The following is a 70,498-nucleotide window of genomic DNA, read 5'->3' on the forward strand; positions in this document are numbered from 1 at the left end:
CTAAAGAAGCCTTTCGGATAAGAGGTGAAACGTCTTCAAGAATCTTCAAGCAAGTCCAGTTGCTCTCTTTTACCACGCACAATTCTTTTTCCCATATTTCCATGGCAACCAATTCAACTTAGGAAAATTTGGAGGGGATGGGGTGGTATGTCATCTCCTGAAGATTCTTCTCATCAGGGGTACAGATCCAATGTCAGGATTGGGGGGGACACAAAAGTGATTTTTTTTTTTGCCCATATGCAACTCATACCATGCAACCATAAATCACAACTTCGTAGAGGCTCGCCACATCATTCAAAAGGTACTGCACAGGGAATCATTTGTCTGAAAATACATTTGTTTGTACAATTTTTAATAATTTAGGGGATTTTTATTGGGGGGGGACAATTCATGTTTTTCAGAAATTGGGGGGGGGGGGGGGGTCATGTCCCCCCCGGGATCTGCACCCATGCTTCTCATCTCATTATCTCTAGCCGCTTTATCCTGTTCTACAGGGTCGCAGGCAAGCTGGAGCCTATCCCAGCTGACTACAGGCGAAAGGCGGGGTACACCCTGGACAAGTCGCCAGGTCATCACAGGGCTGACACTTACACTACGTTCAGACTGCAACCTGAAACGACCCATATCCGATTTGTTGTGAAATCCGATTTTTTTGTTAGGCCGTTCACATTTACCAATTATATGAGACTTGTATGTGATCTCCAATATGAACGGAAAATGACCCAAAAGTGTCCTGCATGCGCAAATTGACATGTAATAAGCACATCTACGTAATACGTAAACAAAAAATATGCGCACTCTTCAAGTTTGCAAGTAAAGCATGGAGATGAGGCGAGACCTGGCGATGTGGTTTTTGTGGCGGCGGCGGAACTCACACAATAATCTGATTAATGTGGGCAGCAGACTAATGAGACCGAAGGTGTCAAATTACTGGAAATTTCCAGAACAATCTTATAATCTTGTAATACAGGATGATTTAACATCCAGGTCCCTACCAAATCCACCATTAGCTTGATCAATTCTATAAAAGTCTATTTAAATTCTGAAAACTGTACAAATGTTGTTGTTTTCCACCAAAGAGGCGGGATTAGCCAACGCAGAATAGTGACGTTTGTCTCTTGTTGATGACGTGTAGGTCGCATGAATGCGACCTGTCCGGTCAGACTGCAGTCGCATGTGAAAATAACGGATATGCATTGGAATTAGGACCACATATCCAAGCGGCCTGGGTCGCATGTGAAAAAATCGGATCTGTGTCGTTCATATTGTCAATAACAAATCGGATACAGGTCACATATGGGCAAAAAAATCGGATATGGGTCGTTTCAGGGTGCAGTCTGAACGTAGTCATAGACACAGACAACCATTATCACACTCACTTTAGAGTCACCAGTTAACCTAACCTGCATGTCTTTGGACTGTGGGGGAAACCGGAACACCCGGAGGAAACCCACGCGGACACGGGGAGAACATGCAAACTCCGCACAGAAAGGCCCTCGCTGGCCACGGGGCTCGAACCCGGACCTTCTTGCTGTGAGGCGACAGCACTAACCACTACACCACTGTGCTGCCCCAAAGACTCTTGTTTTCTATTCTGATTCCTATTCTAAAACTCTCATCTCATCTCATTATCTCTAGCTGCTTTATCCTTCTACAGCAGGGGTCACCAAACTTTTTTCTCTGGGGGCCACATTGTCGTTCCTGACTGTGATGGGGGCCAGGGTCGGGTCAGCTATATCACATAGAATTGTATGACCCAGACAAATATGACCACCAGCAGGCCTCATTGTGTAGTAGAGATTACTAGCCTGGCACGGCCATCCCCACTACTATATCCATACTACTATATCAACACTTGATTCCTGGCACATATTTGTTTATCTTTACTAGTGGTTTGCAAAAGTAGTACTCAAGTCTTCACACTTTGTTTTAATTTGAAATACCACTGATATTCCATTTATTTATTTTCTAATAAAAATAATATCAAAGCTGTCAAGGTAAGAAACATCTGCCTATCTGAGGTGATTGACACTGACAAAGGTGAGTGGAAAATTATAAATTGTAGGTAGGCCTGTTGATATTATTAATAATATAAATAATAATTGTATGCAGCAAAGGTCAAATAAATAGGCCTATAAAATAAATACATTTTAAAAAACAGTGAAATTATAATAATATGAGCAATAGATCAATAGATCACAGCAGTTGTGCTGTGTCCTGCACGTCATTGCTCTCATCCATGGCCAAAGCAAAAAACTCAAATTCTGACGCTTTCTCATTCAGCTGGTCATACACGTTGTCCCCCAAATCTTCGGTTCGCCTGGTCATAGTAGGTGTGGAGAGACTCACCGTATTGAGCGCATCCTTCTTGTCAGGACACACCTCCTCGGCCACAGCAAGCATGCATACTTTAACAAAGTCCCCATTAGTAAACGGCTTTCCATGGGTAGCTAGTAGGTGAGCTACCTTATAGCTAGCTCAGACAGCAGCCTGGTTGATCTGGGTTTGGTGAAGGAATACATTCTGTTGTGCAGCCAGTCCGCATTTCATCCTCCGAATCCTGTCTTCTCTTGTTTGCCCTCGCAAACTAGCATACTCTTTGTGGCGGGTTTCATAGTGACGACGCAGATTATATTCTTTGAAAACCGGCACACTTTCTTTACATACAAGATAAACTGCACGGTCCTTACACTGAACGAAAAAATAATCGGTGGTCCACTGTTCTTTAAAAACTCTGCACTCTCCGTCAGCGTTTCGCTTACCGCTAGCCATTTTGCTGTCCTGAACGCTGACAGTTCTCTGCGCGTGCGCTGCCTGTCACTGCTTGATCGCGAGCATATGACGAAAATTCGGAAAATATGAATAGTTCATTTTATAACTAAATATCAATTTTAATTGATAAAATCAACAAAATACAAGATGCAGACATGTTATTATTTGCCAAAAAGCAATTTAAAAAAAATAGGCCATGACCACTTTTGGGGATTGCCTCATAGGGCCGGTTCAAGTGATGGGGGGCAGAGGGGCTGGGGGGCCAGTCAAAGGGGGGTGGCGGGCCGGATCTGGCCCGCGGGCCGTGTTTGGTGATCCCTGTTCTACAGGGTCGCAGGCAAGCTGGAGCCTATCCCAGCTGACTACGGGCGAAAGGCGGGGTACACCCTGGATAAGTCGCCAGGTCATCACAGGGCTGACACATAGACACAGACAACCATTCACACTCACATTCACACCTACGGTCAATTTAGAGTCACCAGTTAACCTAACCTGCATGTCTTTGGACTGTGGGGGAAACCGGAGCACCCGGAGGAAACCCACGTGGACAACATGCAAACTCCGCACAGAAAGGCCCTCGCTGCCCACGGGGCTCGAACCCGGACCTTCTTGCTGTGAGGCGACAGCGCTAACCACTACACCACCGTGCTGCCCCGAAGGCTCTTGTTTTCTATTCTGATTCCTATTCTAAAACTCTATTCGTTTATATTCTAAGCGATTCACAGTTTGATGTGCCATTGAGTAACTAGTATGCAAATTAGGCTGTGACGCCACCTCGGAACGTTTTGAGTTCGCTCGCGCGACTTCCCCCTGAAAAGAATCGGCAGCGCGAGACAGACCGTGCTCATTGTCTGAGGGCGGATGGAATTGTAGAAAGCACTTCCGGTTACTCGGATGGCGTAAACACGGGAGCAGGAACGTTAGCTGTGGAGTTCCAGGGTGTCGCTGATTTAAAGGATGGAGCTGAGGCTCTCGGATAGTTCCCCTAATTGTGGCTTGTGGCTTTGGAGCTTTGCGTTATGTGCCGTTATTATAGGTAAGTGAAATATTTTATCGCAAAAACAGAAATGTGTATCTGTAATTCACCGTGATTCAGCGCTAATCAGTTAAAACGCTAAGCTAACTAGCGCCTTTTCACTGCAGCGCATTGTTGTCCACCTCGTTTATAATATGTCAGTAGGGCGATTCTGTCTTGTATAGTTGGGTCACTATTTTAGTAATTAATACTAAATTAAATGTAAATGAACCCTGGACATGTCTGTACAAAAATCCGAATAATGTCGCGGCTAAAGAACAACACGTACACAGTGAGGGAGTGAGTGGCGGCTCCTCGCTTCAGTTTCTGCCTCATCAGGTCGCTGTTTAATCGAGCTGATTTACACGAAAGAGAGTTTTAATGAATACACGTTCAAATATTTAGCCTCTGCTAAAACAGCGAGCTAAACCTAACACTAGCGTCTCCCTTCAGTTAGTGTAGTAACACTCACTGTTATTACATTAACGAGGAACCGGTGTTTACTGTAACATTTTACAGCTGGTTAGAATCTCCTTGATACTTGACAAAAGCTTTAGGGTTGTTTTACAATCAGGGTACAAAGTTTGTGTCACAAGAGTCCAAAAATTCAAATTGATTCAAGCTGGTTCTTGTAGCAGTTTTTAAGTGAAGGACAAGTTAAAGAACAGATTTCAGGTAATTTTTTGATGGTAGTTTTTTGTGTAATCTGCTATAAGATCGGAGAAACAAATGAAGTGATTCTCGGAGAGGACGGTTTTTTTTTTTTTTGACAATTCAGAATCCACTACTTCCATAGTGCTTTTAAGTATAAAGCTGTAAGCTTTGTGTTAGTTGTCTCTAATATTTATGTCCCAATATCTTGACCACAGGGTGGCACGGTGGTGTAGTGGTTAGCGCTGTCGCCTCACAGCAAGAAGGTCCTGGGTTCGAGCCCCGGGGCCGGCGAGGGCCTTTCTGTGTGGAGTTTGCATGTTCTCCCCGTGTCCGTGTGGGTTTCCTCCGGGTGCTCCGGTTTCCCCCCACAGTCCAAAGACATGCAGGTTAGGTTAACTGGTGACTCTAAATTGACCGTAGATGTGAATGTGAGTGTGAATGGTTGTCTGTGTCTATGTGTCAGCCCTGTGATGACCTGGCGACTTGTCCAGGGTGTACCCCGCCTTTCGCCCGTCGTCAGCTGGGATAGGCTCCAGCTTGCCTGCGACCCTGTAGAAGGATAAAGCGGCTAGAGATGATGAGATGAGATGAGATCTTGACCACATTTTAGGATGAAAATAATCATTTTAGATATCTCATTATCTCTAGCCGCTTTATCCTGTTCTACAGGGTCGCAGGCAAGCTGGAGCCTATCCCAGTTGACTACGGGTGAAAGGCGGGGTACACCCTGGACAAGTCGCCAGGTCATCACAGGGCTGACACATATGGCCCTTTTCCACTACCCTTTTTCAGCTCACTTCAGCCCGACACGGCTCGCGTTTCGACTACCCCAGAGCAGCACGACTCAGCTCGCTTCAGCCCTGCTTAGCACCCAAAACTTGCACGGTTTTGGAGTAGGGCTGAAGTGAGCCAAACCGAGCCGAGTGGGGCTAGGGGCGTGAGGAGACACTCCCCTGTGCACTGATTGGTGAGGAGGAGTGTCCACACACGCCCCGCGAGCACGCTGGGATCTGTAAACACCGTAAACCCGGAAGAAGAAGAATTACGAACTAGACAATTCCCCTGCAGGAAATTGCGGAAGTGATGCAGTGCGTGTAGCCACGCCTCTATGTGAAAGCAGCATGCAAAAGGCAGCAAGTTTTCCAAAAACTCCATAGAAATGAAGGGGAAATTTACCTAGAAATGAATGGGAAATTTACCTGAGACTTTGAGCTGTTGGTGGCGCTAGGGAGTTTGTGGTAGGACACAGTCTGTCTACATTCAGCATGCAAAAGGCAGCAAGTTCTCCAAAGACTCCATAGAAATGAATGGGAAATGTACCTGAGACTTTGAGCCGTTGGTGGCGCTAGAGAGTGTAAGGCAGAGACTTGAAAGTTGCTGAGACGAACCTTGAGTGTGTGAAGAAACAGTGTGCAAAAGTTCATGACGTTAAGGGAATGCTATGGAGACGCAGTGTAGTTTTCCAAAAACTCCATAGAAATGAATGGGAAATTTACCTGAGATTTTGAGCCGTTGGTGGCGCTAGAGAGTTTGACAGAATAACGTACAAAGCGGCAGGACACCGAGTCCGACCGAGCCGCACGTTTTGATATACTGCTTGCCTGTTTGCGATGTACGGTTAATGAGTTATGAGCAATCTAAATTTGCAAGGAAAGATGAATAAGAATAAAATGACTTGAAAGTTGCTCCGGCTTCTACATAGTTTGTCAACCCTGGGCTTAATCTCCGTCAGTGCCATACGCATGTCATTGTCCACATGTAGACGTGCTCTATGTTTGGTTTTGAATACCTTTAAAGTTGAAAAGCCAGACTCGCACAAGTAGGTTGTTGCAAAAGGGAGAATGTATTTCAGTGCCCTGTCAGCCAAGCTGGGATAGTCCTTTCTTTCATGTAGCCAGTAGTTAGACAGGGGAAGAGCCTCAAAGTCCATTTTTAAATCCCCTGAGTTTATCTCAATCAGCTCCTCCTGTGACTTTAAGTTCAGACCAGAACCGACACCGGGGCCAAAGGGGTTCCTAACCCGGTTTAAAGGAACAGTTTACCGTACTTCCATAATGAAATATGCTCTTATCTGAATTGAGACGAGCTGCTCCGTACCTCTCTTCGGCAGCACATTGATACGGAGCTCAGATATCAATGCGCTGTCGAAGCGCGCAGAAGGTGTTAGTACGCCTGTCATTATAGTGTGGACTTTCCGTAGCATAGAAAATCGCTACGTTTCAATTTGTGTAACTGAACTTGTTTCATATCACTGGTCATATAAACCTATGTAAACAGGAAAAACGTGGAAGAGTTTGGTTGCATCTAACTACAGCCCCAAAAAATACCATTGGCCATGCTGAGCCTAGCTACATTGCTAACAGGAGTGACAGCGCGTCTGACTGACTGGGAGGTCGCGCAAAGCTCGGAGAGGTACGGAGCAGCTCGTCTCAATTCAGATAAGAGCATATTTCATTATGGAAGTACAGTGGACTGTTCCTTTAAATGTGTGTTTTCGAGGTCAGGGAAATAGTCTTTGAAATATCCTTGGAGGTGCTCCAGGTGGGACTGGATCAATGGAGAGACGGAGCCCAAATCATCACATGACAGCAGCTCCTGGTGAAGTAGTGGGAACATTTCTGTAACTCCCTCCTGGAGCTTGTTTGACCACAGCATGATCTTTTTGGAAAAAGCACACACTTTGTCTTGCACCTGGAGTATGTACGTGTCACGTCCTTGCATGCTTTGATTCAGTACATTTCGATGCTGGAAAATGTCTGACATGTACGCAAGTTTGCGGATCCAGGTTGCATCGGTGAACCGATCTGCCAGCTGATGCTTTTCAGATGAGAGGAACTCTGCAACCTCCCTCCGCAGCTCATAGACACAGTTCAAAACTGCGCCCCATGACAGCCAGCGCACGTTCAAGTGAAGCAGGAGCCCCTCAAAACGAGCGCCCATCTCATTACAAAGCAGGGTAAACAGTCTGTGTTTCATGGGACGGGTTTTAATAAAATTCACTACTTGTATAACCTCCTGTAGTACCTGATTCAACTCGTTATCCAGCCTTTTTGTGACCAGTGCCTCGCAGAGCTGTTGGTTTGTTCCTTCGGTCTCTTCTTCAAAAACCTGTCCATTTTGCGCTAGCAATACGCTAGTTTGAGGAGCAAAGCAGCTTGATAAATGGCGCAAACCGCAACGTCACAGGCAATCGGAGAGATGAGCATGGCAAACAACGTTTCGATATGATGTATTATTATTAATAATTATTTTATAATAATGATTAAAAAACTAATTACAATATATTTAATAATAATTATTTTAAAAATATATATATTTTTTCGCAATTTTTTGTTATCGTCCCTCCAACTTTCTGAGGCCCCCCTAGCGCCCCCTGGCGGCCCCCACTTTGAAAACCACTGGTATAAAGAATTGATTTAAGTGCATCCCTTTTGGAGCTACCTGTGGTCAAAAAAGCACTTTTTCTAAATGACACGAGTAATTTTGCTAAATATGACACATATTGCCATACATTCACCAAAAATAACGTTATCACCAAATTTTTTTTTTGCATGGTAAATAGAGCTATCACAGGGCTACAATAAACAACCAAGTTTATTTAGTCAAGCCTTTTGATATTGAAGATAAGTGTTAAATGCGATTTTTAGCTTGCGTACCCTGATTGTAAAACAACCCTTTACTAAAACTAATGTATTACTATCCTTTTTTTTCTTGATCTTTAGAACCATCTGCAAATTTGAAAAATGTAAATCCAAATAATTTTGAACAACATCCCTCACTGATAATTCCTTTGACTTCTTTTTTTATTTCCTGATGAGTATTTAACTCAACACCTGGTAAAGGGAATGACCATGGCGGAACTGGAGATAATGGGACTGTAGGGCAGTACTGTAGCTGACTTAAACCAATACTCTCTGCTTTAGCATCACTTATCCATCCTGAACTTTTGAAATTGGATTCATGAGGTTCCCAGCAATCTTTTAAAAGACCTTATTTGTAACCATGTCTCTAGTAGCCTACCCTAATAGTGCCGCTTTTCCACTACCAACGCGGCTGAGTCGGGCTGAGCCGTGCCGTGCTGAGTCGAGCTGAGCGGGGCTGTTGGAGTTGCATTTCGACTACAACCGCGCTGAACCGTGCTGGCTGGAAGTGGGTGGACACATTGGGTGGAGTTAGCGAAAGTGGGTGGACGTCACGTGATGTCGTTAGGCGGCGCAAACAGTGACATCAATGACCTTTTAAGCGGTAGTCTCACGACCCGGATAGTAAACAATAAACATGGAGGACATGGAGTCGTTAGTGTTGCTGGTCTTGGTGCTGTGGCTTGTCGTCACCGACAACGCCAACAGATACTGGCAAGAGCGTATAGATGAGGCGAGGCGCATAAGGCTTCAGAAATTCTCATAATTCTTCTTCTTCCGGGTTTACGGTGTTTACAGATCCCAGCGTGCTCGCGGGGCGTGTGTGGGCATGTGAGGACACTCCTCCTCACCAATCAGTGCACAGGGGAGTGTCTCCTCACGCCCCTAGCCCCACTCGGCTCGGTTTGGCTTGCTTCAGCCCTACTCCAAAACCGTGCGAGTTTTGGGTGCTGAGTAAGGCTGAAGCGAGCCGAGTCGTGCTGCTCTGAGGTAGTCGAAACGCGAGCCGTGTCGAGCTGAAGTGAGCTGAAAAAGGGTAGTGGAAAAGGGCCATAAGTAAACTATCTCAAACTGAAAGAGAAACTAATCTTGCGCCAAAAAACTGTTCACCCCGTTAATTTTAAGCAATTTGAAAATACTGTACCTATTTAGCCTACGTTAGGGATACATGACACATGTACAAAATATATTTTGCCATACGCTGCATATTTTTAAGTGATGAATATGTGCCTGCATACCAGTCAGTATCTTTGGTCTAATAACAATTTGATTATCAGTCTTGAGCAGAAGCTATAATGGCATGTTGTGACCTTTAGCACATGGCAACCAGGCCTGCTGTTATCCATAAATCACTGTTATTACATTAATGAGGAACCGGTGTTTACTGTAACATTTTACAGTTGGTTAGAATCTCCTTGATACTTAACAAAAGCTTTATAAAACTACACCACCGGCACGGTGGTGTAGTGGTTAGTGCTGTCGCCTCGCAGTAAGAAGGTCCAGGTTCGAGCCCCGTGGCCGGCGAGGGCCTTTCTGTGTGGAGTTTGCATGTTCTCCCCGTGTCCGCGTGGGTTTCCTCCGGGTGCTCCGGTTTCCCCCACAGTCCAAAGACATGCAGGTTAGGTTAACTGGTGACTCTAAATTGAGCGTAGGTGTGAATGTGAGTGTGAATGGTTGTCTGTGTCTATGTGTCAGCCCTGTGATGACCTGGCGACTTGTCCAGGGTGTACCCCGCCTTTCGCCCGTAGTCAGCTGGGATAGGCTCCAGAAAGATCTGGTCTCATTCAAAGCACTAAAAAGCTGTAATTTGTCTTCTTTTTCATATTTGAAACTCTATAACATTCAATTTTATTTTGTTTAAAACAGGATTGATACACACAACAGCCAATGAAATGTTGTTCAGTATCTGACTGCTTGTATTGCCTCATGACTACTGAAAAATTTGCCTTGCTTTCAGTAAAATTTTAACGCATCACAATGCATCGTAGAATCGGATTGAATCGAATCGTTACCCTCCGAATCGTAATCGAATTGAATCGTGAGGGCTGTGCCAATGCACACCCCTATAAGTGAATATTGTTTATGCCCAACGGTTCTCAAACGGTTTGCAGACCACTTCAACAGACAGCCTTAATGTTTATTTTGACTCCGTAGTGTTTTGCTGTTTATCGGATTCATGGAGCTTTTGTGTTCCTGAAGTTACCATCAATACACCATGAAAGGACCTACGTGATTTTGAGTTCCTGAGTTTGGCATTAAAGCCATTCAAGTGGCAAAACAACAGGTTAATGGCTGTATGAGCCAAGTGTAATATAAATGTAATAACTTTTTGATAATGATGGGTTGTGATTTTCACCACTGTAATAAAATCAGTAAATTTAAAAAAAAAAATCACCGACCCTCTGGCTGTGCGTTATAGACTTCACTTTGAGATCCACTGTTCTGTGCTGAGTACTGTATAAAGTTAAAAATTGTCTATCACGAGTCTGAGTCAAGTCTAAAGTCCCGTCCCAGGCTGTTCAAGTGGAATCCGGTGTCTGAAGCAATGGCTGGCGATTATCTGTATAGTTAGGTCCTCACTTTAATAATTAATATTAAATTAAATGTGAGTGGCAGTTCCGTCATTTTATTTTCCCCCACCACGAAGTGCGCAGGGGGATTTAGGAATGGAGTCCGTCCGTTTCAATCTGGACAAGTTTTCTCAGAAACTACATAAGAAATCTTGACTAGGGCTACATCTACAGTAATACATTTTCGTTTTAAAACTTTCGCTCGTGTAAACTACATAAGCTACATCAATGAAACTTTGCGTGCTCATCATCGAAGTTGAGTTTGAAAATCATTTCCAAGAAATTATTATTTTCAGAGTTATGGCCCTTGATTTGTGTTATTGGACTTTGTACAAGCGCACTCAATCTGGACAGGTTTTCTCAGAAACTACGTGAGCTACATCAGTAAAACTTTGTGTGCTTGTACTCCTGAAAAGAGCTGGGTAGCGTTTTATGAAGATGTCATAACACGACATAAGTCAGTATTAAAGTGATGGGTTTATAAGGGCGTAAGTGTTAAGAGGTTTTCATAAAATGCTCGTGGCGGGGGATAGTGATGACCGCGTCGTCTTGTTTTCCATGTCACAATTATAATAAACATGCAGCTATGTGGTGGCGTGTTTTTTTTTTTTGTTTGTTTGTTTTTTTTTAAATATATAATGTTCTCGTGTACACGTGTTCAATCTTTGCTTGTAACTTTGAGAAGCTAGTTAATCTGTTTATGAACTTCAGCATAGAATCTGGCTTGAGTATGGTTTTCGTCTAGCCTGGCAAGCCAGACTAAATGTGAATATTTAGTCTGGTCTCGGTCGTAGACATTTCCGAAGGGGGTGGGTAGGAACAACCTGTTGTCTTTCAAACTGTCTTTGTGCGTACAGGCCAACGCTCTGACCAATCAGTGACGTAGTCAGAGCGACAGAAAGCAGTGGGGGAGACCTTGAAATAAATAATTTTTCAAAATGCGTATTAATTAATAAACAGGTTCTAGATATTAAGAAGTTTGGAGATAATGACCACAAGTTTGGAGTCTGTACCACATACTTAACGTACACATTTTTTTTCAAGTGTTTTTCAAGGGTTTGCTTAAACTGTTTTTGAGAGTTTTTATTTAGTGGTGTTTGGTGAAATAATTTCCCTTAAATTTAAAATAACGGGAAAATAAGAAACAATCAAAAAGTAATGTTTCAAAGCTGTTTATTAATTCTTCGTACTGCACAAACTAGCCCATCCTTTTGGCTACGAGCAGAGCCAGCTGGTAGATCGGACTTTTGCCATAGCCGGTCGGCAAAACGGCGAAAACGTCCTTCTTGAAAAGGAATGAGCGGAGAGCCTCTTCCTGCTCATGTTTCAACGAAAACTCCAAGTCTAATTCTTCTAAAACTGATTCCAAAGCGGAGTCAAACGCGCGCTGTTCTCTAGCCGTAGCCATCTTTCCTGTTGTGCTTTCTCCAGCGTCGCGCAGCTTTGTCGTCACTCCTGCAAAAGCCCGCCCAAAGAATCCAAACAAAAACCTTGCGTTGTGATTGGCTTGCACGATTTGATGCCCGGGGTGTTTTGTTGATCTGGTGCGAGGCTAGACCCACTCGTAGGCAAAAATATTTTTGGCCGCTAGGCGGGTGGGTCTAGTTTACTAGGCTAGTTTTTGTCCAGAGTTCCTCGCTTCAAAAATCCTCGGCCACATTCACACTAATACGTTTTAATTTTAAAAAAGAAAGTGATCTCCGTCCAGGTGGGCGTTTTCGCACCCTATCAGAAATAATCTCTCTTCCTCTTTCTTCTTCTGCTTCTTTTTGTGGCTACTGCCTCATAGAGGCGAAGCGAGGCAGGAGCCACTGTGTCATCGCGATGTAAGGATGAGTGTAACAGTAGTGCACTGTGCATACGCATTACAATCACCAGAACGGCGAATCGTGATCTCGCGATACGAACAGTTGATCCCGCGTTATCAAAAGTACATAAGAACGAGTAGCGAAGCCACTATGCCATGTTGTAAGAATGAGTGTAACAATAGCGAAACTTCGTAACCAATCAGCTCTTATCCTGATCAAGTTCGATTACCCGTAGGGCTGTGCGATATGGGGGAAAAAATGAATATCCCGATACATTTTCTCCATTTCACGATATACGATCTATATCTCGATATATTTAAATCTCCTCTAAAGGACCCCATGAAATCTAACTTTTACTCTTTACTGTTTTCACTACAATCCCTGCAGATTAAATAACATTCTTGGTTAACTTTACAGGTGGTTTTCAACAACACATTTTAAATTGTCATGTTGGTGATTAATCACAATTGAATTGAAATAAGACTATTTTTATTCAACAAAGATGTGGCACAAACTGCAAAAACAATCTTGAAAATTGCAACAAAGGGGCAATACAATACAGAGCTGCTCAAATCAATAAATTGCAAGCTCAACACTGAGAGACATTTAGCCTAAATAAGAAAAGTGCTCTTTCATTAAATTATTTTTAAAAATAGATCTCCAAGCTATTAACCTGACTACTGAGAACCACTGGAACATTCACAATAGAGAGAGAGATTGAGGGAGAGAAGAGAGAGATCTGCAAAACATCATTTTTCTCTTTGCACACTTTTGAACTGAATGTTTTCTGGCTCTGCCTCTCAGATGTGTATAATTCCGGCTGCTGCCTTTCATGATGACAGGTTTTTTTTGCACGCTATACAAACTGGCATTTGCTGTTCCACGTCGTCCTCGCGATATCCAAAAAAATGCCAGATGACTGACCCCTTACTAGTTCTTTTAGGAACCAATTCGTCCGCTTCCATTTTTAATTTGTTGCTGAAATTGCCACAGCTTACACGGTAGCCTACGCAAAATCAGCGATTGCACGAACTGAGTCAGCGCTGTAAATCTTCCCGCGCAGTGTTGCCAGATACTGCTGACGTTTTCCAGCCCAAAATATGTTCAAAACCTGCCAAAACGCACTTAAAACCGCCCAATCTGGCAACACAACCGAAACTAGAAAATCTTCCCGGAAGTTCCTTTCAGCACCGAGATGTCGCCCGGGATTGGTTGGCGAGTGCGTGACATTATTGTTTTCTTTACCCTTAGGCAGCCTCTCGCGTTACTGCCTGAGGGACAGGGAGAAAACCACCGGGAAATGTTTTAAACAAACACGAAACAAATGCAAGTCGGAAGATGACCATAAAATACTCGATAGTTACGATATAATAATTTTATGTATCGCACACAGAATCTTCGGCGATATATCGAGTATATTCGATATATCGCACAGCCCTAATTACCTGTTCTACTTCTCAATAAACTTCGGAACCAGAGACGTAAAAAGAGAAACCTTGTACTACTCCGTAGTATCAGCAGATAAAGAGAGAAGCGAAACGAAATTCACCTCATGGTTCGCCAAGGCTACTGATTTTGATATCAAGTAAGTGGTGTTTATTTTAAGAAAATTTACTTTTTGGTTATCGCAGCTTTTGTTTGGTCCTTCTGAAAGTTTTTGTAAGGGTTTTTTTTTTTTTTTTAAGCTTTTTGGCAGATATATCAAAGCTGATCTCAAACTTCTCCTATTCGCTTTAATTTTTTAAGTTTAATTTTAGTTTTTACACTACACTTGTGAAACAAAATGCACTCATTAGTACTAAATAATGCTTCTAAGACAATTCATGAACAAGTGCTTTCTTATTATTTTGAAAATGGATCTATTTCACAGTGCTGTATTTTGACCAAAACACAATAAACAAAATTGGTAACCAAAACACTACGAGCCCTGATGCTGCTCACAGCTTAGTGGTGCTCGCAAGAGATGAGGTGTGTGTAACTGATAACGTGTATATATGCCATATTTACTGTATGGACATGGGATCAGAAAACAACTTTATTTATAAGCAGTAGCCACACGGACCCATAGGGTACCTATTTTTTTTTCAGCTGCTCCCATTAGGATCTGTTCCGCCTATTTGATTTGGCGTAGGGTTTTTTGCGCCAGATGCCCTTCCTGACGCAGCCGTCCCCAATCTATCTGCGCTGCACGAAGTACGCACTGGCTTGTCCATACTAACACACCTGAAAACACATATTGCGTGACCATACACATGCTGATCTAAACAGCTAATCAAAGTCCTTCCCACGCCATGTGGCGCATAGGGCGGCGTCGATCTCCGTTTCCGTAGCCCTTGGCCTCTCGCCTATTATGCTGCGTTCACACTTATACCGGTACGATAGTGGTATAACTGTATCGATACAAAGTATACCGTTACAGTTTAATGCATCTGTCCACACTAGCGAGAAATGTTTGCGGTTTTCTTTCACGGTAGTTGAAATGCGCATGCGCGAAATGTTTCCGTGGTTACCAAGTAACTTCCTTCCGAGAATATATGGCATCTGTTATTTCGAGATCTCGAGAAAACAAAACAATTATTCCGTGATCTCGAGAAAACAAAACAATTCTTTCATAATCTCAGCTGGATCACTGTATCTCCGTCGGTAGAGACGAAGCCGGGCCAGTCTTCTGCGGAGGTGGCGCGGACTAATTTTGAAATTATCCCTTATTAAAAGACTTAATGCAATCTCTCCCTGTGTCAACCCCTGATCAAAATATTGCCTTATTAGGTGATCGATTATTCCAGACATTCTAATGACCAAAGTTGCGTCTATACAGAATGAGAAATAGCCCCAAAGTCAGCATATCACAAGTCTCTTGGCGCACCTGAATGAACCATTTCTCAGCTGTTTACTCGAGATCATGAAATAATTGTTTTGTTTTCTCGAGATCTCGAATTAATTATGTCGTTATCTCAGGATAACAAGGTGAATTAAAAAAAAAAAAAAGGATTATATGAAGGGCCTCTCTCGGCTTCCATACGGATGAAACAACGTGTGTGTGCTTTTTGTTGTCAGTGTACAGTCTGTGTTTCTGGTGGTCATTTATTCAGTCGAATCGTATAAAACGCGCGAGGCAGTTAAGAAAGAAACAAATGAATCTCCGTTCTTCACTATTTTATTCAGCGAAGACATCGATTGAGGTGTGTGACTTTGCGCATGCGCATTATATTTGTATCGATACAGAACCGCTTCATCTGTCCACACTACAGCGAAGCGCTACAGTACCGATACTGTACCGGTATGAAACCCATACATTTGTGGGTTTTGTACTGATACAGTTATACCGCTACAGTACCGGTATAGTTGCTAGTGTGGACAGGTGTTGCGGTACGAAAGTAGTTTTGTATCGGTACAAAATCCCTAGTGTGGACAGGGTATTACATAGCTAGGGTTACAATGGAGGGGGCTAGTCCTCTGGTAACCGTGAGAGTTTGACTCCCCACTCACATCTGTATTGCAGCGTGCCTTGCCAGACGGTAGTAGGTACCAGTTTTATGATGGTCTTTGGTACGACCCGACCGTGAGTAGAACTCGCGATCTCCCAATCGAAAGGCGGACACGCTAACCACTAGGCCAACTCGCGGTCTAAACAGCTAATGCTATTTGTTTTCTTCCGGGAAAGAATCATGTAATGACTCAAAGAAGGATATGTCATGACAGAAAAGACCCAATCAAGAAGTGAATGTGAGGGTCTGCGTCATCGTTTCCAAAAATCTCCGTTTTCTCCCGTCTACACTCCAGCGCTACCCCGGAGTTTTCAAACTAAAACGAGGCCAGCAGCATTTCCAAAAGTCTGGTTTTTTTGGGGGGGGGGCTTGAAAACTCAAGTAGTGTGGATGCCAGGCGTAAACAAGCCAAAGTGATGGGTTTTAAAACTAAAATGTATTACTGTCAACGTAACCCTAGTCAAGATTTCTGTCCCAGTGTTTTTTCAGCCTCAGATGAGTGATAGGGTGTAGAAGCATTCATTGCCTGTCCTGAATTGCAGGAGTTTATCGCAGTGTGGAGGACTATATAAAGATAAATGATTATCTGTGCTGATAAGTGGAAGAGGTTTATGCACATTTTATTATCTTCTCGTGTTAAACATGACCAGTCTGAACATGCTGTGAATCTGTCACAAGTCTGTGCACTAACGATCAGCTATGCCAGCTTATTAAAAACTACTTCTTTGTGTGTCTTTTAGATGTGGTCTGTTATTCAGCTCCATGTTTCACATGCAGCTGTTCTCTTTTTATCTTTTATTTCGATGTCTTTTGTTCCATGACGATGGCCAGAGCAGTTTCTTTTTCTTTGTAAATAAAACAGTTCTGGGATGGGCGGTTTACTTCCATCTGATTTGAGCATCAACATGTTTGGCTGCTTTCAAGGAAGTCAGATTCTTATATTGGCAGTATAGAACTTGTGGATAATAATGAGATTTATTTTCTGTATGAAATTGGAATGAAAAGCTACAGGATTTTTTTTTTTTTTTTCTTCGTTAAAAGCTATTTTTTTGAGTTCAGTAGCACAAATACGCTATGACGATTCTGAGCTGCTGGGAGTTGCCCTGACAGTTGTGTAAAACCAAGAGTCAGTCAGGATGGTCGGGTGGAAGTGTATACACGTCCTATACGTACAGAAATGACCTCATGCCACAACATCAGGTGCCAAATTTGTTGGACTGCACAGCAATGCAAAGAAAATGAGTCTGTTGTAGTAACACAGGGTCAAATTCCACAATCCTGCACTGTACGAATCTCCCAAGCCGTACTCTTAGACATTGTCTCTCTTTTGTGTGCGTTTCATATCTGAACAGCCACTCCCTTCCATGCGAGAGTAAAAAGAAAATCTGACCGCTCCCATGACTTTGTGTATTTTAACCAGTGTTGTAGTCTAGTCACTAAATCTCGAGTCCCCAGTGTTCAAGTCCAAGTCTTAAAAATAACGTCGAGTCCGAGAGCAAGACTCCAACCGCACCGTTTGACGGTGGCCGTTAACATTAGTTTGTTCCTGAACATGACGTATGAACAGGTGAATGTGCGTTCTCTTTGTCAGGGAGTGTGAAGTATTCTGTCAGAGATGGTTGGGAGACGGATGGAAGTGCAGAAGGTGTGTTTATTAATACAAGTGAAGACAGGTAAACAATCCAGAATGGCAGGTAAAATCAAGCGAGGCACAAACAGGCTATTGTAGACTTGACAGAACCAAAGACGAGAAACAGGAAATCAGGGATCAGGAAACCAGACAAGGAAATAAGGCTCAGTTATGTGTCAGCAATGCAACTCAATACTTCGCAAAGTAAGTGTGTTTTTATATAGGCGTGCTGATTGCACCTTAATCCTGTGCAGGTGTGAGTCGTTTACGGCGCGTGCTGTCCGAGAGTCTATCAGATGCACGCGCCAAGGCGGCCAGGTGTGACACTCTTGCACGAAATTAGTACAAAAATGAATGTAGATATAAATATCTTATGCCAAATTATTATGGCATGTTACAAAAAATGAAGAAAAAAATCCAAGTCCCCGTCTCCAATTTACGAGTCCGAGTTAAGTCACAAGTCCTTAAAATTAGGGCACGAGTCGGACTCGAGTACTACAAGCCTGATTTTAACAGCGTTTAGTCACTTTTTGAATTTGACACTTGCAGTTGATTTCCAGGCGGCACGGTGGTGTAGTGGTTAGCGCTGTCGCCTCACAGCAAGAAGGTCCTGGGTTCGAGCCCCGGGGCCGGCGAGGGCCTTTCTGTGTGGAGTTTGCATGTTCTCCCCGTGTCCGCGTGGGTTTCCTCCGGGTGCTCCGGTTTCCCCCACAGTCCAAAGACATGCAGGTTAGGTTAACTGGTGACTCTAAATTGACCGTAGGTGTGAATGTGAGTGTGAATGGTTGTCTGTGTCTATGTGTCAGCCCTGTGATGACCTGGCGACTTGTCCAGGTGTACCCCGCCTTTCGCCCGTAGTCAGCTGGGATAGGCTCCAGCTTGCCTGCGACCCTGTAGAAGGATAAAGCGGCTAGAGATAATGAGATGAGATGAGTTGATTTCCATATTTTAGGCATCGACATCAATACCTGCTTTCAAGTTTGGGGGTTTTAATCCATGAAAACATGGTATACTACAAACAATGAATTAACAAATAACATTATCACTTTACGTTATGAAGAGGTCAAATCGCAGGAGTCCCACAGTTTGGATGTACTTGGGGTATACTCACACTAGTGTGCATCAGTTGCCCCCTAAAAATGAAAAGTTCCTCCGATCACGATGCATTTTTGTTTTTATGTTCCTTTTGGTAAGAAAACACACTGGGTGAAATATTTTGACAAAATTCAGAAGTTTAATGGTGGCACCAGGAGCTCAAAGTTATGGAAAAAGCTGCTATTTATGACTTTTATGACAAAATTTCGATCACTTTTCATGAAACATTATGGCACCTTATTAGAGTATACCAAATATCTTAGATACACATTTTTAGTACATATTCTAAATATATTATCAAGCACAGTTTGAGTTTTAGCTGTTCATTGAATCTAGGGCTGTGCAATTAATCGACTTTTGATCACGATTTCGATTTTTGTGTCAAACGATCTCAAAATTCGTATAATTGAGTTGAAACGATTATTTTGCCATTTGTCGGGGACGCGCACACGCAATACATTTCCGACAACACTCACGTGGCGGAAGCAGTGTGTGTGTCTCTATGGCTCTCCACTCACGCAGCTGAAAGGAGGAGAGATTGACAATTGTTCCTCCCTCCCTGCTCCCCCACTGGCCTGTGCTCATATTGTGCTTTCGTTCCAGGCCCGAGTGAGCTTATGCCATCACGATGTGCCTTTTTGTGTTGAAAAAAGCACTCCCGCATAGCACAACGAATGAGTTGTTGTTTTTTTTTTTTTTTTTTTGGTTTCAAGACTCTTTTTACATTGCGGATTGTTTGGAGTCATTTCGGGCGTGGTGATACACGGCCTTCTCACATGCCGTACATGTTTGCAAGTCATTGATTTTTCAGTAAATCGTGCTGCAAGAATAAGATTTTAACAGAGGCAGCAGACTTCTTCCTCCCTGTCAATGTTTGTTTGTGTCCGTCAACTAATTTTGATGTCAAAGCGTTGACGTTCTGTGTTTGGGCACGGTCAGCAATTACACTGTGCACAAATACAACTAACCGTTCGATTCAATTTCCTTGAGATAACGGTTTCCAAGCAAGCCAACTGAACCACGCCCAAGCATGTCATGCAGCGATCACGCAAGGCAAAGGAACCGGACTTTGAGGGTCAAACATGCTCCGGTGCGGTACGGATCGCCTAGCGTGAGCGTTTAGCAAGGTCTGTAACCCATAACTGCTCCTAGGTGTTGAAAATGAGTAATGATTTTTTTTTTCTCTCTGTTTCTGTCACAGGTATATATCCAGTTGCTTCTATAGAAGTGTACACTTCCGTTGAGGTGTTTGTAGAAAATGGAACTACTGGAGTACTTAAATGTACTTTCAAATCGAATCAAGTGATCAGTAGTCGAGCATCAGTGTCCTGGTCTTTCATTCCAGAGGGCTCTTCGGATTCTACTGGTGAATCTGTAAGCATGATGATTTTTTTTTGCCCCCCCCCAATCCTGTGAATGTGTGTTGCTATGTTTAGAATTGTAGACAGGAAGGACTTGAATAGAAATGTAGTTTCAGACCATGTGAACACAGGCTCGTGCAGTTGTGTGATGACAATTGGTCATGTCCCATTCACACAGCGGTTTGGTAACTATATCATTCAATTCTTGTTATATCTTTCAGTATAAGTGACTGACTTCATTTGATGATTGGCAGTTCAGTATGGAAGTTTTTTTGGACTCATTATTCAAATGGCCACGTGTTTTGCGATTGGCAATTTAAAAATAAATTTTGCAGTTAGCAATTCAGTATGCAAAACGGCAGTGCAGTCCAGTTCACTGACAATGAAGCCGGGGTCCAAGCGAAGTGCCACCAGTGAACCAGTCGCTGAACGAGGATGTGACGTCGTACATCAAGGCCCACCTTGATGAGAGGACTGACAGTTTGCATTCTCAATTGAATTTTGACACCAAAATTGCGAAATGAATCGTCATTTGTATAAAGAAAACCACAGCAACATGAAAAGCGATTCATTAAATTTTCTTTCAAACTTCTCATCAAAAGTGTTGCCAGGCAAAACAAGCCTCGCCCGGCAGCACTCATTTTATACCTATATGTTGATAACGGTAACATTTCTCAATCGTCAGCTGTCAGGTTATAGTCCTGTGAAAATCCATGACCTTGAGTTTGACATTTCAAAGTCATTCAAGGTCAAAGGTCATGGCGGCAACTGAAAGCCCATATGGGACTACTTGTATGTTGATAATGGTAAACATCTGGCTGTCATGAACCATTTTAAAGTTATAACCCTTTGAAAACCCATGACCTTCAGTTTGACCTTTCAAGGTCAAAGATCACGGTGCCAAATGAAAGCCCATATGGCACTTCTTATAAGTTGATGAGGGTAAATGTCTGTCTCCCATCAACCGTTTTCAAGTTACAGCCCTCTGAAAATCCGTGACCTTGAATTTGACCTTTCAAGGTCAAAGGTCATGGTGCCAAATGAAAGCCCATATGGGAGTTCCTATATGCTCATAATAGTAAACATCTGTCTATCGGCAACCGTTTTTGAGTTCTAATGAAAAATGTCACGTTGACCTTTCCAGTGACCTTGACCTTTACCTTGACCCAATTACCCCCCAAAATTTAATCAGGTAATCTACGGACCATTGCCCACCTACCCTGAAAATTTGAAGTCAATCAGTGCAACCGTCTAGACGCTAAATTGTTAAAGGAATACGCCACCCCCAAGTGAAATTGAGTCAGTCCCTGCAGTCCCTAGAGTTGGATGAGTGAGCCAAAGCGTTTTGTAGCCGACCCAGCCATTGCCCTGATCTGGAAACGTCCCGGTTAGCTTTAGCTTAGCGTAGTCGCCGTAATCCGGCGTGTCCAGATAGCATTGTCGTTGCAAAAGTGAATCAAATAACTCAATATTTTTTATAATTATTTCTCATGACTTGTACATTCACATCGAGTACACATATCAATGCAAATTAACACTAAGGGATTTACTAGACCAATTTATATCTGGAACTATTTTCGGCCACAGCACAGGCAAAGCACCGCTGCAGGCGCAAAGACACCACGCAGCACCTGAAAACCCTGGTTTCCCTGGTAACACTGGTGTATTGACGGAAGTTGTGGTGCTGCGTGGTGTCTTGGCGCCTGCAGCGGTGCTTTGCCTGTGCTGTGGCCGAAAATAGTTCCAGATATAAATTGGTCTAGTAAATCCCTTCGTGTTAATTTGCATTGATATGTGTACTCGATGTGAATGTACAAGTCATGAGAAATAATTATAAAAAATATTGAGTTATTTGATTCACTTTTGCAACGACAATGCTATCTGGACATGCCGGATTACAGCGACTATGCTAAGCTAAAGCTAACCGGGACGTTTCCAGATCAGGACAATGGCTGGGTCGGCTACAAAACGCTTTGGCTCACTCATCCAACTGCAGGGACTGACTCAATTTCGCTTGGGGGTGGCGTACTCCTTTAACAGATGAACACACAAACAAACAAGGTCAAAGATCATGATGCCAAATGAAAGGCCATGTGGGAGTTCGTATATGCTCATGATAGTAAACATCTGTCTATCAACAACTGTTTTTGAGTTATGCTGAATGTTATTTTGACCGGAAGATTGACCTTTCTGGTGACCTTGACCCGATTACCCCCAAAATTTAATCAGGTAATCTATGGACCATTGCCCACCTACCCTGAAAATTTGAAGTCAATCAGTGCAACTGTCTACACGCTAGATTGTTCACACGCAAACAAACAAACCGCACTGATCACGATACCTCACCCCGCTTACTCCGTCGCGGACGAGCTAATAAGTCAAACTGATTTGAGGATTGCATTGTCATTTGAATGAGTCCAAAAAACTTCCCCAGTTTAGTCCTCCCTTATTTGTCTTTTTCACGATCCCTTCTATGGCATTTGCATATTTGCTGTCTCTCTCGAGCGGCACGTCCGTACTTGAAGCGTCAAAATAAACCAGAGCCTCAGGCAAACCGTTTGTCAGACTCGATTGTTTAACCTCTTAAGAAACAAGAACACAGCGATCACCTCAGTAAAAACACATGGCCTCAAGAAAAACTATGAGAAGAAACGCCACCATTTTGGTTTAGTTTATATTTCCTCAGCTGTTGCACTTATCTGGCCATGTTTGCTTTTCAGATCTTCTACTTTGCTGGTGGTAGCGGTTTCCCAGACAGCGCTCAGTTTAAGAGCAGAGTCGAGTGGGCGGGGGACCTGAACAAAAAGGACGGCTCCATTCGTATCCATAAAATGCAGTTCTCCGACAATGGCACTTATACGTGTGACGTGAAGAACCCTCCTGATATAGGAGGCAAACCTTCCCTGACTAAGCTCAGAGTTGTCAAGAAAGGTAAACCGTGATGATTTTTCTTATCATATCCCAAACCCTGTGCCATTAGAGTGTACGATGCTCATATCATGAATTTACACTGTAAAAGTATGTGGACACCTGACCTTGATCATCACACCCATGTGGATCTTCTGACCTCAGACCCCACTGGGATGAACCGGAACACTGATTGCAGGCCTCAACGTTAACTTTTGACACCTTAAATGGTCTTAAAAAAATGTTTGCCCTAAAATTTTGCGGTATTTCGGCAAGTTTTCAAGTACACGGTTCAAGGCAATACTGATATATGTTTTCTAGGGGTATAATTGAGTTATTTAGACAAACATGTATGGGTTTTTTTTAACAACATTTATTTTTAAAAACATTTATTAATTGAATATTGATGCCTGCTTTGACATCTCAACATGGGGGGGGAATGATGATAATTTCCATCCATCAATCCACCCATTCCCTCCTCTCCCATGCTCCCCTGCCTCCCTACCTCTGTCATTACATCATCCATCCATCCCCCCCAATTATCTTCACTTCACGTGCATGATGGGGTAAGATATATTTATCTATGGGATAATTGACTATGTAAATGATATATATATATTAGGGCTGTCAAACGATTAAAAAATTTAATCGCGATTAATCTCAGGATTTCATATAGTTAATCGCGATTAATCGCATTTTTTTTAAATCTATGTAAATGAATAAGGCTTTTAAAGTGAAATGTTACAATTAAAATGGTGAACACATGCTAAAAGTACTTGTTAAACTGCTGGGACAAGAGAAAATGGTAAGGGAGTTTATTCACTCATACTAGGCAGGACTGAACATAAAATCCAATTTTGTGTTTTGTGTGATGGATTAGGGAGCTGTAGTCTCAAATATAAAACATGTAGTCACATACTACTGTGTCTCAGTTCAGACATGTGTGACAAAAGAAAATAATTAAATAAAACTTCAATTGTGCTGGAGTTGTATTCAGTCACAGCCTATAGACCCTTTTCAGTCATGTGACCTTCGTAAACGCGACCGCCATTTTGGACATGTAGTGGACTTCGGCTCGAATCGGTTTGAATGCGAGGAAGGCGACAAACATAAAAGAAAAAGGAGCGAGATGCAGAAAACTGTATTTACTAGTTTACTGTAATTATGATCTGGCAGCTATTTACACCGGATCCAGTGTACCAGTAAATAGCTGCCGGAGCCAACGTCCGAGCTTGCCGGAGCGCGCTCCGGAACCTCGGACGTTGGCTCCGGCAGCTATTTACACTGGATCCGGTGTAAATAGCTGCCAGATCATAATTACAGTAAACTAGAATGGAATGTTAACAGCAATGTAATGCCTTTTCTGGCTAATTTTATTCGTCTTACCTCCAACAAAGTGGTCACTACACAAGCGTTGGTATGCCGCTATCCATCTTCTCCGTCGGTCAGCATCTACCGGGATCCGATAAAATGATAACCCTTGCCTTGTTTGTTGATGGTTACTACATCCAGGTGCACAACAATATGGTGGCATGATGGAAGTCTTGCTGAAAATAAACACTTTCTTTGCTGCCGTTCCTCAACGTTGGCTGTGGTAAACTACTGGTAGTACACGTCCAAAATGGCGGCCGCATTTGTCGTGACGTCACGTGAAAAGGGTCCATAGGACTTCACAGTACTGTACAAACAAAAATAAATTGCAGTTGGACTTCAATAAAGACATTTAGTGTCATATCACAGTGCTACAGCGTACTGAAATCTCACTTTACAAAAGTATTTTAGAACTGCAAAGTGCATACCAAAACCAACTCAAATCACACTACTTTTGAAATGAAACTTTTGAAATGAAACTTCCCGTTTAACAGACCTTTCTCCATCACTCACCATAGACATATAAACATAGACTCCGCATTGAGCTGGTGGCCCGTTGCTGGGATACGTCAGTGTGTCCGCCATATTGGATGTGGCAAATCTTCCCCGTAAACCAATGCAAGTAAATGGACTGAACTTCATAAAGCCCCTTTCTACAATAATATTTAACTCGATGCCTTTTATTCACCCATTAAGACACACACGTATATATTTGGGAAACAAACAGGCATCAAAACAACATATATAATTTTTAATGTGATGGTTATAAATAGTGCGAAATACCCTGTACACTGCAAACTAGCGACAGATACGCGATAGATAGCTCAGGTAAGCTAATCAGTCAGCATACCGTAGCAAGCTACCAAAACCTGAGGCCACAATAACCAACCTACAAGACTGAATATGATAAATGATAGAAATAGTGGAAAAACTGGAAATAGTGAATGAAAATAAAAATGTACTGTTTTATTGATTGAGTCACCACACAGACCTACTCTCGCTGAATAAAGTGAGCTGAATGAGCGCCAAACTGAGTTCGGCCAGGTTCTAACGTCATACCAAAACAAAATACATCACTGATTCCTTCACATTCAGAAAGGTTAAAAACGTTCATCATAGTGTGGCACTGTATTCTCTAATTCTCACTGCTTATAACTCTACACCTACCCGGTGGAGATGAGCTGGGAAACTGAAGACTGAAGGAACAGTATTGAAAAGTATTTTTCCAGTCTCACCTGTGAAAGGTAATCCCATGTGATCTCGTTTGGACGGTAAACCTGTTGGTACAGTTAAACGCAGCACATGAATGAGGCATCTTTATTCTCGGCTACTGTCTAGACGCTATACCAGAGACGTCTGAAGAATCTCCACTTTGCCACATCCAATATGGCGGCGAGGATGACGTATGATTCTACGCAGACGTATGATTCACTCACATTGAAGCAGCACGCAACAAGCCTCAACAGGAACTACGGGTGACTCGCAGGGCCAAATTAGAATTTGTGTTAACGGCACTATTTTTTTTAATCGCAATAAATTGAGATCGCGTTATCGCGTTAACTTTGACAGCCCTAATATATATATATATTTACTGTAGAGGGTGCGGTTTACTCTTTGAGACACAAAAGCAGGTCTTTACATTAGCTTTTTTATATATATATATATATATATATATATATATATATATATATATATATATATATATATATATATATAAAATGTGTGTGGACATCCTGTGAGCCCTGCGATTAACCTGGCGACTTGTCCAGGGTGTACCCCGCCTCTCGCCCGTAGTCAGCTGGGATAGGCTCCAGCTTGCCCACGACCCTGTAGAACAGGATAAGCGGCTACAGATAATGGATGGATGTGGACGTCCTGAAGTCAGCTCGGGAAAACGTAGAGGGCACCAGCGACCACTCGTAGTGATCCATCCATTATTCGTAACCACTTATCCTGTGCAGGGTCGCAGGCAAGCTGGAGCCTATCCCAGCTGACTATGGGCGAAAGGCAGGGTACACCCTGGACAAGTCGCCAGGTCATCACAGGGCTGATGCATAGAGACAAACAGCCATCACTTGTAGTGATGAAAAGCACAAATGCGCACATGCACCTGAAGCGAGCCAGTCAGAATCACTGTTATAAATCGGGAATAAAAAAACAAAACGGCGATCACAGGGGAGGCAAGGATGCTGGTTAATACGTCTTGTTTTTTTGTAACGTACTCGCTCAAAAATCATTTTTGTGTTTAAAGGATATGGGACATGGATTTTTACCTGGGCATAATTATGTATAAAGGACATAAGAAATGCCATCTAAATCACTGCAGGGCGTCAAAAATGTGAAAATCATCACATTAAAGTTTTTCTATACATCAGCGTAAAACAAGGATTCGTTAATGAGCTAGGTGGTCACGTGACCCGTGACGTGTCAAAAACTTTCCAAGGAGCCAGTGCTTGGGAATCTAATGTAAACAGGTTACCGAAATGGACACCATCGACAGTGACATTCCCGATGTTTCACAGAGATGTGAAGTTAGACCCTATCAATTCGAACCGATAGCTGGAAATTCACATGAACATGGATCTTGTCTTTACTCTGACGGGTCAGATGATTGAGAGTGAGTTCATTCAGTCCCCATGAAACTGAAAGCGGTCGGCTCGATAACACTTCCTGGGAAGTTAAAAACAATTCTGCTCAAAGGCTAATGATCTGTTGAAAGAAGTATTATTTTTGTATCATACATTGAAAGTTCATCATAGATCTAGCTAAAGTCCGTTGCAAGCTAGTTTTTTTTTTTTTGCTGATATTTTTCGAGATTGATTGAGATACAATGCTTCCAGAGTCCGAGATGAAAACATTCAAAATGGCGAAACGAGTCAGAATTATGATAATCAATAATTGATACACCCAAAATTATAATACTAATCCTTACCTCGGCTTTCAGTCGCTTAGCGCAGAGGTCTTCAACAGGGGGGTCGTGAAATCACACCGGATCACTCATATCAACAAAAATATTCCTGCCCTGTCCCCTGGCCTCCGTGCAGGGATGCAAACAGCGCGCCTTTCGGCGGATGCCGCCTTTTTCACGGCTGAATCGCGCAGATCCGATTTAAAAAAAAATAAAAAATAGCGATGTTGGTTCATGGAGCATGAGGCATGAAGTGTAAGGATGAGAGAGAGGCGGTTTGGGTCGGGAAGCTGCGCGCATTTGTGCAGCCTGGCGCAGGTGTGCGTGGCTCCCGATTTTGAACTGTTTTTTTCCTCATCCTTATGCTTCCTGTTTCATGAATTAATATCGCTCAGTACCTGAGTATTAATGTTGAAAGAATCCTCAGTGAAATGGTCCGAATGCAGTTTGTGGGAAACAGTAGGTGCAAAGTTTTTTTTTCAACAGGTGTTCTGTAAAGTTATCCTACCAAGCCTAATGCGCATGCGCGAAGCCTACTGCGCATGCGCAGGTGAGCCCACACTTTCCTCAGCTTCGGGTCCTTGGGGAATGCAAAAAAACTTACTCCAGGGCATTTCCCATTGGAATTATTGCAACCATAAGCAGCACAAGACACCATGATGTCCAATGTATGATGTCCAATGTACTTTAAAGACTATAAAAACAATTTTCTTGTCATCCACTTCTCCATTCATCTACCCGCTTGTGCTGTGCCCGAAAGTTTTTGTGACGTATGATCACGTGACAGCGGCTCTTCCGGTTGCAAAAAAATGCATATCGGAAGTCGAGCAGAAATGCCATATAATCATCACGAATATAACGATTTTGCTGAATTTAATAGATGATTTTGTATTTGTTGATGCAATTAATTCATATTTTTAATGGAAAGAAACTGATATAGCATGCTTTTATGTTTCATGTCCCATATCCTTTAAAGAAGCTGACCATAGGTATGCCCGAACTGGCGTAACTCACTAAAATATTTCTGCCCAAGCATCTTGGTCAGGCAAATCTGGTATTCGGGCAATACCTGGCATTGAGGCTTGGATTGTACCCCAGGCCTCCTCATCCAACATCAGTCCCTGACCTCATTAATGCTCTTTTAGCTGAATGATCACAAATCCCCACAGCCACGCTCCAAAATCTAGTGGAACACCATCACACGAGTGAAAGGGGACTAAACGTGGAACAGGATGTTCAGAAAGCGCATGTCAATGTCAGGTGTCCACAACCTTCTGGCCATACAGTGTATTAAATCGTAGCCCTGTAGTGAGAGATGTAGCGGGTTTTTATTTATTTTTTTTGTGCACAGACTCCCTGCCTCAGACGAGCCCAGCAGTGATTGTGGGCGCCGTCATCGGTGCAATCATCGGCGTCATCATCATCGCTGTAGTCGCATATCTGTTAATCAGAGTAATGCGGTCCACCCGTGACTACGAAGGGTAAGCTACACCCAGTTTATTAAGCGTTTAATTATAACGATACATTCAAAGTAGGCTTTGTATTGTGTTTCTGAGGGAGGTTTGATATGTTGTGTTGGAATTCCAAGACTTTGATCGATGCTATGTGTCAGACACATTTGTGCACAGCTTCAAACAGGCACCAAATAGATGTCTTGGGGATTTAACACTGATTACATTCACAAAGTCCTGTGTTTCTTTAACACCCCACAAATCAAAGTGAGTGATCTCTCTCTGTCTCTCTCTCTCTCTCTCTCTCTCTCTCTCTCTCTCTCTCTCTCTCTCACTTACTGGCACGATGGTGTACCGCATCAGTTCGACCACTCCTGTGTGTTGAACCCTGTAACAACTTCTAACCCGTTATAACAATATGTCACGTGGTTTAACCAGAGAATAATTAACCAGCTTTCCATGACTGTATAGGGTAGTTCACTGTTTAAACTGGTTTGGGCTATTGGACTTGCTGTACTTTTCGACTCCCCATTTCCAAGATGTTACATTCTACATCGTCTTTTTTTTTTTTTTTTTTAACGTGTAAAGTTTCTGGTTTGAACTTCTCCTCCTGGGTGAACATGCGCTCTGTGTCTTCATGTGTGTTTTACACAGGGCTGCACAATTAAGCGTAGTAAAATCGCAATCTCCTTTCTAAACGCCGCCGATTCTTCTGCATTTTAATCCATCGGCCGCATCAAAACAAGCGCTCCTGGTTTTCCCCAAGGAATCTCAAGCATCTCATAATTCTGTATTGTCTTTGCTTTCTCCCTCAACCAATGACAACGTGGCTTTTCACCACGTGATGCAGTGGAGCAGAAAGGCAGCAGTAGAGGAGCAGAGCGAATGAGAGAGGTAGCAGCGAATGAGTGTGAGACATAAGCGGAGAAAAGTTGATGGTAAGGAGAAATAAAAAAAAAATAAAATAAAAAAAAAAAACCCACCCCTGAAATGAATCCAGAAGAAAAGCCAGAAAAGAAGGGGGGTTAAAAAAAAAAGGTTCCCCTTCAGTGGTGTGGAAGTATTTTGGATTCAGGCAAGACGATGATGGTCAATCTCAAGCGCTTTTTTTTTTTGCCATAATATGAGCACAGCATGGTAAGACCACAAATTTATCCGATCACCTTCAAGGAACAGTCCACCGTACTTCCATAATGAAATATGCTGTTCTCTGAATTGAGACGAGCTGATCCGTACCTCTCCGAGCTTTGTGCGACCTCCCAGTCAGTCAGACGCGCTGTTACTCCTGTTAGCAGTGTAGCTAGGCTCAGTATGGCCAATGGTATTTTTTGGGGCTGTAGTTAGATGCGACCAAACTCTTCCATGTTTTTCCTGTTTACATAGGTTTATATGACCAGTGATATGAAACAAGTTCAGTTACACAAATTGAAACGTGGCGATTTTCTATGCTATGGAAAGTCCGCACTATAATGACAGGCGTACTAATACTTTCTGCGCGCTTCGACAGCGCATTGATACCTTCACTCCTCTTCGGGCACGGCCAGGCGGGCGAATGCCCTGGTCTGTCCGCCCTGTCTAAAAAAAAAAAAAATGGTACAACTTGAGCCCCATGGTAAAACTGGGACTTTGTAATTTTTCCGCATGAGGCCCATGGTAAAACCACACTTCCAGGAGGGGCTGCCGTCTGCCTCCCAAGCCGGCCGAGAGCGCTCCTTGTCGGGCACGGCCAGGCGGGCGAATGCCCTGGTCCGTCCGCCCTGTCTAAAAAAAAAAATGGTCCAACTCCGAGTGAAGGTATCAATGCGCTGTCGAAGTGCGCAGAAGGTATAGTGCGGACTTTCCATAGCATAGAAAATTGCCACATTTCAATTTGTGTAACTGAACTTTGTTTCATGTCACTGGTCATATAAACCTATGTAAACAGGAAAAACGTGGAAGAGTTTGGTCGCATCTAACTACAGCCCCAAAAAATACCATTGGCCATACTGAGCCTAGCTACATTGCTAACAGGAGTAACAGCGCGTCTGACTGACTGGGAGGTCGCACAAAGCTCGGAGAGGTACGGATCAGCTCGTCTCAATTCAGAGAAGAACGTATTTCATTATGGAAGTACGGTGGACTGTTCCTTTAAACGTCCCCACAAAGCGCAATATGACGAAGCTGTAAAGGGCAAGAAAACAGCAACCAAAAACGCCTGTCGCCCGACAGCACAGACATCGATAACGGAAACCTTGCACAATGCGTCACCATACCCATCAAGCGCCCAGAGGCATAAGGAGTTAACAGAGGCCATCACTTATCACTGAGCCAAAAACACGGCCCTCGTTAACACCGTACCAGAACTGAGAACATTCGAATATTTAATCAGCTGCCGCCATCTCCAACTGAAAACGGGAACATACAAACAGCACCCCCTCAGGCAGGAAGGGGAAAACGGCAACGACAGAAAGGAAGCAAACAATAGTAGTGTCCGAAAGTAATGTTTTTTTTTTTTTCTCTCCATTTTACCAATGAGCTCACTATATAGTCCTCCTATATAGTAATTCCGTATGTAGGGAGTAGTGAACGAGTGAGTGATTTCAGACACAGGGCAAGGTTTCCTAAAAAGATTGCTGTTTTCTTTACCCTAATTGATTGAGCGGTTCTTTTCTGTTGATATGCCAGTCCTGGATCTGTTTTGTCGCGTTTACTTTTGCAGGTTAATGAGTGCAATAAACATCTTTTAAATTTTGGGGGGGAAAGAAATTCTGCCAGAGAAAATCGCGATCTCAATTCTAAACCAAAAACAAAAATCGTGATTCACATTTTTTCCATAATCGTGCAGCCCTAGTTTTACGTCATGTAGCATTTCTGTAAGCTTGTTCTTCATTAACACATCTCTTCTCATTGTCTGTCTGACCAGCTGCTTTTCTGTCGTCCTTTACCAGCATGTGTACTAACCCTTACGTGAGCAAGCAGAACAAAAGGACGCAATGGGAAACAGTGAATGATAAAAGTACCAATCAGGAAGTGCTGCAATAGGCTGTGCATGAGAGACTTTTACTGTACCCTGTTTTTAAAAAAAAAAAAATCTTTCTGGAACATCACTGTTTTCCATCAGTTCCTGATTTGCAAAGAAATTGAAACAGTCAAGCAGTACAGGACAGATGGTAATAATTTTCAGGCCACAGTTTGCTCCTGATGTTGTAAACAGTGTTTTTCATGTAGCGCTTTGTTCCTTCGGAACCTTTTACCAGTATCTCCATGTTGCTCAACATCATTTTGTTTCATCACATTGGTGTCTTTCTTCATCTTTGTCTCTCCTCCTGCGCGTGTATGTGTGCGTGCCTCCACCATTCGCCACTGTCTGTGCATCATCGCAACCTGATTCTCACCCACCCACACCCACCCACTCCGGCTGCCGCAGCTGCACCTCCATAGAGAGTGCGAGCATACAGGCGGCTCGGCCGGGGAAGAAAGCCGAGTCCAGCACAGAAGGCTCGCGTTGTAGCAGCCCCTCTGCTCCTGTACAGGTACGAGCGAAGCTGTTGGTGAGATGATAAAAAAAAAAAAACGAACGTGTGAGTTGGAATGTTAGAACAAATGTCCTTTGTTCATTTTGTCCGAAATGGGTTTTGTAAGAAATGTGCAGTAACGGAGCAGTCTGACAAATGGCCATAATGGTCTACAATTCAGCATTAAAGTATTATTACACATTTATTGTTTAAGTGCACAAGGTTCCATACTTTTTTCCACTTCCATCCTCACCAGTCACATCTTCCTCATGTCATTTGTTGCCCATGTTTTATTTCCCTGCAGAGGCATGTTGAAGCAATATAGTACAGAGAAGTGCACAGATTTCTATTATAAGCCCGGCTTTATTATAAACGAAAGCAATCATGTAGGAACAGTGTAAAGTTCAGATGCATATCGAAGGTGTGTCTTAAATTCGGCCCTTCTTCCGTATCTACTGAGAGAGGGGTGTGGCTCAGGATCTAGAAATTGCGAGAAGGGTGTCGGCAGGGGCGCCTGCTATGGGGGTCGAGGGGCATGCTGCTCTGGGAAAATTAGAAATATTCATCAAATTTGGGGCCCTCTGGTACAATCCTGGCATGAAAAAGCACTTGGGAGAAGCTCTTGAAGGATATGGGACATGGATTTTTACCTGGGCATAATTATGTATAAAGGACATAAGAAATGCCATCTAAATCACTGCAGGGCGTCAAAAATGTGAAAATCATCACATTATTCAAGTTTTTTTATACATCAGCGTAAAACAAGGATTCGTTAATGAGCTAGGTGGTCACGTGACCCGTGACATCACAAAAACTTTCCAAGGAGCCAGCGCTTGGGAATCTAATGTAAACAGGTTACCGAAATGGACACCATCGACAGTGATATTCCCGATGTTTCACAGAGATGTGAAGTTAGACCCTATCAATTCGAACCGATAGCTGGAAATTCACATGAACATGGATCTTGTCTTTACTCTGACGGGTCAGATGATTCTGAGAGTGAGAGTTCATTCAGTCCCCATGAAACTGAAAGCGGTCGGCTCGATAACACTTCCTGGTAAGTTAAAAACAATTCTGCTCAAAGGCTAATGATCTGTTGAAAGAAGTATTATTTTTGTATCATACATTGAAAGTTCATCATAGATCTAGCTAAAGTCCGTTGCAAGCTAGTGGTTTTTTTTTTTGGCTGATATTTTTCGAGATTGATTGAGATACAATGCTTCCAGAGTCCGAGATGAAAACATTCAAAATGGCGAAACGAGTCAGAATTATGATAATCAATAACTGATACACCCAAAATTATAATACTAATCCTTACCTCGGCTTTCAGTCGCTTAGCGCAGAGGTCTTCAACAGGGGGGTCGCGAAATCGCACCGGATCACTCATATCAACAAAAATATTCCTGCCCTGTCCCCTGGCCTCCGTGCAGGGATGCAAACAGCGCGCCTTTCGGCGGATGCCGCCTTTTTCACGGCTGAATCGCGCAGATCCGATTTAAAAATAAAATAGCGATTATTAATTCATGAAACATGAAGTATAAGGATGAGAAAAAAACAGTTTAAACCGGGAAGCTGCGCACGTTTGTGCAGCCTGGCGCAAATGTGCGCAGCTTCCCGATTTAAACTGTTTTTTTTTTTTTTTTTCTCATCCTTATACTTCCTGTTTCATGAATTAATATCGCTCAGTACCTGAGTATTAATGTTGAAAGAATCCTCAGTGAAATGGTCCGAACACAGTTTGTGGGAAACAGTAGGTGCAAAGTTTTTTCAACAGGTGTTCTGTAAAGTTATCCTACCAAGCCTACTGCGCATGCGCGAAGCCTACTGCGCATGCGCAGGTGAGCCCACACTTTCCTCAGCTTCAGGTCCTTGGGGAATGCAAAAAAACTTACTCCAGGGCATTTCCCATTGGAATTATTGCAACCATAAGCAGCACAAGACACCATGATGTCCAATGTATGATGTCCAATGTACGTTAAAGACTATAAAAACAATTTTCTTGTCATCCACTTCTCCATTCATCTACCCGCTTGTGCTGTGCCCGAAAGTTTTTGTGACGTATGATCACGTGACAGCGGCTCTTCCGGTTGCAAAAAAATGCATATCGGAAGTCGAGCAGAAATGCCATATAATCATCACGAATATAACGATTTTGCTGAATTTAATAGATGATTTTGTATTTGTTGATGCAATTAATTCATATTTTTAATGGAAAGAAACTGATATAGCGTGCTTTTTATGTTTCATGTCCCATATCCTTTAAACTAAGGTAGCAGATTTCAGAGAAAGGAATCGGTCGACTCAAATCTTTTCTTTATTTTATAGCGCATGTAGCCTTCGTGCCTAACTTTGCAACGCTCAGTTCTGATTAGCATAGAGTGGTAAATTGGTGATGGCTGTCCTAACCACAGGAGCTAACCTTTTACATGTACATCACCATCGCGTCCTCAGCAACAACATGGTGGGCAGCCAGGGCCGGCAACTGAACCTGGCTGAAGTATGAAACGAGGAGTGTGGTTGGTCGACGTGCCGCTCGCTGGCCAACAGGAGCACTCTATCGTTTCTAAGCAGCAAGTCACGTCCTGCTTCAGGAATAAGGCAGAGCGAACGCTGTACCAGAGAAACATGCAAGTGCAAGGGATGCAGATTTAAGGGTCTCCACTCGTCCACTGGCGTTTATTAACGTTGCTCATTTTTATTTCATCATAATTCTCTCTAATAGATGCTTTTCACCGTCACCTGACCTCATAGCACTGGTAACTACGCTGCCATGACGGGGCACGCTTGTCATGCTTCGTTCAGCCGAGTTAGTTGTTATTGATCGGTATGGGAAGGTTTTACTGCGTTTTTTTGGACATGCAAATTGTTTTGAACGAAACGGACATCAGATTTTTTTTTTTTTATTTACCCAAAGTAATTTATCATCGGGGGCGGCACGGTGGTGTAGTGGTTAGCACTGTCGCCTCACAGCAAGAAGGTCCGGGTTCGAGCCCCGTGGCCGGCGAGGGCCTTTCTGTGCGGAGTTTGCATGTTCTCCCCGTGTCCGCGTGGGTTTCCTCCGGGTGCTCCGGTTTCCCCCATAGTCCAAAGACATGCAGGTTAGGTTAACTGGTGACTCTAAATTGACCGTAGGTGTGAATGTGAGTGTGAATGGTTGTCTGTGTCTATGTGTCAGCCCTGTGATGACCTGGCGACTTGTCCAGGGTGTACCCCGCCTTTCGCCCGTAGTCAGCTGGGATAGGCTCCAGCTTGCCTGCGACCCTGTAGAACAGGATAAAGCGGCTAGAGATAATGAGATGAGAGATTAATTTATCATCGGGCGAAAAAAAACTAGAGAGGTTTCTAAACATAGAAGGGGGAAAAAATTCAACGGGACTCGGTGTTGAATGGAGAGGTCAAAAACCCCTATGGTGTGCTCGTTTTATTTCCACGAAGATAAGAATTCAAACAAATTTATAATGATTTCAGAACTGGAGCAAGGTGCTCATTCTTATCCAGTGAACCTGAGTAACACAGCGGATCGGCACAGCCTAAACTTCACCGAGACTTAAAGTACGTTTAAATTCAGGGATCCTTCAGAGCGCGTTGTGCATGCGCATCAGGAGTTGGTCGTTATGGGAAACGCCTGATGCTGATTTGAGAGCAGTCAGCGCACTCATATAAAGACAGAGGCTTTGTGAATTATCCTCATTATCACGGGTCACGTTCGTTTGTAGCAGTGTTTTTGTAAATATCACGCCTGCTAATAAACCCACTTCCTACACTTGGACCCGTCTACCGCCGCATACCTGACCGAATACTTCACAAAGTCTCCGTGAAAACGGCGTGCCGATTTGCGCTCAGATCAGCATCAGGTGTGTCCCATAATAACCGAGATCCAAGCAAGTGCGCGCGCACAACGCGCTCCAAAGGATCCCCGAATGGGAGTTTTGAAGCCCGTCGTTGCAGAAAATTACCCGTCCACTTCTAGTATCAGCCGCCAAAAAGACGGGGTGACGGGTCTCTAGATAACACCAAGGTGTGGATGGTCGTTAACAAGGTAGACTATATGAAATAAGGGAGAGAAAGGAACAAAGGAAAAGATTTTGGCAGCATTTTCATGCAGAAAGCAGCACTATTGTGATGTTCGAGGTACTGAAAGTCTCTGGAGTGGGCGAGTTTTACTGGCTTGTGGGCAGGAGAATGAGGTGACTCAACTGAATATTCCTCTGCATTAGCTTTTCACATAAACACATGCAACAATGACAAAAGTTAAGTTTACATTACACCACATGAACAATACGTCTTCACCCCCACACACACATCTTGGTGGTTAACCTAATAACCTATCAAATAGGTAAGAGATGAGACGATTAAAAAAAAAAAAAAAGGTAATTAAAACAGCCAAGCAAATGATAAGTCAAGATGGTGGCCAAATCTTTAATCATTTCAACATGCTGTATATAAAAGGAAGTCGTTAGTTGGAGGGTGGAACATGCAGTTTGCTGCTGTTTATCTTATTCTTATATTTAATCACTTTGCTGTCAAAGCTGTGTGTGTTGTTTATATGCATCCTTTCCAAAAGCATTAAGTATCACACGTGCCAGCAAATCTACTTGGCTCAATTTACTATCTATGGAGGCTTCGCACCATCACGTGACCCCCACAGGAACAGTAACTAGGGCGCCATGACAGGGGCCATGCTTGTCGTGCTTTAGTGTTGTAGTCTAGTCGCTAAACCTCGAGTCCAAGTCCAGTCTCAAGTCCCCAGTGTTCAAGTCCGAGTTAAGTCCAAGTCATTTAAAAAAAATTCCGAGTCGAGTCCGAGAATAAGACTCCACCCACACCATTGGGTGTGACTGTTTTCGTGCCATTAACATTAGTTTGTTCCTGAACAGGTGAATGTGCGTTCTCTTTGTCAAGGAGTGCGAAGTATTCTGTCAGAGATGGTTGGGAGACGGATGGAAGTGCAGAAGGTGTGTTTATTAATACAAGTGAAGACAGGTGAACAATCCAGAACGGCAGGCAAAATCGTAAAACGGTGAAACAGGCAATAGGTCGAGCGAGGCACAAACAGGCTATCGTAGACTCGGCACAATCAAAGATGAGAAACAGGAAATCGGGGATCAGGAAACCAAACAAGGAAATAAGGCTCGGTAATGTGTCAGCATTGCAACTCAATACTTCGCAAAGTTTTCAGTGTTTATATAGCCGTGTTGATTGCGCCTTAATCCCGTGCAGGGATGAGTCATTTACGGTGCGCGTGCAAGAGTCCGCTTGATGCACGCACTGCCTGACAGTCTGCCTGATGCACACGCCAAGGTGTGCAGGTGTGACACTCTTGCACAAAATTAGTACAAAGATGAATGTAGATATAAATATCTTATGCCAAATTATTATGGCATGTTACAAAAAATAAAGAAAAAATCCGAGTCCTCGTCTCCAATTTACGAGTCCAAATGTAGTTAATGCACGAGTCCGGGTCAAGTCATGAGCCGGACTCATGTACTAGAAGTCCGGTGCTTCGTTCAGCTGAGTTAGTTGCTATTGATCGGTATGGGAAGGATTTGCTGCGTTTTTGGATGTGCAAATTGTTGTGAACAAAACAAAGACATCATATATTTTTTTTTAAATTTACCAAAAGTAATTCATCATCAGGGGGGAACTAGAGATTTCTAAATGTAGAAGGGAAAAATGGCTCGCAACCTGCAAGGTGCTCATTCTTATACAGAGAAGTGAACGTGAGCTTGAGCACCTTGCTGTACCTTCTCTTAGGCTCATGTTCACTTCACTGGATAAGAATGAGGACCTTGCTGCAGTTCTGAAATTATTTATTTATTTAAAATTCTTACGTTCATGCAAATGAACTGAGCATACCATTGGGCTTTTGACCTCTCCATTCGACACAGGGTCCCACCGAATGTTTGCGAGCCATTTTTCCCTTCTACATTTAGAAATTGCTCTAGTTTTTTTCCCCCCCGATGGTAAATTTAAAAATCTGATGTCTTTGTTCTGTTCAAAAGGATTTGTACATCCAAAAACGCAGCAAAACCTTCCCATACCGAACAACTAACTCTGCTGAATGAAGCACTACAAGCTGCCTCCTGTCACGGCAGCATAGTTACCATTGCTATGGAGGTCTCGTGACGATGCAAAGCTTCTATAGAACACAAAGGTTATTTGAGACACTCCCTGGAGAATTGAATGGGGATTAATGGATACCTTCTATATTTTGAAGGAAGACTGGCTTTCAGTTTAATAAAATTGATACAATTTAGTTCTCTCTGAAACTGGGTCATAATGATGTATGTTCAGGCTTTCGTCTAAACCGGGGAACAGGGGCGCTGCGCCCTCTTACTCTTGGCGTGCGCCCGCTTACCGGAATGCCGATTGAACCCCAAGTCACATATGCTACTGCACAACATGCAGTCTTTCTCAAAACGATTTTTTTTCTCCGTGAAAACATCCCCGCAACACCACGTGACAATGTGTCTGATCATCAAATACGTTATAATTACTCCAAAAATATTCCAATCATAGTAGATACACCGCCAGACGGTGCAAAAACAATCCAAATTGGCGTTTTCCAGACTGAGGCGCCATGTTTAGTTGTTTACTTGTCGCGGCTGCTCTCGCGAGATTTGACATGGGTTACATACAAGGTCAGCTGACTTGTAGAGCAAGATTTCTCGAGACTGAATGACCTTTCACCCACCGGCGCGGGAGCTTTTGACAGAAGTAGTTCACAAGTTGTTTTTGTTGACACTTGGGCATTTAAAGATGTCATCCCGCGGCACGAAATGGAAGAAAGCCAAAGACTGTCCAGGGCAGAAGATTACTTCTTTCTTTTTCAATGTTGACAGACAATTTGTTACAATTTCCCTCTCAGATGGCCTCAGAATGTCCCATTGTAGCCTCAATTTTTCAAAGGCTTCGCACGGCGGAGGGGGGGGACGAACAACCGGCACCATCCCCCCCGTCGCTTCGCTCCCTCGCCATGGTGAGCGCCCTCGTACTAAATTTTTCTAGAAAAAACCCTGATGTTTATTTCTCTAATATCAATTCTGTGACTGGGAACATATCGAATTTGAGGGGATTCCATAGCAAACAATGTACGTGAGATCACCCGGTTCGTGCAGTCAAGCAAACAGAGGAAGTACGCATGCGTAAGTTTCCCCTTCCTTTGATCATCCCACCATCTCCGCCGATATTTATTAGTTTAGGCCTGCGTTTCCTTTCCATCGCTGTAGTAGGTCTTCCACATTTCATTCGCATACTCGCGTCCTCCCTGTTTCTCTCCTGTTTCAAATTTGTATCCCACAATGCCTTGCGCGAACGGGGAAAGCCCACCATGTGATGCATGACGTAGTAGCTTGTATTGTGTCACGCTGAAGCAGGCAAATATGGCAGAGAATTTAGGGCCACATGGCCCTAAATTCATTAATTGTTCTATTAAAAATAAAATAAAATTGGAAGTCTGATTCGAATTGAGTAGCTTTCAAGTCCACTAAACAAAAATAATTGGCTGTCGGGAAATTCTTTTTATGACCTAAACTTGAACAATCTGAAAGGCAAGTCTACCTTTAATGGATACAGTGTTCCCTTTTTTCTTTTTTTTCTTTATATAAACATAACCAGTGTAGATCATGATGATTTGGTACTTACCCTTCTCTCTCTCTCTCTCTCTCTCTCTCTCTCTGTTTTTTGTTTTTATCAGGGCCCGGTGATATATGCTCAGCTTGATCATTCTGGCAGTAAGAACTCCTTCCATAAGATGGAGCCAGTGGTTTATGCTGACATCCGTAAGAACTAGAAAGAGAACCAAGTGTAGTTTTCTTTCTCTCGCTTTCTCTTTCTCTTCCAGCAACACTCCATTTTTAAAAAAAAAATTTTAAATGTTTTTTTTTTTTTTTCTTGAAATAAATGATTAACATGTGTGTCAGTCATGTCCCATATACTGGGAGGCTTTAAAGCAACATGATGTTATTGCGCTCAGAATTATTACCATGGTAAATGCAGTTAGTGATTTAATTTCCCCCCCACATCGACTCTGTGCACGCTGCTTATTGGGTAATTCCACCCCAAATCACCAGATTTAGAAAAATGTTCGCCACTGACCATCTCAGATTTGCTTCATACTTTCTGGAAATATTGTCAGTGTGCCCAATAAATAGTGTACAAAATTTTAGGCTTGTACTTTTCATTAGTTTCTGAGATACAGGGGCTTAAAAAAAGGGGTGTGGTCCCAATTTCGCTGTTAAAACACGTGCTACAGAAAACGGACCTAACTTCCATAAGTCATTACTTTTAAACTATTCATGCAAGATGCATGGAAATTTCAAGGATTGTTCTTCAATGCCAGATGCCTTTACCGGTAAATACTAAAATAGAAAGTTCACAGTTCAGTATTTGCCAAGTTATGGCTTGCTGAAAATCATAAAATGTCTTCTATCGTGCTTTGGAGCAACTTTGACGCCCCATATCTCCACATTAAAGCACACCAGATCTTTCAAATTTTCTTATTTATTACTCAACTAGGTATGTGTTCAAAAGAAATCAAACTTTTCTGATTTATTAGGCTTTAAAAATAAAAAAAATCATTTTGCGCCTGTAATTCAAATGCATATTACAAATGTATGACAAGGTCTACCATAAAAACAATTATACCACTGGAAAGAGCTTGTTCTGATTAGCAAATGCACAAAATATGAAGTTCGTACCCTAAACGAAACTATAAATATTAAGGTATCAAGTTACTTGTGCATCTTGTTCCTCCTCTGATAATGCACGAATGTTGCCTATCCACCACTGTCTATCATACAAACATACATATTTACCAGGAATTGTATCTGCCAGAGAGACTGCTGATTTAACAGGGGTTTTATGCATTACTTGTGGCCGATTCCCACTCGTATCCACAATGAAGCGAGGACCACCTGACACCCTGCTGACCTGCAGCTGGTTGGACATGATTGGAACGAATGAGTGGTTGTCTCTTGTTCCAGGAATAGTAGCTGACCTTGAAAATCTTGTCTCCAGTGCTTTTCCACTCCATAACTTCCCCTGTACCAACCCAGATGAAATGGATGTTCTTGATATGTTTTTCTGCCCACAAAAACAGATCAGATGGGGTTAGTATGTGATCACTCGTGACTGCCTGTAAGCTAGCTCGAGCTGCTGACCGCTTTACAGTGCCTCCAATACCATCACAGGGTGATTTACCATGAGAAGTGGCAAAGAAATGCCAAAAGTCCAAAATCGTCTGCATGCTTTATTAGATTTGTGAAATTTTTATAGTTTTTGTATTGGGCTGCTGATCCATCACTGCAGTAAATGACCTTTTTTCAGCTGGAGATGTATCTGGCTGGCAAATGGAAGCTCAAATATGTGCTTCTAAGGGATAGTGATGATCCTCAAATTTTGTGGTTTTTCAGTTTTTATGCATCTCTGGATGCATCCAAGTAGATATGCCTTAAAACAGCATTTCCGTCTATCGTAAAACATGCCGCACTTGATACCTTAATATTTATAGTTTGGTTTAGGGTACCAACTTCATATTTTGTGCATTTGCTAATCAAAACAAGCTCTTTCCAGTGGTATAATTGTTTTTATGGTAGACCTTGTCATACATTTGCAATATGCATTTGAATTATAGATGCAAAATGTTTGGTTTTTTTTGTTTTTAAAGCCTAAAATCAGAAAGTTTGATTTCTTTTGAACACGTACCTAGTTGCCTAAAGAGTACTACAAGACGAGTAATAAATAAGAAAATTGCATATCACGGGTAAATTCAGGAGCAAGATCAATGTAATTCTCCTATTAAACTTTGGTCAAATATCTGTAACATTCTGCATTCTGTGCAATTTTTTTTACCTTGTGCAATACCAGAAAAATTCAGTTTAAATCGAGCCATTTGAGGCGAATTGGTCCGCCTCTGAAAAAACTTGCCGTTTGGATTTCCCGACAAACATTGATTTTCGTGACGTCATCTGCGGGACGCCTCCCTCTGAATCCTACATCAGCGCTGGTTTGTTTATGAGAAAACAACCTGGTGGTTTTCTGCAAATTTCTTCAATGTTATTGCGTAATTATTAAAAGGGTTAACAGATGTATCGTAGGAGGGTGTAGCAACACCAGTCATGATGGGATTGGTACTCATCGTTTTCCAAAAGACCGGACAATGAGAGAGAAATGGGAGCGCTTGGTCTACACAGGCTGTGCACTGAAACCGTGCAAAACTCGCGCAGCCTGCTGGCGCTTCCGCAGATAACGTCACGAATCTGGCTCCAGACTCCTTTGGGATTTTTCCAGACGCATTTTGTTATTTTATCTTTTTCTGCTGTAGACAGATGGCCTTGTGCAAAATTACCCTTCTGGATGAATGTGTAAAGGGACATTCTTTCATATAAAAAAATAAATAAATAAATTGCTCCAGAATATGTCCTTTAATGTGTAGATATGGGGGGGGTCAAAGTTGCTCCAAAGTATGATAAGACATTTTTTTAATGATTTTTAACAAGCCATAACTTGGCAAATATTGAACTGTGAACTTTTATATTTTAGTATTTAAAGGCGTCTGGCATTGAAGAACAATCTTTGAACATTTCATGCATCTTGCATGAATAGTTTAAAAGTAATGACTTATGGAGGTTAGGACCGTTTTCTGTAGCACACGTTTTAACAGTGAAATTGGGGCCACACCCCTTTTTTTTTAAGCCCCTATATCTCAGAAGCTAATGAAGGTACAAGCCTAAACTTTTGTACACTATTTATTGCGCACACTGACAATATTTCCAGAAAATATGAAGCAAATCTGAGATGGTCAGTGGCGAGGCCAATCACATGGATTGACCCTATTACACCGCGTCCTCTTGCTATCAGATCTCTCAGAAAATTCAGGTACTTGATTTACTGCCATCATGCTTTTATCCCACTGCCGAAACACCACATAGACATTGTTTAATATATTCATTGTGGATTTCTGACTCGGTAGGTTAACGAAACATTCCTAATGCACTACTTTGTCTTACTGATTTACTGAAAACAGGCGACAATTCAAACCACACCATAAGGTCATGACCAAATGAGCTCTTGATTTTATTTACAGACCAAATTCTAGCTAATTGAATTTATTTTTTTTTTAGTTAAATTTTTAGATCTGTTTTATTAGTTCAAACTTTAGCAGTGGTTTTTGAGATTTAAAAAAAAAAGTCTGTTCTGCAACGTGATGTAAGACGAGGATCGATATTTGATATATCGATATTTATTTGTCTTGAAAAAATGGTCATGGCAGAGTACGTATAAATTCAGGTTCCAGACTATTGTCATTGCTCTCGTTTTGTAAAGAATGTTCTTTCAAATGCTAAAGCTTAGTTACAGGTGTATAGCAGCAGTGCAGTAGGTAGGATGTTCGTCTGCTCGGCTGTAAGGTTTTTCTGTAAATTTTCCTCTCTTACACTCGTAGTTGGCTGAATAGAGTATGTCGTTAGTGTCCTGTTCCGTTAGAGATATTATTCCATGTTGATCCACTCCATATGCCGCGTTGCTGCCTCTGTTTTATGACATGCCAAAACGGTTGACTTTGGGAACAGTATAAAACATTCCTCCTCCCTCCCCTTTTTTTTTTAAAAGTCTTAATTGTTTATCTCTTTGCACATTTGGAATCACATTGTAGCTTTTTGTTTATTTTCTGGTTTGTTTTCGAAAAAAAAAAGTAAACTTCATTTTGAAAGAATTCTATATAGTAAACAGTAATCCTGATCAAAACCATGACATTCCTTTACAGTTAATACGATGCTGGACCTTTTTTGTCGTCATGCAGTCTTGTGTTTTGAAATAGCATGTATATAGATTATTGTTTTTATTTGAAAAAGTCTTTTGACTCTTAAAAACTGATTTATGAATTGATTAGGGGGGAAAAAAAAACAGCTCTCGAGTGCAGTTTACATCACCATCGCACCATGAAAATGTGACTGATTTCCGAACCTTTTTATGTCGTGTTGGAAAGTATGCATTGTGTTCTGCAGCATGTTTTTAACGTATAGCACTATTGTTCTTAAGTTTCCTGTTAAGAAAAGTGTGTTAATGCAGATGAATGATGTTAATGATGTGTTAATGATGATGTGTTAATAATGTGACCATTTATTGAGAACTGGAATGTTGTGAATTATAGTGCCTTGTTCACATTTCATGTACTAACTCCATCCCATTCTGCGTGTCCTGTCCACTTATGTTTTGTATATGAAACTCGCCCTATCTGATTTCTTTTTATACATATATATATAAAATATATGAAATGTCAGATGAACCCAATTCAGCATTTTCCTTGTGGGTTTTTTTTTTTTTTTTTTTAATATAAACTGTGTGAATGAGCTTTATATATGATTTTTATTCCCCGCTGGCTGAAAGGCCCGAAGGAGGATTATGTCGTGGCGACGTCCATCCGTCCTGGGAAGGGTGCTCACCTTCTGAAATCAACTCCTCTCACAGTTTTTGGAGGAATTTCATGAACCTTGGCAGGATTCTTTGTTATATATCATTTACTACGCATATTGTAATTTCATTAAATTGAGTCACATTTAACCAGAGTTACAGCCCTTGATTAACAAAATTATAATTTGACAATTTTGTGTGTGTGCCTTCTGAAATCAACTCCTCTCACAATTTTTGGAGGAATTTCACGAAACTTGGCAGGATTCTTTGTTCTGTCGGTAGTACGCATATTGTAATTTCGTTAAATTCGGTCACATTTTACCAGAGTTACAGCCCTTGATTAACAACGTTGTACTTTCACAATTTCCTGAAGGTGTGCTCGCCTTCTGACATCAACTCCTCTCACAATTTTTGGACAACTTTCTCGAAGCTTGGCAAAAGGCCTTGTTATACGACGGTAATACACATGTATTGCGATTTTAATTTCATTTGTGAAAATTTTGCCAGAGTTTTGACCCTCGATTAAATAACTTTGACAATTTCATGAGGGTGTACATTCTTCTGAAATCAACTCCTCTCACAATTTGTGGAGGAATTTCGCCAAACTTGGCAAAAGGCTTTGTTGTAATATGACAGTTATACGCATTTAGATTTCGTTTAATATGGGCAAATTTTACCAGAGTTATGCCCTTGATTATTAACAAACTTGTACTTTGGTAATTTCATCAAGGTGTGCTTGCTTTCTGACATCAACTTCCCTCACAATTTTTTTTTTTTTTTTTTTTTTTTTAAATCCCCTGCTGGCTGAAAGGCCCAAAGGGGGATTGTGTCGGGGTGATGTCTGTCTGTCCAAGGAAGGGTGCTCACCTTCTGAAATCAACTCCTCTTACAATTTTTGGAGGAATTTCACAAAACTTGGCAGGATTCTTTGTTATTTGTCGGTAATACACACATCGCTATTTCGTTCAATTTGGTCGTGTTTTTACCAGAGTTATGGCAGAGTTGCCAGCGGGTCATATTGTGTTCTCAGAGCACTCTTGTTCTATAACATTGCTGAGTTAATAGGTACAATACAATTCATTAAATAAGAAACAGCCAAATGCTCTTTTCAAAGTCACACATTTCAAGATTCAATATTAACATATCAACATGGTTGAAATTTCTTAGTGATTTCACTTAAACAGAGCCCAGAAGAACAACTATAGTCGAACCACTCGCTCATAATACATCAAACGTGTATAATAATAATAATCTGGGTGCGATTTGCTGGGGGGGATCATCCCCCCCCCCCCCCCCCCCCCCCCCTCTGGTTTTTATCTCTGCTGAAAAAAAAATCCTCGGGGACAACCCCGTCAATAAAACAAACAAACCAAAAAAAAAAGTTGACATGACAGGCATGTTGTGAGACAGTTTTCTATGGTCTACATTGCACTCACTTTCAAAATGACCTGAAGTGGAGCTTTGATGTTCACGAACGTCCCCAGCAAATAGATACATTGTAGATAATATCTTTGCGTTCTATGCAGGGATGCAAACAGCGCGCCTTTTGGCGGATGCCGCCTTTTTCATGGCCATTTTTTTTTTTTAGGGGGGGACGTTGGAGTGTCTGATTATAATTTCAAAGTAAATTCTGTATTAAAATTACTAAATAATCAAATCCGTTACAGTCCATGAAACAGGAAGTATAAGGATGAGAAAAAAACAGTTTAAATCGGAAAGCTGCGCACAATGTGAACTGCGCCATCAGAGCAAACTGTTCATTTAGTATTCATGTATTTTAGTGATTTTCGAGTCACTGTCCATTTAATCCGGAGGGAGAGAAACATCACAGCAACGCGACAAGCAATGCGAACTTTGTTGTGTTAGTGTTCGTGTATTTAGTCAGAGAGATAGGAAGATGAATTTGCTATCTCTGGTTTAGTGTTCGTTTTCATTTAGTGTTATTCATTTGATATCATCGGATGCTATTGAGCTGTTAGCCTATTGTTACCTTAATTTTGTGACGTTTCATGATTAAAAAAAAAAAACACCCCCCCTTCTGGTTTTTTGACAAATCGCACCCTGATAATAATAATAATAATAATAATAAAGCTCACAACAAATACAATTAAATTGAACACCTAAGAACACACTAAACCATTAGCATCTGGAGGGGAATCATCATCATCATCAAACGACCCTCTAAATAAACTGCTTCAAGTGCCTTAAATGTTATTGTACAACTATTAAAACCTGTCTGCACCACTTTGTCTAATTGTCTCCTGTCCATCGCTGACCTACTGCCAAACTGCACAGTTCTTGTGTAGATAAGAATGCTCTCTCTTACGCTATGGAGCTCAGCTCTCCTTTCACACAATCCAGATGGAAGAATAGTATTAAAGGCTGAACAACATTATTCACATTTCTCTGGCATTAACTAGAGCGACGGCTACAGTTATCGACACCTTTTCAGATTTACCAATAAAAAACAATTTTACAAAGGTGAGTTTCAGTTACAAAAGTTATTATCGGTTAATTAATCAACCGGAAGACCCGCCTCGCCCTTTGATCTTGCCGCCTGATGACACAGCTCATTACCTGAGATGGAATTTTTTTAGCACGATCAGCAATTTGAGGAAAACCCAGACATTATCATCGCAGGTAAGCATGGTGGAAAGATCATGGATGTTTTTACTGATTTCATGATCTCCTTGTTGAAACCTATTTTGTTTCTTGACAGTCACCATTTTGTATCTAAACATCACGTGAGGTGTCGATAATAGTGATCACTTTCACCAGTGTCCACCATTATCGACACCCTGTGGAATTAAGTGACATTTACAACTGTTATGGATCGATCTTTGTGTAACATTGTTGAAGTAGATGAAGGACTTAAAAAAAAAAAAAGTGCTGTGATTTTATAATATTTGTTTTCTGATTCGTAACAGAATGGAATGTTGATAGAGTATTTGGACTCTGATTGCAATAAATTGAATTAAACCAGAATTAAATTCCTAGCATATAAAAAATGACATGCTTGAGATATTCAGATTTTTCTATTCCATTCAGATTTTTTTTTTGCAGTTTGATGCAAATATCTACCACATATTACAATATCAGTAGACATTTTATATTTTTAGATGTAAATTTAAAATCTCAATTTAAAAAAATCACTTGTTTGAAAATACTGAAGCTTCACCAATCTGAATATAATTGCAACAAATTAGAGCATTGTTTGAATTATTGGTAAACTACAAAACTAGAAATTAATACAAACGAACAAAATGTGATCTATGAAGTGGGTAGAAAGTGGAACAAAAAGATTTTCTGACACAGGTTAAACATCGGGGCGGCGCGGTGGTGTAGTGGTTAGCGCTGATCGCCTCACAGCAAGAAGGTCCGGGTTCGAGCCCCGTGGCCGGCGAGGGCCTTTCTGTGCGGAGTTTGCATGTTCTCCCCGTGTCCGCGTGGGTTTCCTCCGGGTGCTCCGGTTTCCCCCACAGTCCAAAGACATGCAGGTTAGGTTAACTGGTGACTCTAAATTGACCGTAGGTGTGAATGTGAGTGTGAATGGTTGTCTGTGTCTATGTGTCAGCCCTGTGATGACCTGGCGACTTGTCCAGGGTGTACCCCGCCTTTCGCCCGTAGTCAGCTGGGATAGGCTCCAGCTTGCCTGCGACCCTGTAGAACAGGATAAAGCGGCTAGAGATAATGAGATGAGAGATGAGGTTAAACATCAGTTCATTTGTTTACAAACATTAGAATTACTTACTCATTTATGTAAACACCGACATCGATATATTTATATAAGATATTTTGTGCTAAATATCCAGTGGCATGCAAAAGTTTGGGCACCCTTACTGAAAATGTCTGTTACTGTGAATAATTAAGTGAGCGGAAGATGAACTGATCATCAAAAGGCATAAAGATAAAGATGACACATTTCTTTTCAGCATTTTATGCAAGATTTGTGTATTATTTTTGTTTTGTACAATTGGAGAGTGAAAAAACAAAAGGAACACCATGCGAAAGTTTGGGCACCCCAATACATTTGAGTTCTCAGGTAACTTTTACCAAGGTTCCAGACCTTAATTAGCTCATTGAGCTGTGGCTTGTTCAAATTCTTCATTAGGAAAGGTCAGATGATGCAGATTTCAAAGCTGTATAAATTCTCTGACTCCTCAAACTTGTCCCTAAAATCAACAGCCATGGGCTCCTCTAAGCAACTCCCTCGCATTCTGAATAATAATATAATTGATGCTCACAAAGCAGGAGAAGCTACAAGAACGTAGCAAAGTGTTTTCAGGTAGCTGTTTCCTCAGATTGTAATGTTATTAAGAAATGGCAGTTAACAGAAACAGTGGAGATCAAGGTGAGGTCTGGAAGATGAAGAAAACTTTCTAGAAGGCAAATAAAAACCGCTGTTTGACTGCAGAAGACCTTCAGAAAGATTTAGCAGACCCTGGAGTGGTGGTGCACTGTTCTACTATGCAGCGACACCTGAACAAATATGACCTTCATGGGAGAGTCAGAAGAAACTCTTTCCTGCATCCTAGCCACAAAATTCAGCGTCTGAAGTTTGCAAATGAACATCTAAATAAGCCTGATGCATTTTGGAAACAAGTCCTGTGGACTGATGAAATCAAAATAGAACTTTTTGGCCACAATGTGCAAAGGTATGTTTGAAGGAAAAAGGGTGCCAAATTCCAGGAAAAGAACACCTCTCCAACTCTGAAGCATGGGTGTGGATCGATCATGCTTTGGGGTTGTGTTGCAGCCAGTGGCACAGGGCACATTTCATTGGTCGAGGGAAGCATGGATTCGAATAAATACCAGCAAATTCTGGAAGCAAACATCACACCATCTGTAAAAAAGTTGAAGTTAAAAAGAGGATGGGTCCTACAATAAGATGATGATCCAAAACACACCTCAAAATCTACAACGGAATACCTCAAGAGGCACAAGCTGAAGGTTTTGCCCTGGCCCTCACAGTCCCCTGACCTAAACGTCATTGAAAATCTGTGGATAGATCTCAAAAGAGCAGTGCGTGCAAGACAGCCCAGGAAACTTGTAGAACTGGAAGCCTTTTGCAAGGACGAATGTGTGAAAATCCCCCAGGTAAGCACTGAAAGATTATTAGCTGGCTACAAAAAGTGTTTACAAGCTGTGATACTTGACAAAGGGGGTGTTACTAGGTACTAACCATGCAGGGTGCCCAAACTTTTGCTTCGGGCCCTTTTCCTTTTTTGTCATTTTGAAAATGTAAAAGATGAAAATTAAAAAAAAGTTTTTGTTTAAAATATAAAGGGAATGAGTCATCTTTAACTTTATGCCTTTTGGAGATCATTTCATCTTCAACTTGCTTAACTGTTCACGGTGTCACGTGATCTGATATGCTAAGTAATCGGGAATCAACTCATTTTTTTCCAGTGGAAGTTTGAGTAATTATTCATGCACAATTTACATATTGAAAGTCTTTTCTACCTTTGATATGGCCAAAAGATTGTTAAGGTGTCGATAATTGTAGCTGCTCGTAGCTTTTCAGTGGCATAAAGACAAAAACCCTTTAACCTAGCCTGGCAAGCCAGACTAAATGTGAATATTTAGGCAAAAATATTTTTGGCCGCTAGGCGGGTGGGTCTAGTTTACTAGGCTACCTTTAACCTTCACTAGAACAGAAAATGTATTTTCCCCCAAAGCCTTTCTGCTAGTAAACTACTTCCTGTCTATTCTTTCATTTTAGGAATTATGAAGCGTAACCAGAAAGCTGTGATGACCTATTAAAGTTGTAAATCTTTCTGACTTTGAATATGATATGGGTTTGTTTTTAATAATTTGAACTCACATATTTTCATTAGAAAAGTATGTGATGCAGTTTTATCAGATGGAATCCTGAGTGTTCTTTTCATTTTCTTTCCTGACTGTTAAGTTACAAAGCACACGAGGAACTTTATCTATATTGCAATCAAGATTTGCAAGCGTAACCATCTTTTTGCTGAAAGAAAATGACGACAGCGGGACAGTGGTTGCAATTATTAAAGATCCCATGACACACACTTTTCAGTTATTTTATATTATTACCTGAAATGCTTTTATAAAGTCTGATTTTTTTTTAATTGGGGGGGAAACCCCCCCACCTTAGTTCTTTTTTCCCCATGCTGTTTTAACATCGGATAAAATCCCTTCGAGTAAAACAGGCTGATTTTGGGGGGGTGTCTTTAAATTTAAATATGTAATTAGCTTTGCTCTGATTATTATTGTTAGCCAATCAGAGCAAAACTGGCTGAGTTCTGAATTGCACTGTGCTCCCTAATGAAGTGCACTACAAAGCTCATGAGACAGTTTTATGTTCCCTATGTAGTGCACTCTGTGCTCAGCTCATAGTGGTTTGGAATTTGGTCACTAAACTATGGCACCCCATCAAAATTTAATACTTCTCAATAATTTATCGGTTCAAAAAATTAGCGACATTTTTGGTCGCTAAAAACCGCGCAGAACATTAGAAATGCTACTGCAAAATTTAATAATTCTCAACAATTTATTGGTTAGTGGAAGGGGTCCAGATATGACCTATAACCTTGTTGAAGGTTATGGGCTTGTTGAAGCACATACAGTGCCTTGCAAAAGTATTCATCCCCCTTGGTGTTTGTCCTGTTTTGTTGCATTACAAGCTGGAGTTAAAATGGATTTTTGGAGGGTTAGCACCATTTGATTGACACAACATGCCTACCACTTGTTTTACTGTGACACAAACAATAATTAAGATGAAAAAACAGAAATCTGGAGTGTGCATAGGTATTCACCCCCTTTCGTATGAAACCCCTAAATAAGAGCTCGTTCAACCAATTCACTTCATAAGTCACATAATTAGTTGATTAAGATCCACCTGTGTGCAATCAAAGTGTCACATGATCTGTCACATGATGTCTGTATAAATCAACCTGTTCTGGAAGGACCCTGACTCTGCAACACTACTAAGCAAGCAACATGAAAACCAAGGAGCCTCCAAATAGGTCAGAGACAAAGTTGTGGAGAAGTATAGATCAGGCATTGGGTTATAAAAAATATCACAAACTTTGAATATTTCAGGGAGCACCATTAAATCCATTATAGCAAAATGGAAAGAATATGGCACCACTACAAACCTGACAAGAGAAGGCCGCCCACCAAAACTCACAGACCGGGCAAGGAGGGCATTAATCAGAGATGCAACAAAGACACCAAAGATAACACTGAAGAAGCTGCAAAGATCCACAACGGAGATGGGAGTATCTGTTCATAGGACTACTTTAAGCCATACATTCCACAGAGTAGGGCTTTATGGAAGAGTGGACAGAAAAAAAGCCATTGCTTAAAAAAACACATTTGGAGTTTGCCCAACAGCATGTGGCAGACTCCCCAAACACATGGAAGAAGATTCTCTGGTCAAATGAGACTAAAACTGATCTTTATGGCCATCATGGGAAATGCCATGTGTGGCGTAAACCCAACACCCTGAGAACACCATTCCTACAGTGAAGCATGGTGGTGGCAGCATCATGCTGTGGGGATGTTTTTCATCTGCAGGGACAGGAAAGCTGGTCAGGACTGAAGGAAAGATGAATGGCACTGAATACAGGGCAATTCTGGAGTTAAACCTGTTTGAGTCAGCCACAGGTTTGAGACTGGGACGAAGGTTCATGTTCCAGGAGGACAATGACCCTAAACATACTGCTAAAGCTACACTGGAGTGGTTTAAAGGGAAACATTTAAATGTCTTGGAATGGCCTAATCAAAGCCCATAATCCAATTGAGAATCTGTGGCATAACTTGAAGATTGCTGTACACCAACGCAACCCATCTAACTTGAAGGAGTTGGGGCAGTTTTGCCTTGAGGAATGGGCAAAAATCTCAGTGGCTAGATGTGCTAAGCTAATAGAGACATACCCCAAGAGACTTGCAGCTGTAATTGCAGCAAAAGGTGGCTCTACAATAGGGGTTGAATAGCTATGCACACTTCAGATTTCTGTTTTTTTTTTCATCTTAATTATTGTTTGTGTCACAATAAAACAGCAATTTGCACCTTTAAAGTGGTAGGCATGTTGTGTAAATCAAATGGTGCTAACCCTCCAAAAATCCATTTTAATTCCAGTTTGTAATGCGACAAAACAGGACAAACACCAAGGGGGATGAATACTTTTGCAAGACACTGTATCTTCTGAAATATGCAGCCTGAAAGAAACTGACTGTGTTGTCGTATTTCAGAGTTTGTCTGTTGGTAGACACTCCAGATACCCACATGGATGTGCACAAGCACTGAAACAGGTTTTTCATGGCAGGTCCCTTTTAACAAAAAGAAAAGAAAAGTTGCCACTATGTTTGACGCTCACAGCAAGGAACAAGAGCACCTTGACATATGAATGACATAAAAGATATTTTTAATTAGTACAAGTTTAGTACTTTTAGTTCATTGGTTTGCTTGTGTAACGGAGTTCAAAATAATCACTTCATTTCAAAGTCTGTTCTTTTTTATGAAAGCACACACACGAGCATCGGATAACAAGAACAACAACAACAACAATAATAGTACAATTAACTGACACTGGTATGAAAGTATGCAGGATTGAATTACACAGTGGCAAATCCAGAAAAACAGGATAAACCGATCCTTATTACAGAGATACTCTTCTTTGTCCTTTTCTGTAGAACTTCAGTGGAAGAACATAAAACACTATTGATTGTAAATAAACCATATCAGGTCTCATGCGTGCAAGGCTCTGTAGATAAGGACTGAATTTCTTTGGAACGGGAAGTACAGTTTCTGTTTCTTCCACTGACCAGCCAAATCATGTGCTTGTGTTATGTTATCAGCAATTATGAGTTAAAGTCCTGCCCTTCTCATGCAATTTTACTATCGTTAAAATGCTAACAAACATTAATTTCATCGAAATTGTAATCTTTGTTTTGAATTTTGATCTCAGTCTTTTGCAGCTCAAATAAAATGGTCAGATCTGCACTGCAAAAGCTTCATAGCATAGCATGTCATGAAGAATGAAAATAAAACAGTGAAGACAAAACGTGTGAATTATTTATTTATTTATTTATTTTGCCAGATACAGTCTTAAAGTTCGAGGATTTATGTTATTGTTGTTGTCATAAACAAAATATCAAACTTATTATTACTTAAAAAGAACACTGCTGGTTGAAAGACAATCAGATACAGGTTATATCTCATCTCATTATCCCTAGCCACTTTATCCTGTTCTACAGGGTTGGAGGCAAGCTGGAGCCTATCCCAGCTGACTACGGGCGAAAGGTGGGGTACACCCTGGACAAGTCGCCAGGTCATCACAGGGCTGACACATAGACACAGACAACCATTCACACTCACATTCACACCTACGGTCAATTTAGAGTCACCAGTTAACCTAACCTGCATGTCTTTGGACTGTGGGGGAAACCGGAGCACCCGGAGGAAACCCATGCGGACACGGGGAGAACATGCAAACTCCGCACAGAAAGGCCCTCGCCAGCCACGGGGCTCGAACCCGGACCTTCTTGCTGTGAGGCAACAGCGCTAACCACTACACCACCGTGCCGCCCAATAATAATAACACCACAATTCTTAAAGCCATTAATGACTCAGTGACCAAAATGTGTGAAGCTAATCAAAATGATTTTATACACTAGATTCTTTAATAGAGCCTTCACATTGTTTTTACACTATATATATACGTAGGTATGAGAGAGAGGGAGAGAGAGAGAGTTTATCTTCTCATGTTGAAAAGTATTTCACCACTCAAAGATAAACTTCACATCTTTGCGCCACTGTGTCATGTTCTTTATATTATATGGACACATCCACAAAATAAATAAATAAAATACAGTGGTGCTTGAAAGTTTGTGAACCCTTTAGAATTTTCTATATTTCTGCATAAATATGACCTACAACATCATCAAATTTTCACATAAGTCCTAAAAGTAGATAAAGAGAACCCAGTTAAACAAATGAGACAAAAAATATTATACTTGGTAATTTATTTATTGAGGAAAATGATCCAATATTACATATCTGTGAGTGGCAAAAGTATGTGAACCTTTGCTTTCAGTATCTGGTGTGACCCCCTTGTGCAGCAATAACTGCAACTAAACGTTTCCGGTAACTGTTGATCAGTCCTGCACACCGGCTTGGAGGAATTTTAGCCCATTCCTCCGTACAGAACAGCTTCAACTCTGGGATGTTGGTGGGTTTCCTCACATGAACTGCTCGCTTCAGGTCCTTCCACAACATTTCGATTGGATTAAGGTCAGGACTTTGACTTGGCCATTCCAAAACATGAACTTTATTCTTCTTTAACCATTCTTTGGTAGAATAACTTGTGTGCTTAGGGTCGTTGTCTTGCTGCTTGACCCACCTTTTCTTGAGATTCAGTTCATGGACAGATGTCCTGACATTTTCCTTTAGAATTCGCTGGTATAATTCAGAATTCATTGTTCCATCAATGATGGCAAGCTGTCCTGGCCCAGATGCAGCAAAACAGGCCCAAACCATGATACTACCACCACCATGTTTCACAGATGAGATAAGCATTCCATTCTTATGCTGGAATGCAGTGTTTTCCTTTCTCCAAACATAACGCTTCTCATTTAAACCAAACAGTTTTATGTTGGTCTCATCTGTCCACAAAACATTTTTCCAATAGCCTTCTGGCTTGTCCACATGATCTTTAGCAAACTGCAGATGAGCAGCAATGTTCTTTTTGGAGAGCAGTGGCTTTCTCCTTGTAACCCTGCCATGCACGCCATTGTTGTTCAGTGTTCTCCTGATGGTGGACTCATGAACATTAACATTAGCCAATGTGAGGGAGGCCTTCAGTTGCTTAGAAGTTACCCTGGGGTCCTTTGTGACCTCACCGACTATTACACGCCTTGCTCTTGGAGTGATCTTTGTTGGTCGACCACTCCTGGGGAGGGTAACAATGGTCTTGAATTTCCTCCATTTGTACACAATCTGTCTGACTGTGGATTGGTGGAGTCCAAACTCTTTAGAGATGGCTTTGTAACCTTTTCCAGCCTGATGAGCATCAACAATGCTTTTTCTCAGGTTTTCAGAAATCGCCTTTGTTTGTGCCATGATACACTTCCACAAACATGTGTTGTGAAGGTCAGACTTTGATAGGTCCCTGTTCTTTAAATAAAACAGGGTGCCCACTCACACCTGATGGCCATCCCATTGATTGAAAACATCTGACTCTAATTTCACCTTCAAATTAACTGCTAATCCTAGAGGTTCACATACTTTTGCCACTCACAGATATGTAATATTGGATCATTTTCCTCAATCAATAAGTGACCAAGTATAATATTTTTGTCTCATTTGTTTAACTGGATTCTTTTTATCTACTTTTTGGGCTTGTGTGAAAGTCTGATGATGTTTTAGGTCATATTTATGCAGAAATATAGAAAATTCTAAAGGGTTCACAAACTTTCAAGTACCACTGTATGCAAGTTAATCAAAAGAATTTTAATTCTGAACCGGTTCGCCATTTTGACAACGTGTGTCAAGTAAGCAGGAAAACGCACACTGGGAGTGACAGCATCGGAGCGAAATATCAGGAATTATTATACGTACTGTACAGGCCACTTTTTCCATGGAATAAAAACATGTATTCTATTCCCTTCTAGTGTGTTTACTGATAGCATGCAATATTATTATCATGTCGCTTATCCTCTGTGTATTAAGCCACTCTTCCCAATGGAGAATGAGCGTCCAATATTGTTCTAATATTGCACGTTGTCAAGACAACACGACGTCACACATCGGAGCTCACGTGAAGATCCAATGACAAAATTTTTCTGCTGCACATGCACACAATCATTTCTTTGTTGGCCGGGAAAGAGAGAAGACGAGACTAATCCAGCACTAGGATTAAGCACTAAATAAATAAACTGAAACTGAAGATTCCTGAAAAGCTACCAAAACTTCATTATATATTCTTCATGCATATTTACAAGAGAAAAACATACCAACAGACATCAAAAAACTGGAAAAGAGACACATCAGAGATGTAAAACTTCCGTGCTAGTGAGTGACCATGACAATTTGTAAACAAACATGGCCGTGAGGATTGCTTCATTAAAAGCAGAAGATTTTGAGAGAATTTTGGCTGCCAGGTCGCTCCATTGTGTGTAGCTGTCGATGTTGATTTTAAAAGTAACTAATTGAATTGAATTGAATTGAATTGAATTGAATTGAATTGAATTGAATGCCTTTATTGTCATTGCACAGCTGTACAATGAAATTTCAGTGCAACTCCTCAAGTGGTACATCCAATATAAAAATAAAAGTCTAATATAAAATAAGTGTAATATAAAAAATATCTCATCTCATCTCATTATCTCTAGCCGCTTTATCCTTCTACAGGGTCGCAGGCAAGCTGGAGCCTATCCCAGCTGACTACGGGCGAAAGGCAGGGTACACCCTGGACAAGTCGCCAGGTCATCACAGGGCTGACACATAGACACAGACAACCATTCACACTCACATTCACACCTACGGTCAATTTAGAGTCACCAGTTAACCTAACCTGCATGTCTTTGGACTGTGGGGGAAACCGGAGCACCCGGAGGAAACCCAAGCGGACACAGGGAGAACATGCAAACTCCGCACAGAAAGGCCCTCGCCAGCCATGGGGCTCGAACCCAGGACCTTCTTGCTGTGAGGCGACAGCGCTAACCACTACACCACCGTGCCGCCCTATAAAAAATATAAAATTAAAAAAATATTAAAAAAACAGCAACATTTTAAATTTAAAAAAGGCTAATATAAAATAAGTGCAATATAAATATAAAACAGCACACATCACATGCAGCAGGCAGACATCGACATAAAACAAGTTAATAAATAGATAGGCAAGCGTATTGCAAAGTCCAGAAAATATTGCACAGTATATTGCACATAATTCAACTAAGAGTTGAGTTTTTTATGGCACTTGGATAAAAACTGTTCATGAGTCTGGAGGTGTGGGCCTGTATGGACCTATAGCTCCCTCCAGAAGGCAGCAGCATAAACAGGCTGTTTCCTGGGTGAGAACAGTCCTTGATGATGTTTTCTGCATGGCAGAAGTATCTGGTGTTATATATGTCCATCAGTGAGGGCAGCTGTGTCCGTATAATGTCCTGTGCCGACTTCCTGACTCTCTCCAGAGCCTTTTTGTCAGCCATGGTGCAGCTCTTAAACCACACCAAGATGTTGTGGGTGATGATGCTTTCCACAGAACATTTGTAAAAGGACAACAGCAGTTTCTGGGACAGGTTGACTTTCCTCAGTGACCTCAAAAAGTACAGTCTCTGCTGTGCTTTTTTCACAAGAGCAGTGGTGTTAATAGTCCATGTGCGGTCCTGAGAGATGTGTTCTCAAGAATCTGAAGTCGCTGACCCTCTCCACAATGTCCCCTTTAATGTAAAAAGGGGCAGGCTCCTCCCTCTTCCTCCGAAAATCTATCACCAACTCCTTTGTTTTAGAGGAGTTGAGTACCAGGTTGTTGTCAGAACACCAAGCAGTGAGTTTCTAGATTTCATCCCTGTAGGCAGTCTCATCGTTATTATGCATCAGTCCTACCACAGTAGTGTCGTCCACAAACTTAATAATGATGTTGCTGTCATGGACAGGTGTACAGTCATGGGTGTATAGGGTGTACAGCAAAGGACTCAGTACACAGCCCTGGGGGACACCAGTGCTGAGGGCCAGGACTGAGGAGTGGTAGAACCCCAGCCTAACTGACTGTGGATGATCTGTAAGAAAGTCCTTAATCCATCTGCAGATGTAATGGCTGACACCCAGACTGTAAAGTTTGGACATCATTCTGCAGGGCATGATAGTATTAAAAGCGGAACTAAAGTCCACGAACAACATTCTTACATATGAGCCGGGTCGTTCCACATGCGTTGACACGTAACTAAGTAAATTACACAGGGAAAATAATAATAATATTCAGCTTGACTGCACTAGCATTGGCCTTCGCTAACACTACACCAGCTGGAAGGTAACTGGACTGCCGTGCTAACAGCACTGGGGCACAGGTAAGCTAGCACTGGCCTTTGAGAATGCTGATATGAAGAGTGTGTATGCATAATAATAATAATAATAATAATAATGGCTTTTTCGTGGTCTATCAGATATATTCCATTCAGCTACTCGTCTTTGACTCATTCAGTATCATGCTAGCTGAACAGAATATATCTGATAGACCACGAAAAAGCCAGTCAATAATTATTAAATGATTATTAAATAATATATAAATATCTGATATACCATTCAACACCAGCCAATATTATTTAAATATGTTAATCAATGTACCAGATGTAATTCGTATGAAAAATATGAGTGGCGTATTTCCCAATAAAACATTTGTGACTATGTATTTGGATTTTGTTTTTTTCTGAATAAATTTTTTTCAATTAAAATTTGGATTTTTTTTTCATTTTTTCAGTGAGATGAAGCTATTTTATTAGGGATAAAATTAGTTAATATTTTTAAAGTCTATTTTTCTGTAAAGCTGCTTTACGATAATGTCTGTTGTTAAAAGCGTCATACAAATAAACTGATTTGACTTGACGATTTCACCAAAAGGGGGATTTTTTCTAACCCTTTTTATTAATCTTTACAAAGGGTGCCTTGCCAATAATCATGGAGGGCACTGTGTGTGTGTGTGTGTGTGTGTGTGTGTGTGTGTGTGTGTGTGTGTGTGTGTGTGTGTAAAATAAAGATAATTTAAAAAAAAGCAAACTTTGAAATTGATGATTGAAATTGAATTTTGAGTTTGTATGTCAGCAGCATTCCATCAACTTAAGATCAGATTTTATTATTATTATTATTATTATTATTATTATTATTATTATTATTATTATTATCTCGTCTCGTCTTGTCTCATCTCGTCTCATCCGCTTATCCAGGGCTGGGTCACGGAGGCAGCAGTCTGAGCATGGAAGCCCAAACTTCCCTTTCCCCAGACACCTCGGCCAGCTCCTCGGGAAGAACACCGAGGCGTTCCCAGGCCAGCCGAGAGACATAGTCCCTCCAGCGTGTCCTGGGTCTTCCCAGGGGCCTCCTCCCAGGGGGGACATGCCTGGAACACTTCCCCAGGGAGGCGTCCAGGAGGCATCCGAAAGAGATGCCTGAGCCACCTCAGCTGATTCCTCTCGATGTGGAGGAGCAGCGGCTCTACTCCGAGCTCCTCCCGAGTGACTGTGCTTCTCACCCTATCTCTAAGGGAGCGCCCAGCCACCCTGCGAAGGAAACTCATTTTGGCCGCTTGTATCCGCGATCTTGTTCTTTCGGTCATTACCCAAAGCTCATGACCATAGGTGAGAGTTGGAACGTAGATCAACCGGTAAATCGAGAGCTTTGCCTTTTGGCTCAGCTCCTTCTTCACCACAACGGACCGGTAAAGCGACCGCATCACTGCGGAGGCTGCACTGATCAGCCTGTTGATCTCATGCTCTATCCTTCCCTCACTCGTGAACAAGATCCCGAGATACTTAAACTCCTCCACTTGAGGCAGGACTTCTCCACCAACCTGGAGAGGGCAAGCCACCCTTTTCCGGTCGAGAACTATGGCCTCGGACTTGGAGGTGCTGATTCTCATCCCAGCCGCTTCACACTTGACTGCAAACCACCCCAGTGCATGCTGAAGGTCCTGGTTTGAAGAAGCCAACAGGACAACATCATCTGCAAAAAGCAGAGATGAAATCCTGTGGTTCCCAAACAGGATTCCTTCCGGCCCCTGGCTGCCCCTAGAAATTCTGTCCATAAAAATTATGAACAGAACCGGTGACAAAGGGCAGCCCTGCCGCAGTCCAATATGCACTGGGAACAGGTCTGACTTACTGCTGGCAATGCGAACCAGACTCCTGCTCTGTTCGTATAGGGACCAGACAGCCCTTAGCAAAGAGCCCCGAACCCCATACTCCCGAAGCACTCCCCACAGAATACCACGAGGGACACGGTCGAATACCTTCTCCAGATCCACAAAGCACATGTGGACTGGTTGGGCAAACTCCCATGAACTCTCGAGCACCCTATGAAGGGTATAGAGCTGGTCCAGTGTTCCACGACCAGGACGAAAGCCGCATTGTTCATCCTGGATCCGAGGTTTGACTATTGGCTGAATTCTCCTCTCCAGTACCCTGGAGTAAACCTTCCCGGGGAGGCTGAGAAGTGTGATTCCCCTATAATTTGAGCACACTCTCCGGTCCCCTTTCTTAAAAAGAGGGACCACCACCCCAGTCTGCCACTCCAGAGGCACTGTCCCTGACTGCCACGCGATGTTGCAGAGGCGTGTCAGCCAAAACAGCCCCACAACATCCAGAGATTTGAGATACTCAGGGCGGATCTCATCCACCCCCGGTGCCTTGCCACTGAGGAGCTTGCAAACCACCTCAGTGACTTCGGTTTGGGTAATGGACGAGTCCACCTCTGAGTCATCAGCCTCCACTTCCTCAATGGAAGACGTGATGGTGCGATTGAGGAGATCCTCGAAGTATTCCTTCCACCGCCCGACAATGTCCCCAGTCAAGGTCAACAGCGGACAATGGAGTCCCCAGTCTGAGCACCTCTCAGTACCTCTCCCAGGGACTCCAAGAAGGCCGGATACTCTATACTGCTATTCGTCCCGTAGGCACAAACAACAGCAAGAGCCCTCTCCCTGATCCGAAGGCGCAGAGAGGCGACCCTCTCGTTCACTGGGGTAAACTCCAACACATGGCGGCTGAGCTGGGGAGCTATAAGCAAGCCCACACCAGCCTGCCGCTGCTCACCATGGGCGACTCCAAAGAAGTGGAAAGTCCAGCCCCTCTCAAGGAGCTGGGTTCCGGAACCCAAACTGTGCATGGAAGTGAGCCCGACTATCTCTAGCCGGTACTTCTCAAACTCCAGCACAAGCTCAGGCTCTTCCCCCCCAGCGAAGTGACATTCCATGTCCCAACAGCTAGCCGCTGTGTTCGGGGATCAGGTCGTCAAGGCCCCTGCCTTCGACTGCCGCCCAATCCACACTGCACCGGCCCCCTATGGCTACCTCTGTGGGTGGTGAACCCACAGGACGTCGGGCCCACATCACCGCTTCGGGCTGAGCCCAGCCGGGCCTCGTGAGCAAAGGCCCAGCCATCAAGTGCTCGCATACGAGCCCCCACCCCGGGCCTGGCTCCAGGGTGGGGCCCTGGCTGTGCCATACCGGGTGACATCATGGTCCTTGATCTATTTTCCATAAGGGTTTTGGTGAACTGCTCTTGGTCTGGCCTGTCACCTAGGACCTATCTGCCTTGGGAGACCCTAACAGGGGCATAATGCCCCCGACAACATAGCTCCTAGGATCATTCAAGCACACAAGCCCCTCCATCACAATAAGATGGCAGTTCTAGGAGGGGATTATTATTATTATTATTATTATTATTATTATTATTTCAGCATGTGATTTGGGCTATGGCACCATGCCCAAAATCAGCCAAGTATTGATTACAGTGATGTGAAGTAGCCTATAAAAACAAGGGAACACTGCACGGCAGCAGCAATAATAATAATAATAATAATAATAATAATAATAATAATAATAATATTATTATTATTATTATTATTATTATTATTATTATTATTATTATTATTGCTGCTGCTGCTGCTGCCATGCAGTGTTCCCTTGTTTTTATAGGCTACTTCACATCATTGTAATCAATACTTGGTTGATTTTGGGCATGGTGCCATAGCCCACATCACATGCTGAAAATAATTTGCCTGTGTGGAAATTCTTTAGAAGGACACTTTATCACGGAAGTGTGGTCAGTAATCTGTGCCAGATTTCCTGTGTACGTTGTAGCAGTGCAGTTTTCAGATAAGTTTTGTGAAGCCCCTGGAATTTGCTGACCTGAATGTGGATAGGGATTTCTTTGGAAGTCAAATTTTAAAAGGATGTTTTGTTTGGTGTAACCCATATTGTTGATTAAAGGATATACGCAGAACCTTTATTTTTAAATGCATTTCTGAGTGGATAGTATCTTCATCCTTGACTCTTGTACGCTGCATAAATGGGAATAAAATCTTCATCCTTGACTCTTGTACACTGCATAAATGGGAATAAAAAAAAATATTTTTGAGAGTTAAAATTGACTGCAAAGTTGGCATTCGTGCTGCCCCGCTGAGCCAGCGAGCCCTGATTGCGTGACGTCACAGCGGTAACCGGTTTTAAGGCTGAGGCCTTTGACAGCTATAGACCAAAGTCATATAATTAAAATTTATGGTGAAAGTAAGAAATACCATTACTGACTTGCTCAACTAAGATTGAATTGACTTCATTGATTGTGGGTTGACTCTCATTAAAACAGGATAGGTGTTATAACTTATGCAACATACATGTACATGCATGCATTTTCACTGATAAAACGTAAAAGGCTAATTAAATAATCAGATGAACTGAGACAATCACATTCTGAAGCAAATTAAATAATCTTATACCGGTAACTTAAACACACAATACAAGTTACAAGTATTAATCCAAATGCAGGTCAGCAATGTGTTTTTGTTGTTTTATATCCAAATGAGAGTCAGAGCTTACCCGTCTGTGTTCTCGCTTCTTGAAGGCCGACCTTGTGGCCAATTGTTTTGAAACAATCTGACATTCAGTTGTTCATTCAGTTCTCCATTCATTTGGTTCTTCCATGTAAGGGTGAGATGGCAGCAATATCCAGTGAAGAAATCAGATGGCTGCTGCACTCATTCTCCATTTTCTCCATACTGAGTACTCCACCATTACTGCTCAGCTCAGGCAATTACTAAAATCCGGGACAGAACGGAACGTCACCTGTTTTAGCAACAATCGTGGGGAGGTCATTGCCCGAGCGATATGTCCTGTCCCGTTCCATCCCGGGTTTTACCAACAACCCTCGGCTCACACTCTGGTGCAACTGAACTTACTTTCCTTTTAAAAAATAAATAAAATAAATACTTTCCTTTTCTTGTAGTTTTCCTTAATTGTTGGTACTGCACCCTCTTTCAATACGGGCTTATAGCCAACACTCCTCAACAGATCATAGGTCTTGTACGAGTCTTCAGTAAAATGTGCAGAGCAGAGGAGAGACCATGTGATAGCCGCCCAATGTGCCCATGAACTTCTCACAAAACGTGTCCAAATCTCTGCAGTTTGAACATTCATGGTCCATGAATGTAACGTAAATCCACCTTCTGTCGTGTTGCTGGCACATCTACGTGGCATGGTGATAAATTAGCTCAAAATGGAGGATCGGAGTTGCAGTCAGCTCTGTGTTTTAGTATAGCGGAAATGGCGATGAGACCGTGGTTCCCAAACAGGATTCCTTCCAGCCCCTGGCTGCACCTAGAAATTCTGTCCATAAAGATTATGAACAGAACCGGTGACAAAGAGCAGCCCTGCTGGAGTCCAACATGCAATGGGAACAGGTCTGACTTACTGCCGGCAATGCAAACCAGACTTCTGCTCCTTTCGTACAGGGATCGGACAGCCCTTAGCAAAGAGCCCCGAACCCCATACTCCCAAAGCACCCCCCACAGAATACCACGAGGGACACGGTCGAATGCCTTCTCCAAATCCACAAAGCACATGTGGACTGGTTGGGCAAACTCCCATGAACCCTCGAGCACCCTATGAAGGGTATAGAGCTGGTCCAGTGTTCCATGACCAGGACGAAAACCGCATTGTTCCTCCTGGATCCGAGGTTCGACTATTGGCTGAATTCTCCTCTCCAGTACCCTGGAGTAAACCTTCCTGGGGAGGCTGAGAAGTGTGATTCCCCTATAATTTGAGCACACTCTCCAGTCCCCTTTCTTAAAAAGAGGGACCACCACCCCAGTCTGCCACTCCAAAGGCACTGACCTCGACCGCCACGCGATGTTGCAGAGGCGTGTCAGCCAAGACAGTCCCACAACAACCAGAGACTTGAGATACTCGGGGCGGATCTCATCCACCCCCAGTGCCTTGCCACCGAGGAGCTTGCTAACCACGTCAGTGACTTCGGCTTGCGTTTTGGACGAGTCCACCTCTGAGTCATCAGCCTTCGCTTCCTCAATGGAAGATGTGACAGTGGGATTGAGGAGATCCTCAAAGTATTCCTTTTACTGCCCGACAATGTCTCCAGTCGAGGTCAACAGCTCCCCACCCGCACTGTAAACAGTGTTGGCAGATGTGGCAGTGGGGGTGTGGCCAAGCATCGGTCTGTGACTGGAGGGTGAAGTTGGGGAAGGTAAGTGGCAGAGTCACTACACCTGAGGTTGATTAATGTGTTTGTGTGTCTTCCCCACACACAAGAGAGGGAGAGCAGAATGGGTTCGCTCCCCAACCAGACGACTGGTGTGTGTGTGTGTGTGTGTGTGTGTGTGTGTGTGTGTGTGTGTGTGTGTATCAAAGTATAGTTAAGGCTGAAAAGCTATAATAAGCGTGTTTGTGAACTCAGTTCTGGCCTGCCGTCCTTCTGTGCTCCACCCACCCATCTGAGTTGCTACAGTGGTGCCGAAACCCGGGACGGAGCGCAGGAGAAAACAGCCCCATGGAGTCCTCTCCTTTCGCCGAGGTGGTCCACGCCCTCGCCACGGCCCAGCAAGGCCAGCACCAGGCACTAGTCGCCCTCCGGAGGGAACAGGAACAGCGGTTCGAGGCCCTGGTGCTGGCTCAGCAGGAAGAGCAACAGGCGTTCGGGCACCTCCTCATGTCGGCGGGGTCCACCGCCGCGGGACCGTCCCCCTTCACCATGACGAAGATGGGCCCGCAGGATGACCCCAAGGCCTTCCTCACACTCTTTGAACAGGTTGCAGAGACCTCGGGGTGGCCGACAGAACAGCGCGCGGCGCGCCTCCTCCCCCTGCTAATGGGAGATGCGCAGCTGGCCGCGCTACAGCTCCCCGCCGACCGCTGGCTGGCCTACGCGGACCTTCGCTGGGCCGTCCTCCAGCGTGTGGGACGCACCCCCGAGCAACAACGGCAGCGCTTCCGCACGTTGCGCTTGGAGGAAGTCGGCCGGCCGTTCGCGTTCGGCCAGCAACTCCGGGACGCCTGCGGGCGGTGGTTGAGTGCCGACAACCGCAACGCCGAGGGGATCATCAATCAGGTGGCCCAATAGGACTCCTTCTTCAGCTTGATGGCATCCCTTACTTCCGGTGTTCACCACCAGGTTTGGGGATTGCCACCACAACAGGCACCGGAGACCTTGCGGCCACAGCTCCAAACAGCCGAGTCAACAATGGAGGCAGAAAACATGGTCCAATCAGACTCAATATCCCCTGCCTCCCTCGGAAGCTGGGAGAAGCTCTCCCGGAGGTGGGAGTTAAAGACCTCTCCGACAGAGTACTCGGCCAGATGTTCCCAGCAGACCCTCACCATACATTTGGGCCTGCCAGGTCTATCCGGCTTCCTCCTCCGCCAGTGGATCCAACTCACCACCAGGTGGTGATCAGTTGACAGCTCAGCCCCTCTCTTCACCCGAGTGTCCAAGACATAGGGCCGGAGATCCGATGAAACGACAACAAAGTCGATCATCGACCTCCGACCTAAGGTGTCCTGGTGCCACATGCACTTATGGACACCCCTATGCTCGAACATGGTGTTCGTTATGGACAAACCGTGACTAGCACAGAAGTCCAATAACAAAACACCACTCGGGTTCAGATTGGGGAGGCCGTTCCTCCCAATCATGCCCCTCCAGGTGTCACTGTCGTCGCCCACATGAGCATTGATGTCCCCCAGTAGAACAGTGGAGTCCCCAGTCTGAGCACCTCTCAGTACCTCTCCCAGGGACTCCAAGAAGGCCGCATACTCTATACTGCTATTCGGCCCGTAGGCACAAACAACAGCAAGAGCCCTCTCCCTGATCCTAAGGTGCAGAGAGGCGACCCTCTCATTCACTGGGGTAAACTCCAACACATGGCGGCTGAGCTGGGGAGCTATAAGCAAGCCCACACCAGCCCGCCGCCATTCACCATGGGCGACTCCAGAGAAGTGGAAAGTCCAGCCCCTCTCGAGGAGCTGGGTTCCAGAGCCCCAGCTGTGCGTGGAGGTGAGCCCGACTATCTCTAGCCGGTACCTCTCAACCTCCCACACAAGCTCAGGCTATTCCCCCCCAGCGAAATGACATTCCATGTCCCAACAGCTAGCCGCTGTGTTCGGGGATCAGGTCGTCGAGGCCCCTGCCTTCGACTGCCGCCCAATCCACATTGCACCAGCCCCCTACAGCTACCTCTGTGGGTGGTGAACCCACAGGAGGTCAGGCCCACATCACCACTTCGGGCTGAGCCCGGCCGGGCCCCGTGAGCAAAGGCCCAGCCATCAAGGGCTCGCATATGAGCCCCAACCCTGGGCCTGGCTCCAGGGTGGGGCCCCGGCTGCGCCATACCGGGCGATGTCATGGTCCTTGATAGATTGTTATCCATAAGGGGTTTTGGTGAACTGCTCTTAGTCTGGCCTGTCACCTAGGACCTGTCGGCCTTGGGAGACCCTAACAGGGGTGTAATGCCCCTGACAACATAGCTCCTAGGATCATTCAAGCACACAAACCCCTCCACCACAATAAGGTGGCAGTTCTAGGAGGGGGATCTGTAACCTGTACAATTCAATTGAAAAACAAACAAATCTGTTAGGGGGGAAAAACATCTCATTCTCATTTTCTTCTGCTTATCCGGGGCTGGGTCGTGGAGGCAGCAGTCTGAGCATGGAAGCCCAAACTTCGCTCTCCCCAGACACCTCGGCCAGCTCCTTGGGAAGAACACCGAGGTGTTCCTAGGCCAGCCGAGAGACATAGTCCCTCCAGCGTGCCCTGGGTCTTCCCCGGGGCCTCCTCCTGGGGGGTCCATGCCTGGAACACCTCCCCAGGGAGGCGTCCATGTCCATGTCCCAACAGCTAGCCGCTGTGTTCGGGGATCAGGTCATCGAGGCCCCTCCCTTCGACTGCCGCCCAATCCACAGTACACCGGCCCCCTACGGCTACCTCTGTGGGTGGTGAACCCACAGGAGGTTGGGCCCACATCACTGCTTCGGGCTGAGCCCGGCCCAGCCTTGTGGGCAAAGGCCTGGCCACCAGGCGCTTGCATACGAGCCCCAACCCAGGGCCAGGCTCCAGGGTGAGGCCCTGGCTGCGTCATACCGGGTGACGTCACGGTCCTTGATTTTTTTATTTCCATAAGGGGTTTTGGTGAACTGCTCTTGGTCTGGCCTGTCACCTAGGACCTGTCTGCCTTGGGAAACCCTAACAGGGGTGTAATGCCCCCGACAACATAGCTTCTATGAACATTCAAGCACACAAACTCCTCCACCACAATAACGTGGTAGTTCTAGGGGGGGGGACATAAAAAATAAAAAGTAAAAAATGTACAATAAGCTGGTTGCATAAGTATGCACACCCTTAAATTAATACTTTGCTGAAGCACCTTTTGATTTAATTACAGCATTCAGTCTTTTTGGGTTCACACCTGCCATCAATTAAAATGACTCTGATTAACCCCAAATAAAGTTCAGACATTTACTCAGTTGCATCCTCCAGCAAAAGCCAGCGTTCACAGAGAGCTTACAAACCATCAAAGGGATCTCATTGCTGAAAGGTATCAGTCAGGAGAAGGGTACAAAAACATTTCTATGGCATTAGATATACCATGGAGCACAGTGAAGAGAGTCATCAAGAAGTGGAGAAAATATGGGACAACAGTGACATTACCGAGAACTGGACGTCCCTCCAAAATTGATGAAAAGACAAGATAAAAACTAGTCAGGGAGGCTGCCAAGAGGCCTACAGCAACACTGAAGGAGCTGCAGGGATTTCTGGCAAGTACTGGTTGTGTACTACATGTGACAACAATCTCATATTCTCCATATGTCTGGACTATGAGGTAGGGTCAAAGAAAAGCATCTAGACCTGACTAAATTTTGCAAAAAAAAAAAAACATCAACTCTCCCAAAAGCGTGTGGGAAAATGTGTTATGATCTGATGAAACCAAGGTTGAACAACTCATCTCAGCTCATTATCTCTAGCCGCTTTATCCTGTTCTACAGGGTCGCAGGCAAGATGGAGCCTATCCCAGCTGACTACAGGCGAAAGGCGGGGTACACCCTGGACAAGTCGCCAGGTCATCACAGGGCTGACACATAGACACAGACAACCATTCACACTCACATTCACACCTACGGTCAATTTAGAGTCACCAGTTAACCTAACCTGCATGTCTTTGGACTGTGGGGGAAACCGGAGCACCCGGAGGAAACCCACACAGACACGGGGAGAACATGCAAACTCCGCACAGAAAGGCCCTCGCCGGCCATGGGGCTCGAACCCGGACCTTCTTGCTGTGAGGCGACAGCGCTAACCACTACACCACCGTGCCGCCCAAGGTTGAACTTTTTGGCCACAATTCCAAAAGGTATGTTTGGCGCAAAAACAACACTACGCATCACCAAAAGAACACCATACCCACGGTGACGCATGGTGGTGGCAGCATCATGTTTTGAGGTTGTTTTTCTTCAGCTGGAACAGGGGCTTTAGTCAAGGTGGAGGGAATTATGAACAGTTCTAAATACCAGTCAATTTTGGCCCAAAACCTTCAGGTGCCTGCTAGAAAGCTAAAGATGAAGAGGAATTTCATCTCTCAGCATGACAATGACCCCAAAAAAGTTTTGGAATGGCCCAGCCAGAGCCCAGACCTAAATCCAATTGAAAATCTGTGGGGTGACCTGAAGAGGGCTGTGCACAAGAGGTGCCCTCACATTCTGACAGATTTGGAACGCTTTTGCAAGGAAGAGTGGGCAAATATTGCCAAGTCTAGATGCAGCAGGCTGATAGACTCTGACCCAAAAAGACTGAATGCTGTAATTAAATCAAAAGGTGCTTCAACAAAGTATTAGTTTAAGGGTGTGCACATTTATGCAACCAGTTTATTGTACATTTTTTATGTTTTCCCCTGAACATATTTGTTTGTTTTTCAATTGAATTGTACAGGTTATAGGTCACATTAAAGGTGGGAAAAGTTTTGAAATTATTTATCGTGGTCTCATTTTTTTTTTTACATCAGAAAAACCTATCATTTAAACAGGGTGTGTACACTTTTTATATCCACTGTACATGAGCTACGACGCTACACACCTCATCAGCTGTAAGCCATGTATGACAAGATTGAGTGGAACAACTGTTTTATTCTATCCACATTCACTGGATTTTGAGAAACAACGCATTTTTATTTTTTGCAAATAAAAAAAAAAAATTTCCGCTTAGAATGCAAGGCTACTACCACACTGTTTCGTATCTTGCCACATAAGCAGTGTGTGGGACAAACGCCAAGAAATGAGGCGTATTTTGTCCAAAATTAAAGTCCTGTGGCATACACGACATGCGTGTGACGTTTCTGTGGCTTGTGGCGTATCTGGGGTTTGCATGGGGTTAAGTTATGGCATACTGAGGCATATGCGTGGCGTATGATGCGTTGTCGCGGCGTAACCATTTCGTTGCTTTTGTTGGCATGGCGATTCATTCTTACGTGTGATGTTGCTGCTGCATACCTGCGGCGTATCTGCGGCGTTCACAGGTGGCTATAAAAGGGGGCCCCATGCTGCATTCGCAGTCAAGAAAGCATCATGCCAGCAAAGAAGTCAGGACCCAAGAAGGGCAAGTGAAGAGGGAAGACATCAGCTGCATCCACCCAGCCAGCCCTGGAGCCACCTTCATCAGAACATAGGTGTTCGAGCAACGTTCCCGCTGCGTAGCTTTTGTTTTTATGGTGTACATGTGACGCATGTGTGACGTATCAGAGCTGCTATGTATGTGCTACGGATTTTTAAGTGCGGACTTAAAAATACGCCGCACCCTGGCATACAAGGCGATCGTATTATGCATCCTAGAGTATTAGCTATGTAAGCTGGCGATGCTGTGACGTTCCTTTCTTACTGCCACCTGTCCTGATACACCATACATAC

General features: G+C 43.0%; 1 protein-coding gene across 1 annotated transcript; it reads left to right on the top strand.

The window, feature by feature from the left end:
* The first annotated feature begins 3,612 nt into the window (after positions 1-3,612).
* On the top strand, positions 3,613-40,311 carry mpzl1l (myelin protein zero-like 1 like). The gene is made up of 6 exons (XM_060909579.1): positions 3,613-3,808; positions 19,875-20,047; positions 22,755-22,965; positions 28,572-28,701; positions 32,078-32,183; positions 39,862-40,311. Exons 1-6 carry the CDS (start codon positions 3,730-3,732, stop codon positions 39,955-39,957), a joined length of 795 nt encoding a protein of 264 aa, XP_060765562.1. The 5' UTR covers positions 3,613-3,729; the 3' UTR covers positions 39,958-40,311.
* Positions 40,312-70,498: the final 30,187 nt, after the last annotated feature.

This window comes from Neoarius graeffei, chromosome 25 (assembly GCF_027579695.1).
Source record: "Neoarius graeffei isolate fNeoGra1 chromosome 25, fNeoGra1.pri, whole genome shotgun sequence".
NCBI classification, from domain to species: Eukaryota; Metazoa; Chordata; class Actinopteri; order Siluriformes; family Ariidae; genus Neoarius; species Neoarius graeffei.

Coding starts and splice junctions, on each gene's coding strand:
- mpzl1l (XM_060909579.1), top strand. CDS start 3,730: ATGGAGCTGAGGCTCTCGGATAGTTCCCCTAATTGTGGCTTGTGGCTT. Junction 20,048..22,754: donor CGGATTCTACTGGTGAATCT/GTAAGCATGATG, acceptor TTTGCTTTTCAG/ATCTTCTACTTTGCTGGTGG. Junction 22,966..28,571: donor GCTCAGAGTTGTCAAGAAAG/GTAAACCGTGAT, acceptor TTTTGTGCACAG/ACTCCCTGCCTCAGACGAGC.